General features: G+C 41.9%; 1 protein-coding gene and 1 pseudogene across 3 annotated transcripts; one reads left to right on the forward strand and one right to left on the reverse strand.

The window, feature by feature from the left end:
* Nucleotides 1–16,275: 16,275 nt before the first annotated feature.
* LOC133931206 (probable trehalose-phosphate phosphatase 4) lies at nucleotides 16,276–19,039 on the reverse strand. Of its 3 annotated transcripts, XM_062378042.1 has the most exons (11): nucleotides 18,800–19,039; nucleotides 18,642–18,748; nucleotides 18,409–18,549; nucleotides 18,221–18,292; nucleotides 18,035–18,112; nucleotides 17,837–17,890; nucleotides 17,570–17,671; nucleotides 17,262–17,409; nucleotides 17,061–17,131; nucleotides 16,790–16,882; nucleotides 16,276–16,670 (listed from the first exon to the last, which is right to left on the reverse strand). In XM_062378042.1, exons 1-11 carry the CDS (start codon nucleotides 18,936–18,938, stop codon nucleotides 16,587–16,589), a joined length of 1,089 nt encoding a protein of 362 aa, XP_062234026.1. In that variant the 5' UTR covers nucleotides 18,939–19,039; the 3' UTR covers nucleotides 16,276–16,586. The 3 variants fall into 3 exon arrangements, with proteins under 3 accessions (XP_062234026.1, XP_062234027.1, XP_062234025.1); XM_062378043.1 differs by lacking the exon at nucleotides 18,642–18,748 and having other exon boundaries at nucleotides 18,768–19,039; XM_062378041.1 differs by having other exon boundaries at nucleotides 18,642–19,039.
* Nucleotides 19,040–33,987: 14,948 nt separating this feature from the next.
* On the forward strand, nucleotides 33,988–35,885 carry LOC133930226 (V-type proton ATPase subunit D-like; annotated as a pseudogene).
* Nucleotides 35,886–72,089: the final 36,204 nt, after the last annotated feature.

Raw genomic sequence — 72,089 nt, forward strand, 5'->3', positions numbered from 1 at the left:
TCTGCCAAAAAAAATTTAAAAATAATATCGTTTGCATCATATTTCATTAATAGGAAATTTGAAAAAAAAGAAAAGTGTTGAAATGGGCCGCATGAAAAGGATGATTTGGCCCATCATGTTAAGAAAACGTTTAACAGGCAAATAAATATTTTTCTTATGTAGGGTGTATCTTAAAGGGGTTATTTAAAATTGGTTTCACTTCATTTAGAGTTTTATTAATTTTCCATGATTTTTACAAAGTTCACAAGGATAAAGTGAATAGGTTAAGAAACAACACTGTAATTAACTTTTTCATGTCTACCATTATTTTTCTATATAAATCATAGTATAAGTAAACTAATAAAAGTAGTTTCATAGTATAGGTAAACCAATAAAAGTGGTTTCATTAATAGATGTGTGATGGGTTAGTTATGAATCTAGTTGCAACACATTTACATAATTCTACGTGTTATAATAACTATTTCATGAGTTCGTGTATTTTTAAAAGACATAGGATCATGTAAGAAGACTAACAAAATTGGTTTCATGATTTTTGGATTAATAAAGAGTTAAATATGCATTTAACTAGGTTTATCAAATATATTTTCGCACATAAAATATTCAACTTTTTATGAGTATAAATACTTTTATCATGTATATAATGTTACAAGGAAACCAACAAAATATGTTTCACTTGATTTGAAGCCTAGGTGAATTAGTTATTGATTTGATAAGGTTGAGCTATTTTTTGGTTTTTTTTTAACTTCACTTAAATTCGAGAAATGCGCTCGGTAAATCAAAAAATTCGATCGGTTTTCAATGAATTCGTTCGAAATGCGTTCAATGCGAAAAATTTGGTCGATTTTTGGTGTAATTCGATCGATTGTCGGTTGAATTCAAGTTGCTACCAAATATTGATTCGACCGGATTTTGCCTTCAATTTTCAAATTTGACTGAGTGAATTTGGTCGAATTCTCACTGAATTTTGCACGAATTTTCTGATATTCGTGAAGTTCGGAAATTCGCTTGGGGGTAGTTTTCGACTCTCAAATGAATTTGTATACTCTGCTTGTATGTGGTATATAAATGGACTTGTAAGACTTTTTTTAAGTGTGTTAGTTATGCCTATAACAAGTGAATCATATGCGCTTACAAGTCAGTTATGTTGCAATTTTATAGGTCTGTTATCAAGTTAGTCATATATACTTATAGGTTACACTGCTTATAAGTTTATTTATTTACAACACTTACAAGTCAAATGCAAGGATTTACAAGTTTATATATGAATTACTGTTCGATAGATAGCCTCACAAATAAAATCCTAACAAGAATGCATATTTACATTTTTACATCTAAACTCTATCGGATATCTCCGGAGAGACTACATCTAAACCCTATTGGAACCCTGAACTAGACATAAAATCAACGAATTGGAACTGTAATTTGAATTTAAGAGCGACATCCTATATTTTTCGTAACAGTTATTGTTTTCACAGAAATTCGGATAAGAACTATGCATATCACAAACGGTGCCTTTTAGCGGACCATTAATTAATTAAGTACATTGGAAATCATCTCTTGTTACGTTGGTGGAGACATGATGCTACAACTTTATTCATCATGTTCAAATTTTGATACCCATAATTTACGCTCATGCGAGTGCTTCCAACAATATTATCTGTAATAGGGTGCACTTATAAATGTATGAGTGTAATACATGCGCGTGCGTTACCTTGTAATAAAAAATTAACTACAGCTATGCTACTTGAGCAATCGGATCTGGTGTGTCGTACCTTTAACGATTAAGGTCAGATCGGAATTGTTCACGATAGATAAGACCATGTTTGTTTAATTATAAAAACTGAATTATGGTTACAATCTGCAAGCTGAAACAAGTAGTTAGATTGTGATCATAATATATAAGCTAAAATAAACAACTGGATTGTAAAAGTTGGATTTTTCTAGTCCTCATACTGTAACAATTCAGTAATCCGTTTTCCGTCAGCTTTCACAATACATAATTTAGCTTTTTATAATCTATCTTTTACAATCTAGTTTCTTATAATCCATAATATATAAGATATTTTTTACAATCTTTAGCTGAAATGAATATGCCATAAGGGTGTGTTTGGTTACAAAAAAGGGGTTGTATCGTATAGCTTGGTTGAGTAGAAGCAAGTTGAGGGAGCCGTATAGCTCTTGAGAAGTGTTTTGTTGACTATATAAATAGATGTAATAACGGATATAAGGAACCTATGAAGGTGTTTAGTTGCCTGTAATAGCGGATACAATAATCCTATGATCTGAGACTGGCGAATATGTCATATTGACACTGTAGCTCATACTAACTGCATCCGCTCAGCTTAGATACGAGTGAAACTCGATTTGGATATATCGTATAGGCAGAATGACTCATACATGCTATATCCATCATAAGTGGATATAATATACAATAAACCAAATAGATATCTCACGCTTGATGCTTCGAAACCAAATAGACCATAAAAATCTCACGCTTGATGCTTCGAGCATTGGTGGCGATGCACGTGAAGGCAGCTAGCTAGCCGCAGCATGAGGCCCGGAGAAGGAGAAGCGAAAAATTATACGAGAGACCCCAGGTCAGCAATGCATGCGCGCTCCGCGGAAACCACTACGGCGGAGCAGGAGCCCAAACCGCGGCCAACGACAACGACAAAGGCGGCGAGCCTCTGCCTCTGCCTCTCACGCCGCTGGAATCTCTCAAACCGCGCACGCATGACAGGTGGCCAGTGGGCGATCCAGCAGCGCGGGACGTACGGCACGAGGCGCCCAGCGGGCCGGCCGGGCCCCTACATGTCACGGCATGGGCGCATCTGCATGGGCATGTGAGGCTCAGCGTCGTACGTGTACCTTGACGGCCAGGTGCGGCGATGGTGAGAACACCATGCGGTGAATATTTGGCATGCATGTACTTGCTGTCAGAACCTTTCGGCTTGTCTGAACTCTGAACACCATGTTGCTAGCTTGGTTTTGGTTAGGGGTTGCCTTGGGAAGGTCATTCGAGTTGCAGCGGCCAGCGTGCATTCCGCCGCCGATAATGTGGCCACATAGGGGTAGCTTAGCTGGGATATTCACATGGAGTCATGGACCGACCAATCATGAGTTCCCTCACCTTTACACAACGAGAAAGCCCGAACTCCCTCCCCACTTTGCACAGGCACGCATTCAGATTCTTCGCTCTGGCCCAGGTGCTTCGCGCTCTGCAGCCTGCAAGACGGCATCCTGTATGCGTGCCTCCTCCTCCTTTTTTTTTTGCGAGGAGTATGCGCGCCTTCAGTGGCTTCCAGTTCCAGCACAAGAAACTATCAGCCCCGTTAGAACTCGGGAATTCTTTCACCGGTTCTTACGGGGATTGTGCTAATGGACAAAATTCTCGCGTTCCAAACGAGGTCTCGTATTCTCTATCTCGTAATTATGAGGTGAGCTTGCAACGCTAATAATACCGGCTAGTTCTATTAGACAGGTTGCTGGATGCGGGGCTGTTTGGTTAGAGGCTAAAAGTAGCCAAGTCAAATTTTAGTCGCACTTTGAAAATTTAGTTTTCGTTTCGTTTGAGGTTAAAATTTGATCATGTTTTTTAAAAAATTTGCCGGCTAAATTTTTTCTATATTGTTTCTGAGTAAATTTCGGATGGTCAAATTATCCGTTAAATTTTTAGCTGGTTAAATTTTAATTTGGCCTCTAACTAAACAATATTTTGATGATCAACATTTAGTACTACTCTAATTTAGCTTCTAGCCAAATGTTAGCTTAGCCTATTAGGCAAAAATCAATCAGCCCCATAGATCTGTTCTACGATGCTTGCAACAGTCTCTGCATCCGATAATAGTCGCGGCTTGTATTGTATTGGTGATCTCGATGCTTGACCAATAATGTATGGTTCTTGGCAGTTGTTGGACTCTTGTGCGGGAACATAGGAAACAGAGTGCACAAGGGCCTGAATCTATTGGACATCGTTTCTGACTACACATCTGAACCACCTAGGGAAGAAGGGGATCACGCAGGGAAAGATTGTAAAAATTGCAGGCACAGTGATGAATGCATGAGCACCGGAAGATCATTGTTCTTCAGTCCTTGCTCAGGTGCCATAACAGCGAAGCCAAACAGATGAAATTCCAGTTCCAAACCAAGTGAAAATCAAAAGAGAAGGTGCAACTATCAGCAGCTGCGGTGGAGAGTACCGAGTGATAGTTTGGGTGGTAGAAAGTCCAATTGAGAGGCTAAGATGCTCGTAAAAGTGGGTAACTCCTTAAGAACCGATTTCGATGAATTTTCTAACCAGTCAGGCTTCAGTGCCCCTCTCATTTTAAGATAGCCCAATGATATCTTTTAGAGCTGGAGTGGAATATGATGGATTCTGGTTGCAATTGGTAGGAAGAGAACTAATTAATGTAGGGAAAACTGCAAAAAACCCCCCAAAAGTCACTTGGATTTTGACTTTCCCCCCCAAAAGTTGTTTTGTTGCCAAAAACCCACCAAAAGTTTGAGTTTATTGCAAAAAAATCCCTAAAAATTCAAAAAAAATAATAAAAAATAATTAAAAAATTCTAAAAAAAAACTAGAGACAATTCTAAGACCTTCTGTGAAATTTCTTTTCAAAAATAATATCCTTTGCATCATATTTCATGGAGAGGAAGTTTGAAGAAAAAAAAGAAAAATGTGCAGCTCATTTATTAACTCATGTTATTTTAACTTTGTCATGTCTACCATTATTTTTCCTACACAAATAATTGTTTAAGTAAACTAATAAAAGTGGTTTCACTAATTTTGGGGGTGTTATGGATTAGTTATGAATTAATCTATCTGCAACACATTTACTCAATCCTGCACGTTGCAATAACTATTTCAAGATTTCATGTATTTTTACAAGATAGAGGATCATTTAAGAAGACTAAAAAATTTTGTTTCATGATTTTTGGATTAGTAAATAATTAACTATGCATTTAACTCGAATTAATAAATGAGTTGCATGTTTTTCTTTTTTTTTTCAAACTTACTCTCCATGAAATATGATGCAAAGGATATTATTTTTGGAAACAAATTTCACAAAAGGTCTTATAATTGTCTCTAGGTTTTTTTAGAATTTTGTGTGATTTTTTAAATTTTTTTTTGAATTTTTGGGGGTGTTTTTGTAACAAAATCAAACCTTTGGGGGGTTTTTGCAACAAAACAACTTTTAGGGGGAAAGTCAAAATCCAAGTGACTTTGGGTTTTTTTTTGCATTTATCCCATTAATGTATGTTAGATGCAAAAGCCAATTAATTATTGGTAACATTGTGTTAGATTTATGCGTTTGGATGGATGCAAGTGGGAAATGAACCAACAATGCAATGTTCCCTCAACCATGCATGAACAATGAACTATATAGAAATGGACCAGATGCTGTATTTCTGTGTGATTGGTGCCGATACCTTTCAGTGTATCAGCAGGTGCCTTGAAAGGATCGAAAGGTTCAAAGAGTGAATTGGACTCATAATTAAAAACTACTTCTGCTAAATTATAGAACAATTAGCAATTTTAATTTAGATAGAAAGAAATACAACTAAACGATCAAGCAAGTAATCAAGCAAACTAGAACATAAATAAATACATAATTTGAAAGCTTGCAAGAATGTAAATACTCAAAGTAAATGAGAGAAAATAAAGAGATGGACAAGAAGACACCGATTTTTTTTTTCTCGATGTATAAAGGAATTGGTACTTCCCCTGGTTCTTGTTGGAGCATCCACTGAGGATATCGCTCACTCTTGAGCCACCAAGACTCGAGTGCTCCTTCATGATTATCACTACTTCATCTCTAGATGGGCAGTCATCAAACCAAGTATATCGCTCTTCTCGGAGCTCCTATAAGAACTTCAAGAGCTCATCAAGATACCTCCAATCACCAAAAACCGATTAGATGTTGACAACCACCAAGAGTAATAAGTCAATAGCTTCACTTAACCAAGATCAAGCCTAAACTATAAATAGATGCACACTTTCTACTCTCTATACACTAATGATGTTCTTAATCTTCAATTAAGAGCTTTACAAATAACTCTAATGTACTATCTTGTTTCTTGATGACACACATAGTGTATAGGCTCCTTCGGGTTCACAAGAATACTTAGTGAGACACAATGAGGAGGTATTTATAGGCTAGAGGTCCAAATCTAGCTATTGTCCAACCACTCACGTTTCCTATGAAAACTAAATGATCCGATGTACACTATCTCACACACACTAGACAATTCGGTGTGTACAATTTTCAAAGCTCACACACTGCCACCTGTCGTTAGTTGTTACTGCTGAGAAATACTTTGGCATTGTAGCGAAAATAGCTCCATTAGGTTATGATTATGATTTTAGTGATTAATGATAATATAGTCAATGAGACTAACATGTTTGTCAAGAATATATGTTAGTAGGTCTCATGGATGTAATACATGAAGAAGCCACTACAACTAGGATAAATTTTGGTCGAATTGAAGAAGTCTTAAGAAGATTTGCCTCACTAGATGGTTCAATGTTGTTGATGTTGAGCTCACCAAAGCATATTTTGACAAAGGGGGAGAGAGGTCTGAAGACCTCACTGGAAGGTTTGGTGATTAGCAAGTGTGCTCACCAAAGCAATTCTTCTAGAGAAAGGTGTCGTGTTGAAGAATAAAGGCTAAGCCTCACTGGATAGTCCAGTGATCAAAGCATGGTAACACCAGAAGGCAGAATGGAACAACCTATCAGAAAGTCCGGTGATCATAGGAAGATACACACCGAAGCATTTCCACTAGAGAATGTTGCAGCCGTGGAAGATTGAAGATCAACACACCAGAAGATTCGGTGATAAAGCAAGCCTACACCGGAAAATACACCGGATAATAAATAGGGCAAATAGGCATAACAAAATTCAAGGCATTGTATAGTCTGGTGATGAAGTGATATGCACCGGATGCTTTCACTGGAGCAATTTACACAAAGAGGATGCAGTTGGCTCAGATGGCTCAGGATAACTCACCGGATAGTCCGATGATGGAGATGAAGTATACACCAGAGTGTCTGGTGTTCACAGAGCCTTGAGTGGGGTTCCAACGACTAATTTGTTGGAGTGTAGCCACTGGATGATCCAGTGTTAGTACTATTATTCTAATCGGATCATCCGGTGTTAATAATTTTTCTGAGCCATTGGGTTAGCGGTGCGGGTTTGAGGCTATAAATACCCCTCCACTCAGTCATTTAAAGGTGTGGCATGCTGTTGGAGTCTAGAGAAAGCTCATACACACTTGAGAAGACATCCAAGCCACCAAAGTGCTTAATATGATTATCCAAGGTGATTAAGCACGAGATTAGTAAGTGATTAGTGCTTATAGGCCTAAAGAGTGTTGCTAGGTGATTGCTGCCTAGGGAGTAGATCAAGGAGTGATCCAACCTTGTACCAAGTGGTACGTCAGCATCTTGGAGACTTGGTGACTCGTCGACAAGTTTGTTGACCCTTCAACTTGGTGTGGAGCGGCTACGAGAAGTGTGTACGGGGAAGCGGAGACCCTTGTCTTGATGGCTCAAGCGTCGAAGTGATCACGGCGGTAAGGAATTGGAAAAGAGGCTAGTGGTGAGATCTTACTTTGGTGGCTTGATGGCTCATCTAGTGGAGACCTTGTCTTTGTAACTTGGTGGCTCAAGAGCCGTGATCGGGTACCGACCATGAGCATATCTTTTATAGAGCTCCAACGTGGACTAGGGGTGTCATTCATGCTATCGATACCACGGGATAAAAATTCCTTGTGCCGAGTTTGCTCTCTCTAACTTATTTATGTTTCCACATCTATATTCTTGCAATTTATCTTCTTAGATAGGTTGCAAGCGCTTTGATTAGTAGAGTAGACTCACTAGATAAACCTAGAGCATATTTAGATAGAAATTGATATAGGTTTATCTTATGTAGTTTTTGGAGCCGAATAGATTCTAAGTGTCCTAATTCACCCCCCTCTTATGACGTCACCGATCCCTTCAATTGGTATTAGAGTTAGGGTTCACATCTAGCTCTTCAATTTGTGTTAGAGCTTCACACCTTTCACAAGGTTTCATCAATTCAATTGGCATTTGAGCCTTAGTCTCATTGTGATCGGTTAGGCTTTACTGCCTAGTGAGTTGTGACGTTCGAGGTTGTGGTGGATTCCCACAGTGCTTCACTTTTCGATGGCACAAACCTCCCCCGGTGAAAAATTCTAATATCTTGTTATTTGCAGGTCCGATGGTTAGATGTTTGGAGAGTCACCAAGGAAGTGATGAGGCAACGCATCACCAACAAGAAGAGGCAATTAGATGCAATGGCAAAGAGTATCCTTTCATTATCTATATGTGTTGATACATTTAATCGTGTTTATTCTCTCACCAATACACATGATATTTGGACTAGTCTCATTGAAATATATAAAGGCACAATAGATGTGCAAAATGAGAAATATCATATGCTTGTTACTAAGCTCAATGGCATGAAGCAATTACCTCATGAAAGTGTTAATGATATGTACTCACATTTGAATATTCTTGTCCATGAGATTAATGAGTTAGGTTTGATGTCAATTGGAAATAATTAAGTGGTGAGAAGAATGTTTCAAGCTCTTCTTCCAAAGTATAAGTTAATAGTCTCCATCATCTACGACAATAATGATATCAAGAAGATGACTCCAAGTCAAGTGCTCGGCAAGATCATTGCTTATGAGATGACAATGAACATGGGGGTGAAAGCTTCTTCCTCATCCGACACAAAGAACCTTTCTCTCACAAGCAAGCAAGCTCAATGCCAACATATGAAGGCAACGATGAGGAGACAAGAGTAAGAGTCAAGCTCAAATGAAGATGACGATGATCAAGATGAAGAGAGCGATGAAGAGGATGATCAAAGCACATCAAAAGATGATGAAATTGATCCAAAGATGTCCAAGCTCTTCTCAAGAATAGAGAATAACATGAAGAGGATCAATTCTAAGGTTGATCATCCTATCTCTATTGAAGACTTAGTTAACACAATTGATCATATCAAGAAAGAGAATAAGAAGACCAAAAACAAGAGGGAGAAAAGTGGAAGATCCAAGCATTCACGAACATAGGAAGATGGGTGAGGGACGATGAGGAGTCAAGCTTAAGTGATGAAACCTTCACCATTCTCCCTTCCAAGAAGAGCTCTTCCTCAAGGTTGTCATCACACAAGTCGTCATCGTGTAAGTCGTCTCACAAGTGCCTTATGGACAAAAATATGGATAAATATGTAAGTGATGATGAATCTAATGAGAATTCTTCTTCATATGATGAACTCCTTAATTTGATCAATAAGCAACAAAGGGCCCTTAAAAACAATCAAAAGAGTTTAAGAAATTCAATGCACTAGATAACATTCATGCTAACTTTATTTCTAATTATAAACAATTATTGAGCAAATTTAATTTGTTAAACAAGGAGCATGATAAGCTTAAGGCTAAATTTAAGTGTATTGAATCTCAAACTAAGGTCACTTTGAAACAATATATCTTTATCTAATTTCAATCCTATGGTAGATGCTTCTACTTCTTGTGACGATTTAATTACTTTTCTAGCTCACCTTTTTGCAATGAGATTTGTGTTGAGAATGTTGTTGTAGAATCATCTAACAACCATTGCATAAAATAAGGATGAGCTTAAGCAATAAGTGAAGAAGCTCAAAAAGTACTTGGCGAGTTTAAAGCGCAAAGGACATGTCCAAACTTCTCAAGATAACCGTACTTTCACGATGAAGAAGCTTGTGTATGGGTCAACTGTGACATACTTCAAATGCCATCAAGAAGGCCACAAATCCTTTAAATGCAAACAAGTGAAGAAGAAGACAAGGAGAAGAAGAAGATGACAAACCTCTCCAACAAAACATCCAACCTCTACACCAAGCTCAACTACAAGATTAAGACCAAGAACAACCACTACAAGCTCAAAAAGAAAGACAATGGCAAGATAGTTGCATACATGGTTGGTAGAAAAGATTGGAGATGGAACCAACCCATTTAGGTGCCCAAGAAAGTCATCACCAATATGAAGGGGCCCAATCGATTTGGGTTCCAAAGAAGGCTTGAAGCCCAAAGCGGCTACGAGGATTTGGAGACTTGGATCACAAGATGAAGTGAAGGTTCAAGCAAAGAAATCAAGTATACAAGTTTGAGCGCTTTGATGAAAGGTATGATCATAGTATACCCAAATCTCCATCCAAAGGTAAAATAGGTAAATGGTAGCTAGAATTATGTTCATGTATTTATTTTTTTGCTTCTAGCTTATTTGTCTCATCTTTAGGTTTTCATATGGTAGGTTACTTGTGTTTATATTTAACCCATGAGCAACCTACATGGTTTATTAGTTGTAGGTTCATTTCATGGCTCTAGTTTTTACAATTGGTATCTTTCATATGCCATGATCCAATCTATAGGATAAATCCCCATTGCTATCAATAACAAGTGCATATATCTCACAAGTATTCAACACTTGTATTCATACTTTTAGGGGGAGTATATCCTATAGGTTGTGATTTTGAGACTAACATGTGTTCCAAGTTATATCTCTTGTAGTCTCATGGAGCAATCAATATGTCTCCGGAGGTATGCAATACTTAAATGCTTTAATTTGTATCATTGTTAAATCTTTTATTCATTTAAGCTATCTCCATGCATAACATAGCTTAAAATTCCTATCTTGACATATTGTCTAGTTGCGCATATATTTCTTTTTCATCATATATATGGACACATATAAGGGGAGTTTAGACTATATTATGTGAGTTTTATAAATTATGATTCATGTGCTATCATATCCTATAATTGGTATCATTTATTTATAGTGATATCCATACAATTAATATCTTTTTAATTGGATCATAATTTATGAAGCTCTCTCTCATGTGCTCTAATATTTTTCCCTTTGAGTTTAACATGTGCATATAGCCTTTTTGGGAGATTCTCGATAAGGGGGAGAATTTTGATGAACAAAGCAAGATGTAAGTTGCAAGATAAATATTGTGGAGGAGAGAAGAAGAATAAGCTCTTGCATGGGTTGATCAAGGGAGATAATGATGATAGAGAAAGAGGGAGCCACAACAAACAGGGGACTAAGTGGTAAGAATATGCATCCAAGCAATATGGCAAGACTTTGTGCTCGCTTATGATTTTTACATTTGGTATCATTTATTATTTGTCACTTATTTTTATTGTGTTGTCATCAACCACAAAAAAGGGAGATTATAACGAAAAGGGCACTATTAGGTCATTATTGTGATTTTAGTGATTAATGACAATATAGTCAATGGGAGTAACATGTTTGTCAAGAATATATATTAGTAGATCTCATGGATGCAATACATAAAAAAATCACCGTAGCCGGGATAAAGTTTGGTTGAATTGAAGAAGTCCTAGAAAGATTTACCTCACCGGATGGTCTGGTGCTATGGATGTTGAGCTCAACGGAGCATATTTTGACAAAGGGGGAGAGAGGTCTGAAGACCTCACCGGAAGGTCTGGTGATTAGCAAGTGTGCTCACTGAAGTAATTCTTCTAAAGAAGGGTGCCAAGATGAAGAATGAAGGCTAAGCCTCATCGGATAGTTCGGTGATCAAAGCATGGTAACACCTGAGTGTTATTGTCCAGAAGGCAGAATGGAACAACACACCAGAAAGTCTGGTGATCAGAGGAAGATACACACCGGAGTATTTCCCCTAGAGAAGATTATAGCTATGGAAGATCAAAGATCAACACACTAAAAGGTCCGATGATGAAGCAAGACTACATCGGAAAATACACCAGACAATAAACAGTGCAAAGAGGCAGAACGAAGTTTAAGGCATTATATAGTCCGGTGATAAAGTGATGTGCACCGGATGCTTTCACCGGAGCAATTTAAATAGAGAGGATGCAGTTAGCTCAGATAGTTTAGGATAATTCACCAGATAGTTTGGTGATAGAAATAAAGTATATACCGGAGTGTCTGGTGTTCACAGAGGCTTGAGTAGGATTCCAATGACTAGTTTGTGAGAGTGTACTCACCGAATGATCCAGTGTTACTACTATTGTTCTCATCGGATCATCTGGTGTTAATAACTTTTCTGAGCCATTGGGTTAACGGCTAGTACACGGGTTTGAGACTATAAATACCTCTCTACTCAGTCATTTGAAGGTGTGGCATGCTGCTGAAGTCTAGAGAAAGCTCATACACACTTGAGAAGACATTCAAGCCACCAAAGTGCTTAATATGATTATCTAAGGCGATTAAGTATAAGATTAGTGAGTGATTATTACTTATAGGCTAAGAGAGAGTGTTGCTAGGTGATTGTTGCCTAGTGGATCAAGGAGTGATCCAACCTTGTATCAAGTGGTACGCCGACACCTTGGAGTCTTGGTGACTCGTCGGCAAGCTTGTTGACCCTCTGACTTAGTGTGAAGTAGTGACAAGAAGCATGTATGGGAACGCGGAGATCCTTGCCTTGGTGGCTCAAGATCCGAAGTGATCGCGATGGCAAAGAACTGGAAGAGAGGCTAGTGGTGAGATTTTGCCTTGGTGACTTAGTGGCTCATCCAGATGGAGGCCTTGTCTTATGACTTGGTGGCTCAAGAGCCATGACCGGGTGCCGACCGGGAGCATATCATTTGTGGAGCTCTAATGTGGACCAGGGGTGGCATTTATGCAATCAATACTCGGGATAAAAATTCTTTATACTGAGTTTACTCTCTCTACTTTATTTACGTTTCCACATTTACATTATTGCAATTTATCTTCTTAGATAGGTTGCAAGCGTTTTGATTAGTAGAGTAGACTCACTAGATAAACTTAGAGCACATTTAGATAGAAATTGATATAGGTTTACCTTGTGTAGTTTTTGGAGCCGAATAGATTCTAAGAGTCCTAATTCATCCCTCCTCTTAGGGTGTCACCGATCCCTTCAGGTGCTCTTGCTATCTACACACTGGACCATACGGTGAGTAGCATCTCCACTATGCCTAACACAATTCTCCTATAAAATGCTCCGGTGTTGTATCTCATTGAACACTAGATCATCTAGTGTATTCAACTCTATCTTTTGAGAATTTTCACAAGTCCTGTAAAATACTCTGATGTTCTCTTCACTCTAACACCAGACCATCCGGTGTTGACTTGTTCTTTTTCTAGCCAAAAATGCTCCGATGAGATTAACTTGTTGATCGTTGAACCATTTGATGTACTTATTATCTCTCTGACCTATGTGAAAAATGCTCTGGCGAGTTTAACTCATTTAACACCAGATTATCCGGTGAGAATAATTTTGTTAAGATCATCTAATTCAAACTTTCTTGAGCTATAACTTTTTGACATCTCAACCATGAGTTTCTGTGAGTTATCTAGTACTAGAATTTCACAAATGTGCATCTAACCAAGTTTAGACTTAGTTAGATCAAACTACTACTCTTAGTTCCTCTTTATAGTACGATAAAAAAACTAAGAAAAAAAACCTATGTTACTCTTAGTGTCATTCATCTTCTCGTGACATTTAGAACTAGAAGATCTTTAATCTTGATGCTCATATCTTTTGATCATCTGTAGAATCAATTTAAAGACCAATAATATCTAATCATCATTGTGAATTAAATTGAATTAAACTTTTAATACCGTCAAAACAAACCTATTAATTATAATAATACGATAATTATTAATCACTCGAACGCTTATCACTTACCTGGATGCTACATGCCTCACTCACTCCCAGCGAATCTTTCTTTCTTCTTTTATGCAGAAACAGCATGATGATTCGTAGGATATACCGGCGCCGGATGCTGGTCCCAAACAATCGACCATCGGCACATGGTTTCTGATGAAGGCGAGCCAACATTTTTAAGCTCAGTACTAAACATGGGGAGGTGCTGTACAATCGTGAGTTTTATGTACCGGACAATTCGCTCTCTCTACACACGCTTTCAAAGAATAACCCTTCGTTTTTCTATAGAAAAACAAGGTCAAAAGTACTATATCATTCCGTTAAGAGTGTTTCCAACGATCCATATTAGCTAGTTATAAGGATATTTATATCATATTTTTATCTATGTGGAGAAGAGTTAATAGGAGAAGAGAGAAAAACATAGGTAATCAATCTATAACGCATTTCAAAATACATGTAGACTTTTAATTAATATCCTATTTATGTTGACCTATTTTAAATTAGAAGGAAATAATGCAGCTTGTTCATTAAAATGGTTGTCTATTGTGTTATTTATAAATAACATAAATAATTTTTATAGCTAGTGGATGGTTATAATGGGGAACAATTGATCTTTTGCCATCCTATCAGATGGCGTATACCCAAATGCCACTCTACCAGAGTTTCTCGTTCATTTGCCATCCAAACACCCAAACACGATTCAAATCCGGTATCTTGTCATGCACAGTAACTTTCCTGTTGTGCAGTAACCATGAGCTAAAAAGGCAAAAAATGTTTCCATTTTTGTACATACTCTATAATTCCTAAGAAGTCTATTTAACTAGATTTACCTAAAAATCTTGTGTACAATTTAAACTAAAATTCTTCAAAAAGTGCTACTTTTGCAACTTCTAGCAATTTTTAAGTCCTCTAAAAAATTTGAGAAAATTCACTAATATTCTTATAATGTGATTTAATAATTTATAAAATTATCTCCCACCCTAGGTTATAAGGTGAAAAGTGAGTTACTTTGTAATGCATCAAGTGAGTTACTAATAAATAGGCATTACAAAGTAACTTATTTTTTCAACTTATAACCTAGGGTGGAAGATAATTTTATAAATTATTAAATCACATTAGAGGAATATTAGTGAATTTTTTCAGATTTTTTGGAATTTAGGTGAGGATTTAAAAATTGCTAGAAGTTTCAAAAGCATCACCTTTTGAAGAATTTTAGTTTGAATTCTATACAAGATTTTTAGGTGAATATAGTTAAGATGGGTTGCTTATGAATTATAGATTATGACATTTTTGTGCCTTTTTTAAGCTCATATTTACTGTTCACAACGGGAAAGTTGTCGTGCGCGACGGGAAACCGGATTTGAACAGTGTTTGAGTGGCAAAAGAGCGAGAAATTAACTCCGGTAGAGTGGTATTTGGGCGTACGCCATCTGATAGTATGGCAAAAAAATCAATTGTCCGTTATAACGGTGGTTCTAACAAAAAGAAGACATATATGCATGAGCGTTATGTCTCGTCTACCTAACTAAAGAAGTTTGGACTTTGGAGTGTTAAAGGCCGCTTAGCATGGGTGGGCAACAACATAGTTTACACAACGCAATCACGCGTGCGCCGGTTGATTACCATTTCATTGATGTGAATGTATCTTCTAAAAACGCTATCGCACTCGTAGTGAAGGATAAAAATCCCATTGCTATGATGTGCTGAAGTACTCATCGTGCATGCAATGGCACTTTGTTAGTGCAGCTTTGCTTCGCATACCCGATCGTATCAAGACTTTGATCCAAAGCTGCATTATAAAACCAAGAACCCCTCACGGTGACACAAACTGAAAGTCTGCAACTCAGTAAGGAGAACTGGGAGTTGGCACCACGGCTGCAAAGTGAAAGCGCAGATCAAGGGGACCTGCAATTTCAAGTGTGTATCATCCAATGGAATCATGAGAGGGCCGGGTTAGAATATACTCCATGAGCACAGATCTGATAGATGCAACCTTGCAGTCTTCACAATCTGTTCCCTAAAGTACAACACAGCCTGAAAAATCTGCACATGCTTTCTACCTAAACTCTCCATTCATAATTCAGGCATAAAGCAACAACCTATACAGAGATATATGTACTCATTGACAAGAATTGTGTCAAGAACATATGTGTGCCACGAAGAAACAAGCACATTCACATGAAGTTGTGCTTACCAAGGGTTGCCTATTCAGTTTTGCTGCGCATAAGTTAGATTACTCTTTGAGCAGGCTCCTTATGTAAGGCCTGCCCCAGATATAAGTCCTTCATTTTTGTTCTTGAGGAGTCAAACAAGTTCTTTCAGTTAGTGCCAAACTATCAATTACTCAAGATATTTTAGAGCCCGGGCGCCTTTTTTTTTTCCTTCCCTACGACTTGCCGCTTTCTTGCCGGCAAGATTCATTAGCAGGAGGCACAGAAAGTGGCAAGCCGTCCTTGTACCTCCTGCAAGGAGTTGTACCTTTGCTAGTCTCTCATGCCATATTTGAGCAGGCATATGTGCATAGAAATGGACATAAACTTAGCAACTAATTTCAGCATGTGATGAGTTCTTCAACAAAGTAGCCGCCATTAAAATAAATTCTTATGTTACATTTTCCAGGAGTGCAGGGTCATGGTCATTCATCATACAGGCAGGGGATGAACCTTCCTGGGTTATGGGCGGCAGACAGCTTTGCACACGGATCAATGGATGCCTGCCTCCCAAACCCATACAGCAAAAACAACTAGGATTGCCGGTTCATATCTTGGGGGTTGACTTGATGGTATGTAGGGGAGGGTTATTACAGGGGTAGTACGATTAACTAACAATTAACTAATTAAACACGCTTAAACTTCTTCGGAATCAGGGCTAGCAGCAACTGTAATGATCGGTCGTTGTGCTACTGCAGCGGCATTGGGCGCATCGTCGCCGACGGTGATTGCCGACGCTTCCACTGCACCAGCCGGTGCAAGAACTCCATGACCTGGAAAAACAAGGAGTTGATCGACAGCTTGCTTAGTTTTATCTGACACATCGCCATCACCAGAGTGATGGAATGAGTAATTTAGAGAGTGATTGTGTCTATATGTGTGCATGGTATACCTCAGTAGGGTCCTTGAGGGAGTACGATGCGTCAGTCTCCTTGGGGCGCTTGGAGACAAGGATGCCTAGACCTTGAACTCTCTTTCTCAACACCTATAAAATAGGAATAAAACTTCTATTTTTAACCATGGTTGGAACAAACAAAACAGTTGAAATCACCAGGCTCGCAGCATGTAAAGCGACAGCAGGACGTTCGCAATGAAAGCTGCATCTTTTAATTTTTTTCTTCTTGTTGTGTACATGTATGTTGTATGATGTATAGTATATGCACCTTGAAAGCATCCTCGTCGGTCCGGTCGTCCCCGACGTACACCGGCAGGACGTCGCCACGGTCGTCGAATGCTAAGAGAAGGAACAGCCAGCGGACAAAAGCGTCAGTGATCAGAAGATTTTTACTCTCGCGGTGCTGCGATGAAACGGCGGTGATCGCGACGACGGTGACCGAGACATGAAGATGCCATGCGGCACTAACCGAGCGATTTGAGCAAGAACTCCACGGCCCTGCCCTTGTCCCACATGATCGACGGGCGGATCTCCAAAACTTTTCTGCCCTCGGTGAGCTTCAGCTCGGGGTAGTCCCGGAGCACGGCCTTGACCTGCTCGGCCAATGGGCTCCAACTCTGCAGGCCATGGGAGCACTTGTTGAGATGATGCACGATTCACCACCATTTGATCAGCTTAAAATTAACCTTCTCGTTTGAATTGCATCTTCCTAAAGATTGGAGGCAAGTTGGCATCGAATGTCTAAAGGTATTGTAAGACTAGGACGATGAGTGATACCTTCTCATCCACGCATCTGAAGTGCACCGACAGGCAGAACTTGTTGTTCTCCACCCTGGCCCCTTGCGTGGCCTTGGTCTTCTCCAACAGAGCCCTGTAAGCCTGGCCATGTAATCGGCGCGTGCGCAGGTAAATTTCTCATGGCTCAACTAATTACTAGTTTTAATTTTAACACGGTTACAAAAGCCTTAACAATAGATGGTCACTAATAAGAGGGGTTCGTCAAAAACAAAAACTAATAACAAGAGTAATGAACTAGGCAGGCACCTTGTTGATCACCGGCAGGAACTCGCGAGCCGGTTGCAGCAGGACCGTCTTGTCCTCCTGAAAATCCGGAGGAAGAAGTAGCAATTGAGTTAGGCGGAAAAGGCTGGGAAGACTGGGGCTGTGCTGATGGTGTGCATGGGCTATGGCTAGTTGGGTGGAGAGATAAAAGGTAGCTTGAGAGATGAGACGGCCGGCTACCTTGGAGCCCGGGCCCTTGATGTCCATGCCGTGGCTGCCGGCGTAGTAGAGCTCCGAGAGGCCTACGAAGCTGTAGACCTGAACGGCAACAGGAAGAACAAGGAAACTTGATTAGCTCGGAGTAGTGTACGCGTTGATGAATGACAATAGTGTAATGAGATTCTTAGACGTTTGACCTGCACGTACCTTGTCAAGGCACCGGCCGGTCACGATCGCCGTCGGGAAGAGCATCGCTACGTTGCGCACCGCCGACCTCATCTGCGCGCGCGCACCATTGCACAGACACGCGGGAAGACGTAGTCAGCACACGAAGAGGAGTACACGGGAATCTCGACGAGCACAACGGACGCTGTCTCGGTATCGATCTCACTCACCTCGGCGCTCATGAACGCCATGTCGGGGTCGGTGACGATGGGCGACAGCGTGCCATCGTAGTCCATGAACATGACGATTTTCTTCCCCTTCGCCACGGCGGCGATATGGTCGAAGCTGTCCAGCGCCGACGGGTGCTTCCTCTGCGCGCGTCCAAACGAAGAAACCCACTAACAACATGGAACACAAACCACACCCACCGGCGCAGGCGAGAAAAAATGTCGTGGTAACTCACCATCCACGCGGCATAGTCGTCGACGGGGGGGCAGCGGGTCGGTGAAGACGCGCGGATGGCATCGACGACCCAGCTGGTGGGGCAAGGCCGGCCGGGCGCGTGCGCCGCTGCCGGGGCGCCCCGAGCTTCGATGTACTCGTCGTCGGCGCCGGGGAGGCCGAGGCCGCCGTACTTGCCCCGCAGCGACGACACGGCGCCAGCGGCGCCGCGGCACACGAAGAGGGTGCGGCCGGCGGCCGGCAAGGCCGCGGCCGCCGCAATGCCCATGTCCGGGAACACCACGTCCTGGTTCGTCATGGCGCGCGCGCGCACACGCAGACACGCGCCCTCCCCCTGTAGCGCTTGCACGAGGCCAACACTTGAACCGGAACTGCGCGGCTTGTGGGGAGCAGTTTAGGGAGGCGGTTTTCTTGGGTGCGATGCGAGGAAGTGAAGCCCCAAGTGTCGGTACTTATAAAGCGGATTGGCATCCCGCTGCCGTTGTTGACACACTGCGGCACTCTTCAGCCGTCCGATCGTGGCATCAATAATGTACGTTCACTTGTCATGAATGAAACAAAAACTTACTTGTGGACTCAGGGCATATACAATGCAAATGCTCCTACAAAGATGCTTAAAGATAGATAATACATGCCAATTTATCAAGCATCTGTGCAAGAGCTCCAATTTACAATGAGAATAACTAATCTATAGGTGCTTAATTAAATTCTTAGGGCTAAGAGCCCACTTAAGCATCCTCTACCCAACGCAAAGACTCCTGTCATTTTTTTCTCTCGGCCCCTTACCCACACTGCAACCACTACTACAGATATCCTCATCAGTGTCAGTTCAAAATAGTTATCAGTGGCGGGTTTTGAATTGACACTGATTACTCGACACTGATAGTCACAGACTATTAGTGTTGGGTATGGAATCAACACTGAAAATCATTATCAGTGCCGGTTTGTGAATCGAACCGGCACTGTTTGTTTTCACTAACCGACATTGATAGGTATTTCCCGTCCTTTTTAAAATGTGGTGGTTGCCGCTAATACCGTGGCATTTTCAATTTTTGGCCATTGCCAGCAATAGTATACGATATATTTATAGACACGCATATATAAATTTAATTACGAGATGTTAAGTTTTATCGCAGCATATATACACAAGCACATATAAATTTCATTTCTAAAACATCAAGTCTCGTCATAGTATATATATACCGCATACATGTGATGTTTCATTACAACAATGAAAAAGAGTTTAAAGTTTCTTGCTAATCAAAAGTTCTGAACTCTGCTTTTTCTTGTTAGATGAAAGTAACGAGAGAGAGGAGCCAAATTCATGGAACTCACCGGTTGGACTGATGACTTGGTCATTGATGAACCCGATAAGTTGTTCTTGAAGTGTGTTGATTTCAATAGCCATGAGTCGATCTATGGACAGCATGAGGAGCTACAATTTCAAGAATTGAAGAAATCAATCCTTATGAACACTTGTTGGACCTGAAAATTAGTCATCAAGATGTATGTCGCATACCTCAGCATCGATCACCTGGTATGACGCGTCTCCATTGAATCTGTGCATGAATTCTATTATATAAAAATCACATAAATTATTGCACGGCCTCTACTTCCTATAAGGAAAGTCATGTCGGATAATCCATTCATTCGCAAATGCTCGGTGTCTAACACTCTTCTTGATGTATCATAGGTACACTATGCATTTATGTGATTATTACCATAAGTAGACTTAGATTCAATCAAATCAAATATTACAAGAGTAATAACAAAATCGTCGGGTTTTACCTTTGTAGCAAGCCAATGATGGGTTGGTAGGTTTCTTTTGGATTATTTTATGAGTCGAAGACAACGATCTTGCTAATGTCTGGCTAGATGACAAGGAGGATCCAGTGATAACTGCACATAGGTCACCATAGGTTAGTTTATCCTAATTTCTAACTATGTATTGCTAAAAAGGGTAGAATATTTAAGAAGGGAAACACATACCCAAAGTGGTAGGGTAAAAGTATGATTTTTTCAATTGTAGCTCCATAATACACTTCAATATATAGTCCTCGGTTCCTTTTGGATCGGATTGCATCATTGTCGGGTTTACATGATGTGGGTCGATGAATTCCACATGGTAGATGCCCTTTGTCCTGCTCTTTGTACCTCCTACATAAGTAATAAGTTAAGACATTCAATCCAATGGTACATGAATGTATACTGTGAATTGTACATATATGACACTTACAATCCAACAACTTAAGGTAGACATGTCGAGGGCATCTTGCTGGTACAGTTGATATATTTTCTCAAATAATATATAAATAGAGTCATCCCCATGGATGAAATCTCGATCCTTGTATCTGGCCTTGAACATTTCTCTACTATCCGGCGACTCCTTTATGTACCACGTATGAAATTTTCGAAGTTGATATGTTATTTTGTCCCACACGTTTGGCGTGACCAAGAGTTTGCCCAACTTAAATTACCATCTCCTGACTGCTTTTGGTGTCAGGGACTCATCTAGAAATTGCTCTTTTGTCATTTTACCATCTATAAGAAATCTTTCTAAATTCTGTTCTTGTCGTATCTGTTCGATAGAAGACTCCTTCAAGTATTTCTTACTTTTGATACGCGCATAGTCTGATTTACTCTTATGCTCAACAGGTTTAGCCATCTTCAAGAAAAACTTCTGTGTTTCTGCACGAATTGGTATTTTCTTTTCAGGCTCTGGCTTTTGAAAGAATTTCTTAACACTAGTGTCCACTATCGCTCTGTTTTCCTCTGGTGTTTGTTCATAAGATAACTTTTTAGGTGCTGCCATCTTCTTAGGTGCCTTTTGCTTCTAGGATGAAGTCGACTTCTAAGATAAACTCAAATTCTTAGATTGTGCAGCTGTTATCAACTTCGGAGGGGGAGGAGTTTCCTCTGTTGGTGGTGGTGTGCTGATTTTGGAGGTGGAGGAGTTGGCTCTCCTGGTGGCACTGGTGTTGACTTCTAAGGGGGAGGAGTTGGCTCCCTTGGTGGCGACTTGCGTAAGGGAGGAGTTGGCTCTCTTCTGGGTGACGGTGGCGGTGGCCGCGATTGGTGGAGGAGTCAAAAAAATTCTGTGTGGTGGGTCCGACTCCACATCAAATGATTCGTCTATCTCATCTTCAAACACTATGTAGTGCTTAGGCCACAACACAAAGCCACCTATATTTGATCTGAACCTCTTGGAACCCATCTCTCTGGGGTAATACATGTTAATCTTACGGTACGGACTTCGTACGGAGTCCACATGGACCTTGGCGTATCCCCACGGTATCGGAAGATCGTTGAAAAGAGCTCCTTCCATGCATTGGTCGACCTGCCCCATAGCCACCGTGGTGGTAATGTTCAAGGTGGGCATGACAAGTTTGCACACTTTACTTTTTGTGATGTCATCCATGGGTAACGGGCCGATTCTTGTTCTGCAAACCCCGCAGACGCACAGCTGCTCCGATGACCACTAGGGCTCACATAAATTTTCTTCGCCTTGCTGTTACTTGTTTCCTTGCTAAAGTGCTTCTTTGATTTTTGCGTCTGTCATCTGATGCTCTTGGACCAGTTCTTACCGTACTAAAGCCAGCAACTCTTCCAGTTCTTCTCTCCTTCTCTTTCGACTCCTGTAACTTTCGATGACTTCTAGGAATCCCTCTTTCCAAGGCATCACACCCTTGTCTCTGGTGTGACCTGGGTTCTCCTTGGTTCCCAGTACCAAGGTTGGCTAGTCTTTCTCCCTTTTTGGCCTGAAAGAGCATTGAAAGACTGGGTGTGGGCATCTGCAATTCTTTGCGTCACTTCCTATTCTCTATCGCTTTTGAAGATTAGGCCGCCATCTGCCAATAAAGTCACCCCTCTCGCGTACACATAGTGCTTTGCTTGTTCAATCCAGTCGGCTGTTTGAGGTGTGGCACCACTGTGAGTTACTTGTTCTTCCATCTCTTCCCACTCGTCGTATTTCCTCACGTACCCACGCGAGCCAGTTCTGTGGGGGTACATGTTCTTGTGGGAGTTGGCCTTGTTTACCTTACTTAGTCGTTGTGCTTCCTCTGACCGCTTGTACTCTATGAAATCATTCTAAAATGGTTCCACCATCGGATAATCATCCCATTTTGGTATCTGACCCACCAAGTAATAATTTCTCCACAGCTTACCCTTAAAATTGTTGACCGCGATGGCCATTGTTGATAGGGAATGATGCTTCTCTTTGGCCATGTTGTATTCTTCAGGGTATTCAAACTTTGCCACCAACTTGCCTCACATAAGAACCTTGATGTTATCGGGAACCACCCACATGTCATCTCATCTGCCTCTCCAACTTCTATATATGATTCCAACATGGTCCCTCACTAGAGACCCAATTGTTGTTTTGATTGGCCCCATAACAATTTTAGGTCTCATGGGCTCCCCAACTGAATTGACCTCCGTGATGATAAAACGTCTCTCGGGCATCCTGCTGGGATCTCATCCACTCCTCTCTTCTCCTGTCATCTCATCACCCTCCAAAGCATCAGCATCAGGATTGATCTGATCCTCCGTAGCATCATCTTCGGCCTTGCCCCGCGCAACCTCAACGACTGTCTCCAACTCAAACTGATCCATGTTCAGGTATGCACTCGGGCTACCGCCTCTCATCTAGTCTAGCTCCATGTTTGCAGGCTCATCTTGTACCGAGGCTGGAGCCGAATCTGAGGAGGGGCCTTGTATCGGAGGGGGGACAGGATGAAGCCTTGCACGGTGGTTGGATTTTGCACATGCCATTCCTACATAAAACTTTGAGACACAAAAAACACTGGATTTAGAGTTAAAATTAATGAGATATGTAATCAAATTATGGTTACAATATATGCATTGATTCACATTTAGAAAAAGGCCAAGTAAAACGTTCATATGGTTAGTAAGTCGTTGTCTTGCTCATGGACATGTGCTAGCTAGCTAGGTAGCTATATTTGTTTACATATTGACATTGATGAAAAATTTGATGGAAGAAGATCCCAATCCCAAAGAAAAAGATGCTTCTGATTTTCATATTAAGTTATATGTCATGCTCATGACATATAAAGATGCTAGATATCGAACAATCATGCTATCATGTCTTATAAGTAAACAAATAATATGTATAATGCTACACATAATAGAGACATTGGCGATTTAAATCATTGCTACACATAATATGTACACGACTTCACCTTACAGAATCCGAACTAATTTAGCAAAGCAGACAACAACTATATAGCCAAAAAAAAAATTCAAGTTCACATTCAATTTGTGCTTAGAGATATGTCATATTTTCAATAGAATATGCAAGAATGATTACTGAAAGCATCCTATGCAAGATCTAGTAGACTTGCATTTTTTACAACAAATAAGCAACTTTTGATTGAATTGACTCATATAATATGCAGATTTGCATTTTTCACAAACTTTTGGGAGTTTGAAACAAAAAAATGAATATAGTGAATAGAAATTGAATCAAAACAACTCGATAAGGAACAACATATGTAACACCCCAGGGTCCCACAGACGCTTGAAATGCTACTTAACTACACTTCAAGCATACCGAACTATATATATATATAAATTTCGGCAGCATCTCTCTTGAAACGAGATGCAACATGGAAGCAACAACAGATAGAGGTATATATTATGAAATAACATCACACTAACATTTAAAAATATCCTAGCAAAAGAGAAGAACAAGAACTTGACCACTCTAGGGCATATTTAAGATAGTCAAGCAACGACACCAGCATCTATTACATTATTACTGTAACATTACTTTGAATAGTGTAAGTGATGTCATGAATGTGTAAGACGTGCTGCTAAGCCCTTCTCTCCAAACTAGTCTCAAGAAAACAACCTGGGGAGGGAAAATGCAAGGGTGAGATTGGGTAATCTCAGTAAACGAACTACTTTAGCAAGCTATTTAAACCACAATATTTAAAGCATCAATTTAAAACTTACACAGGTAGTAAAGACATTACAGTATTCATCATGTTCATTTTTTTAAGAAGGTTAAACTGTTACTTCTAAAAGTAGATCAATAAAAACATGTTCATAGAAAACATTAATATAATATAAGCCAGATAAAAAAACTATCTATCCCATATGACATGATATCAACATCTATAATTGACTTCAACTTCTAAGAGTTAAATAAGACTTATAAAAAAATTTATCATCATCCAAAACATCATGAATAGAGTTCAAGTCGTAATAATAATAAATGACAGCATTAAGAATAATTCACTCGTAATCACATAACTTCTACAATTGGTAAGATTACTCAAATATTTGCATGCAATTCATCCCAACCAAATAGTATATGAAAGATTACTGCAACACAATATGACGCACATGGATACTATGCAATGCAAATCTACGTAGGACTTCAATACCTTCATGAATCCACAAGTCATACCACAATGAACATATCCACGGAGAAACGGCACTTCTCATAATGATCTCCAATGCAACCTCAACATATCCAGCAATCAATTCTATAAAGCAATACATATGAATGCAATGATATATCTTCTTTTACATCGCAATCCTCCTCGGGCGACGTACGATGTGTACCGGTACAGTTGTGATCTTTACGACATAACTTCCAATGCATATGAAATGCAAGTGCATATGACATGCTGCATTCATATTAAAGTATACCACTAATAATACTTCAAATACCAAAAGGTACAATACATATAACATGATCTTCAACATGCACCTTCGAGACAAAGAAATAAATAATACATTCTTTGCAAGCATCCATCAAGACACAAATAAAGGCTTTATAGTCAAACCCCGACATACTAAATAGGAATTTAACAATAGACTTCTTTCGTATGTATCCACTATGAATATCATATTCTATGCTGAGCACCAATAAAATAACCAATCCACCTATGTTTACCCATGGTTAACCTATTTCATTTGAAACATGTATATGACAGTAAGAACTTTATGATTATAATTGAGTTAGTTCAAAGCATAGATAACCTACACAAGCATACCTCATATGCTATGTTGCACGGTACGGGGATACGGATACGGAGATACGGATACGAGGATACGGGGATATGGTATTTTCAAAAAACAGCAATACGGGGATACGATAAACCCAAATCCAATACTATAACCATAGCTGAATTGTGCATTACATAATAATATAACATAATAATATCATAGAAATATAGGATAAAGAAACATGCTAAGCTCATCAAGAAGTGACAAGAACTCAATCTTCCCCTCCTAATATCTTCTCAAATTCAGAAGATCGAGAAGGAGGAATGAAGGAGTAGCAGCTGCTCCTTTCTTCCCCATTCTTGCTGTCGGCCTGAGCACAGCTGCTCATGGTGGCTCTTCCTCCATCCACCACTATTGCCACGACCACCTCAAATCGGTTCTCTGGGATGTGCTGCATCTTCCCCGCCCCTCCTCTGACTGAGCCCCGCGGCCGCTCGTCGCCGGAGAGTACGAACAGGGCAGTGCCATTGCACAGCGCGCCTAGAGCTCTTCTACACCCATCGCGGAGAGCTGCGCCATGATCTCCTGAAGCTGACGGAGTATCCCCGAAGTATCCATGGAGTATCCCGAAGTATCCCATTTATTTTGTATTTATTTTAAATTGAAAATAAGGGATACACGGGGATACGCGTATCCCCGCCGTATCCCCGCGTATCCCCGTATCCCCGAGTTCTGGACGGCGATACGGCACATCTGGGAAGTATCCGTGCAACATAGCTCATATGTTCAATATACAATCATCCACACACTGAATTTCTGGAACCATCCTCAAGTATTTGCATTTACCCATTCATCCTTATTTAAGCATAAAGCAAAAATATCAACATCAGAGCCACAATACTATCAACTTAATGGCACATTCCCACTAAATTAGGGCAGAAGATTTAATCCTCCAAATTATTAAATATAACTATGTATGCTTCATTATTAAGAATGGAGGTAGTAAAAATAACAAGTTAAAGTTGTAGCAACGCAACAGCTACATTCACTTGCCTTTACCGACGATGAAGATAAGACATACACGCCTCGTTGCAACACCACCTGCTCATGCACTCACATATCAGCACCACCACACAACAAATAACATACAAACAGCATGGAACACGGTCCTACACCTCGCAACCTGCTAAACCTACAAACCAACATCTTCACATTCAATTGACTGCAGTAGTGCTGCTTCACCTTTTCGTATCTATTTTTCTACCATATATATGATAACAAATAAATACATATTTGGAAAATAAAGAAGGATATCTACAACTTTCATAGAGAAAAAGTAATTTTATCATGCCTCTAAAGTCGCCTAAACGGACTCTCAACACAGCACTGATAAATTGTCACTGATTTTGAACAGTAGTTATCTAAAACTGAATATCTCCAAAACTACTCAACTAAAAATTCTAATATTTGGTGGAAATGGACATAACAACAAGAGCTACAACATTGGTATAAAATTGATCTACATAAAAGGTCATTAACTAGAACTAAACATGCTCTGAACATTGATTAAATTTTCTGACGGCCAAAACAAGACAGTCTACGTTGATGGAGCATAACTGGAGTTTTAGTTAACCAAAAATTACGTTCTTTAGCGATATGAAAAGAATAAGAAAACTTTTACAACTTTTCTTCACATTGAAAAAACTGGTTCGACCTCTAAGCAGTTGAAAACTGAATAGATCTATGACTGTCCCGCACCACATCAGAACCTGACAGCCAACTTCAAAATTTCATAACTCCTAAACCACTTGGGTTAAAATCGTGAAATTTTATGAGCACAGAGATATCTGAATCCCCTACAACTGTTTCTAATATGGGTTTGGTAGATTTGGCCTAGAACATAGATAAAAACCGACCCCTAGCCGAATGCACAATCTGACAGAAAACAACAACCCGAATTCGAGGTTAAACTCTAATATCACCCCTAATCCTCTAATTCCCAAAACTAAAAAAAAACTTCTCCAAAAACCAATTGCAGAGAAAAATATTGTTTTGTACCTCACCTAGGGTTCCCCATGAAAACTTTGCAGCAGCAGCTCTCCTCCTCCAACCTTTCCTTTCTCTTCTCCTCCTTCCTGCAGCCCTTCTCCTCCTCCACTTCCACCTCCTTCTCCTTCCTCTTGGGCGCCTAGATTAGCAACAGCGGGGGGAGAGAGAGATGCACCAGCAGCCAGGGGAGGGGCAGCTCTTTTGGTCGAGCAACTTTTGGATGGATCGGTGTGCATCCGGCCCTCTTATCTCTTCTTTTTTTTTAACTTTTCCTTTTCCATCCAACGGCCAAAATTAATTGGGTTCGCCATGGATTCGCCGGTGTCCTAATGGGACATTTAAATAGTAAAATGGAATCGCCTTGACGAGTTCTACACATCCGTGGTCTCTGATCGCCCATCTGAACAACGGATCTAAAAAGTCAAATTTTGCACTTCCGGAAGACCCATGGTTAACCGCTTTATTTTATTTCGTAAACACTTGGGGTATTACAACATGCAAGCTTATTATATGAGTCAATTCAACATGGAGGGCTCGAGGTGGACGGAATAAAGTTCCCTTTGCTTTTGCATAATGGCTAGGTTCAGACGATTGCTTCAAGTGCTTATTTGCTGAAGGCATGTATTTCAATAAGCACTAGCACATGTGTTCATTTGTATGGATAAGCATTCTCATAAGGTTATGCACATATTTACTATATCAGGTTGCCCGCAATTAACAAATACCGAACTAACACAGTGGTACTAGGAATAGCAGTAAACCAATATAGAACTAACTAGAAAGGAAATAGTAATAGCAATAGTAGATTGGTTTCAGTATTCTAGGAATAGTAATAAACTAATACAAAATAAAGGTTCTACATGGCAAGATAACATTAGAAAAGAATTAGGGCTAGCATATACAAACTATACAAAATTTCAAAAACATGCTTTTTGCCAGTAGAACAAACCAGCTAGCTAGTAGCTGCAAAATTCAGAGAACAATTTACCTAACTAGCATCTTAGTGATCGAACTTCTACAACAATTTGCTCCAAAAATTCTGAAGACTTCATATTCTCTAGATCACTCAATCAGAGAAAATTGCTTGCCTAACTCTAACAGAGGGGGCGAAGGGGGAAGCGGACGACGATGACTACAAGGAAGGAGTGCCTTCTGTCGTTGGCTGCGGGGAGGAGTCAGCGCATCGGGAGGAGTAGCGGTAGTGCTTCGGGAGGAGGTGGCAATCGGGGAGGATGCGGCGGTCGGGAGGATGTGGCGACCGGGGAGGAGTCAGCGTGTTGGGAGGAGGAATGGTAGTGCGTCGAGGAGGCGGCAGTCGAGGAGGAAGCGTTAGGAGGAGGCGGCGACTGGGGAGGTGGCGGTCGAGGAGGCGGAGGTCGAGGAGGGGGTGGCTAGGGAGGAGGTGGCACGGTTGGGGAGGAGGCGGCGGTCGAGGAGCTGACGGTCGGGGAGGATGCAGCTGTCGGGGAGGACCAACACTCGAGGATGAGGTGCGTTAGGAGGAGGAGGAGCGGCCTAAAATGGTGAATGGAGCGAACGAGGAGAGCGGCTAAGTGTTGGTATATATAGATAGAAGCATCAGTGCCGGTTCTAGTTGCTAACTGGCACTGATATATGGAGTATCAGTGCCGGTTACTACTTAGAACCGGCAGTGATAAATACTTTTTCCCTGGAAATATTCTTTTATTGTTAAATTTGGCTGAAAACTTGAAAAATACATAGAAAAATGATTAGACTTGAGAAAAATATAAAACGAAATTTGCTGAGTTTGTATTACTATCGCCTACATGATAAAAATACTTGCATACATGAAATGACATTGAATTATCTTTATTTCATTAATAAGTTTGTAATTTGTTAATTCTGTAATGAAATTATGAAATATCCATATAAAAAAAACATGTGAAACCAATTATGTTAAACTTAATTTTTCATACTCTTTACATGAAAATTAACGTTAACCACTGATTCTGGGTTAACTTTGTGGTTTTTAGCTCTTCATTTGATTTTCTCCTTTTAATCAATTTGAATTCTAACCAATTCACATAAGTCCAATTGCATGGTGTGGCACTCAGATCAAAACTTTCAAAAAGTTACTCTTCACCATACATGTCCTCGATACAAATACATGAAAGCTGCTTTCATTAAACGATTAATGCTTCATTGTGGTCATGGCGTATGTAGGTAGCTTCCTTAGTGTCATTAATGAGAGGAAGTTCGACATTCTCTCCAAAAGTAGACAGGTCATCGAATGTGTTGCGGTCTTCTTCATCGATAATATCCTCAACATCGACAATCTTTCTTTTTCCTTGAAGAACCACGTGACACTCCTTGATAGCTGGACCCGGGTCCTTTACATAAAAAACTTGAGCAACATTCTTAGCAAGCACGAATGTTTGTTCTCCGTATTCGATGAGTTTGAGGTCCACGGTAGTCATACCGTACTTGTCGACCTTGACTCCCTCTAGGAGCCTAACCCATTGGCACCAAAACAGAGGGACTATTAACTCGCCATATTCAAGATCCCAAATCTCCTCTATGAATTCATAGTAGGTTTCTCTATTGCCAGCGCAGAAATAGGCATCAATACGGACACCGCTATTTTGATTAGTGCTCTTGTTGTCTTGTGCTCTCGTATAAAATGTATAACCATTGATCTCGTATGCTTGGAATGTCCGAATTGTAGTTGACGGGCCATTAGCCAGCAGTTCCAATAGAGCATCCTTATCCATCATGTGTTGACGTAACCAATTACCGAAATTATCTCTGTGCTCTCTCGCGATCCAATCATCTGACTTCGTTGGATTTGTGGAGCATAGTATGCTCACGTGCATATTGACATACAGGATCACTACAAGTGATTGTTGCAGAACTGCAAAGTGTGCTTGAGTGAATGGAACACGATCTTTGATATGGATTGACGTATGACCTATTGTCCTTTTCCCCTTTAGCCTCCCCTCATAGCGAGATATAGGCATAGTAATCGCGTTCAGTTTCATGTAATCAATGCAAAACTCAATGACCTCCTCTGTACTCCACCCTTGGGCAATGCAACCTTCTGGGCGACCTCGGTTACGAACATATTTATTTAGAACCCCCATGAACCTTTTAAAAGGATACATCTGATGCAGAAACATGGGACCAAGGCTCTTTATCTCACCCACAATGTGAACAATTAGATGAGGCATTATATCAAAAAATACCGAAGGGAAAATAGTCTCAAACTGATATATAGTATAGACCACATCTTTCTGCACCTTTACCAGTTTGTTCGGATCAATGACCTTCTATGAAACTGCGTTGAAGAATGAACACAACTTTATGATTCGGTCTTGGACCTTATCCGGCAAAATAGCTCTAATTGCAATTGGAAGCATATGCGTCATCATCACGTGACAATCATGAGACTTCGTGCCAACTAACTTCTTATCTTTCATGTTTACTACGCTCCTGATGTTGGATAAGTAACCAGTTGGAACTTTGACATCACGCAAGCAACCACACAAGCGGGTCTTCTCTTCCTTGCTCATAGTGTAGTAAGTTGTGGTAAGTTTCTTTTTGCTATTGTCTAATTGTATGTAATGTAGGTCCTTCCTTAGGTTTATTTCTCCCAGGTCCAGCCGTGCATTTAGTGTATCTTTTGTTTTCCTGGAAATATCTAATAAGGTACCAATCAATCTATCAAACATATTCTTCTCCACGTGCATGACATCGATTGTGTGTCGGACCATAAGATACTTCCAATAGGTAGCAACCAAAATATTGATATCTTTTTCACATAAGAGCATTTTGTCAAGACGGGATTTTTGTACTGCCTGGCCCCATTCCAAGTACAACTCTAGGTGTTTTACCATCCTAAATACTTATTCTCCAGTGCGAATCTTTGGATCTTGACATGCTCCACTGTCCTGTCAAAAGCTCTTTTATTCTTGCAGTATGGGTGATCTGGACGAAGGAACCTACAATGACCCATAAAGATCATTTTTTGACTGTTCATCAGCCCCCCCCCCCCTCCGTTTCCTCTAAGCACTGAACACATCCATTGTATCCTTTTACCGTCTGCCCTAATAGATTCCAAAGAGTGGGCCAATATGAGATCGTTACAAATAACATTGCGTGCAGGGTGAAATTCTCACTTCTGTACCCATCCCATACCCATACACCATCTTTCCATAATACAAGAAGATCTTCAACTAATGGTTTGAGGTACACATCGATATTGTTGCCTGGTTGATTCGGCTCACTAATCACCAAAGGCATCATAAGGTACTTCTGCTTCATGCACATCTAAGGTGGAAGGTTGTAGATACAGAGAGTCACAAGCTAAGTGCTATGGGTACTTCTCGTGTTGCTGAAAGGATTTATCCCATCCGTACTTAATTCGAGCCTTATATTCCTCACTTCATCTCTGAATTTCTTGTATTTTGAATCAAATCTTCTCCATTGCATGCCATCGCATTAACTTGGCATTCGCTCTGTTAGCAAACAATCGCTTCAAATGGGGGATTATAGAGAAATATCAAACCACCTTAACCGGGGTGGGGGGAGTCTTTTCTTCTTTCTCTTCACCCCCACGCCATCGCTCTCGATATCATCAACGTTGCGCTTGTACCATGGTGCATTGCAAACACGACATGCTTCCAAGTATGAATCCTCACCGCGAAACAACATGCAATCATTTCCACATGCATGTATTTTCTCTACTTTCAATCTCAACAAGTAGACAACCTGCTTGGTATGGTACATATTTTCGGGCAACACATTCTCCCTTGGAAGCAATTCCCTCAAGAATTCTAACAATTCATTGAAGCTCTTATCAGCACAACCATTGCTAGCCTTTATTTGCATCAGTGTCAGCACCACATGCAACTTACTGTGCTCATCTTTACAGTTCGGGGTAAACTGGTGTTTTAGAGTTCTCTACCATACGCTGGAACTTTTGATGTTATCTTTCACTGGTGAAGCCCCCCTCCCCATCGTGCAACATTTTCTCTAAGCCATCTTCATTGTTGCCAACAAAAGTGTCCCCTCTATCGTTCTAGACAGAAGTATCTTCAAATGCTGACATATTGAAGTCTTCGTTAGCCATCATATCGTTGCTTATGTCTTCTTCGACTGTTGGTTGCCCTTCACACCTAACATATTAAAATTCACCATGCTCAGTCCAACGGGTATAGCCAGTCTTGAAACCCCTGCAAATCAAGTGTGCACGAATCTACTCTATGTTTGAAAACTGCTTCTCGTTCTTGCAGTCGACACATGAACAACATATATAGTGATCGACACGCTTCCTTTTTGGCTTCTTGTACACTACGGTAGCCCTCAAAAAATTCTCAATGCCAACAAAGAACTCTGGCCCTCGATCCTTGTACATCCATAACCGATTTATCTGCAAATCATTATAATTAAACACATTCAACTTATAATAATTAAACATTTCAAAATCTAGAACAAATTCATTGAATTACCTTGTATCTTGATTGATCCCTATTTGAGGGCTCATCTCATTCCGGTACTTGGGCCTGGTCGGGGGACCCACCTTCCAAAGGCTGTCGTGTCCGACTGTGACTTGTGGGTAGATGTGCCATTCCTACAACACAATATTCTATCAATTGTGTTAAATTCACTATGTTGATTAATGAACAGAGAAAATTCATTGGATTATTATTTAAATTCAAGACTTTAAAAATATACACAAACCGCATACTAGAAAATTGGAGCTAGATTTTAGGGGCATTTGCAATACCTCTCTGATTTTTTATTCTTTGCAAGGATGCCACTCGAATCACAGTTCTAGTGGTATTTTTGCAATTCTTTTAATGACAATAACGGTTCAAGTAGTGGTAAATTTGTAATTGTCCATAGATTTTAATGTACGCACCCACATCTATTTACATGTGACTATTAATCTACTTCTTAAATTATCTACAATGACAAATAGCGATCTTTCTCTAATTTATATCATATTGGAGCTCTTGCTCATTCCAAAATTCAACACCAAGGAACAACCACCTAAATTCAAATCTAGAGTAATATAGCAACTAAATCTAACTAAGAATCAAATGTAGATCATCTCTATACATCTAACAATGACAAAGTTACAAATTTTTCCTAAATTAGATCTCAATTGCATCTTTAAATCCATAACCATAGAACAAGCACCAACCAACAACCCTAGAGCAATCTACCAAGTAAATCAATCTAAAAAAGAAATATAGATCATCTTATTAACCTTAGAGCACTTGACTCCTCCTAATATTGAATCCTTTAACTGTAGAGATAGCAAAAATAACGATTGGCGTTGTTCTGGTGGGCTTGCGATGGCTCTGATCGTGCTTGGGGGACTCTGGTCGCGCTTGAGGGAGAAGGGAGGCTTTATACTGCAGCGCCCCATTAGTGCCGGTTGGTATATCGAACCAGCACTGTTAGTGTGTATTAGTGCCAGTTCTTAACTCTTTAGTGGTTGTTCGCGCGTGGGAGTTTAAGAACCGGCACTGATATGTCAACAATATCGGTTATTGTTGAACCAACATTGAGAGCGCTACATATGTGGTGTTCTGTAGTAGTGCACACACGCCATTTTTTTAGTTAGCCTGTAGCATCTGACTCCACATGGACGCTCCAAGCATCGGATGCTTAATCAAGTAGCATTTCTGCCCACGAGCGCCCACCCTCTCTGGTGATGAGATCTACCATAGAAAACAAAATACGTAATGGATCATAAGCGCCCTGCCAAGTCATGGCGTTGTCCATGGCCTTAGAACCTTATGTCTTAAAAATGTAGTGTTGTGTAATTGTGGCCGTGTTCCCAATTTAGATCAACCCTAAAGTAAGCGCACACAAATTGATCGTCAGAACAAAAAAAAACTCAAATCAATAAAAAAAATAAAATAAAATGAAGGAGAGTGTCGTTCTGGACGCAAATTGACCGGTGGCGATTGACGTTTCAAACTCAAAATGTTGACACTGTGAATTGGTGGGAGACCATGATTGATGGTGTGCCGAAGGATCAAAGAAAGTGCACTAGTGCAATATTTGTATATGTTTCTTGGAACCTTTGGAAAGAATGGTGCAACAATGTAGAACTTTCCAAGGAATTCCTCTTCAAACATGCGAAGGCCTTCAACATGGAACAAGGATTTTTTTCAAGGGGACCTAAGCACAGGGGGTATCTGGGCCACCGATTGGTGCCTTTAGATTCGTAGCAGCATTGAATGAGGTGGGAGATGGAATTTGTGAAATGAATTTATGAGGGAGTTAGAAAATTATGGAGTGATGAGCTCCCGAACAAATGGGCTGGAAAGAAGGACGGGCATACATAATTTTTTAAATGGGCTTGCACAATTGTACACCATCCCATTACGCACAATGGTACACAATCCAACCAAGAGAGTTGATAGCACCTGCAATCCCCTCATCCTCTTCCTTAGATTCATGATTGAGACGTGGTGCCGACGGTAACGATGCTCGAGGTATGAAAGGTCATCTCGTCAGCGCAACGCGCGGCCACACGATGCTGAAGAAGAAGTCGAACATGCTCATAGTACAGTTCCGTGCCATCCTCAAGAAGATCGCTGCCGCCAAGGAGTCCATGGGCGAGACCATGCGCGCGTCCTCCTTCTCCCTAGCTGAGGGCAAGTATGTCACCAGCGACGGCGTCTACCACATTGTCCTCTAGTCTGTTTGCGCCGCATCCGCTCCCACCAGGAGAACGTGGCTGCGGTCAAGCCCCCCAAGTTCACCCACTCCATGGACCCTGTCGTCGCATTCGCGAGGCCATCCAACGCGTCACTGAGCCTCACAGGACTCGTGCGCAGGGGGCAGCAGGTCGTCGCCTACAGCGCCATGCACGTCACGACCATCAAGGTGCTCATTGAGCTTGCCTCACTCTAGACATGTTTCCTCATGGTCAACGAGGCCATCAAGACCACCAACCACCATGTCAACGCATTGGAGAACGTCATCAAGGCCAGGATCAAGAACACCATCACCTACATCATGGCGGAGATTGACGAGCTTGAGCGCAAGGACTTCTTCAGGTTCAAGAAGATCCAGGGCAACAAGAAGAGGGAGATCGGACGCCAAATGGTCACCTCCAAGCTATTTGTAGAGGAGCAGCTCGCAGAGGAGGTCATGCTTAGGAGGGGCATTTTGGTGGGGGGCTGCAACAAACTTGCTTGTTGCTGGTAGCGAGAAGGATGACAACATCATCTTCTGATCATCTCTTGGTCATCCAATCATTTAATCCGTGCGTAGCATTATCAAGAAAAAATTCTTGATGCGATGGTTTCTTTGCTTCTGTAAAGACTATTGTTGTGGTTTCTAAACCCTGCCAATATCAATTGAGTATTGCAGTTTTTGGGAAACACTAGTTCTTAGATGGACGCTTCTTACCTTTGCTAGATGTGTAAAGGGTGTCCAAAAGTATTCCTGCTTGTGATAATTGATCTGAACTATAATGTTACTGTTTATTAATGTAAACAAGATATGCTAATCACAACCACATAATTTATATTTTCATGCTTACCTGATATCAATGTTCCACTTCACATCATGTTTGTAGTAAGGTTCAAACATCACAATTCACTTGCAGATTGGTCACATTGGTTGTATTGTTTTCTTGTGTTCATTTATCTGAACTCTAGAGTATTTATTGATTCATGTAAACAAGATTTGGTAATCACAAACACACAATTTTTTACTCATGCCACATGATATTGCCATTGCACTTCATTTAGAAACAACACACTTACGCTTCAGGATGCTAGTTAATAGATGTTCACTCCATAATGTTTTAATGTTAGTGGCCATTGGAAAATATGATTTACTGAGCTTCCTATCATTAGGTTCACTTTTAGATTGGTTAGAGAAGATGTATCTAACAGAAAATGAGGATACGATATATAGTATTAAAATCAGAAACAATCAGTGTGATGGGTTATTACAAACAAATTACAATTTACCATAAGTGTGAATTAGCAGTACTACTTTGAAGCATTGGAAAGCAGCATAGTTCCAACTTCCAGGTGCTAATCGTAACATGGTCATGCCTAGAGTGACCATTAACGATTATTGTCAAGCTTTAGGGATGTGTATTTCTGATGCTTGATGGTGCTGCAATACTCGCCTCACTGTGAAAGGGATTTGCCACCTCTTCTATTTTTTTGGACAAAATTGAAACTGAAGAAAACCATCATTGTTACAAAGTTATGAACCAACTCCAATCGTGTGTCAATTCTCAACAATCCATGAAGAAAAAATCTATATCTAAAATAATACAACCAATTTCTGCTGTATACAACATGGAATATGTCTCAAAATTTTGAGATTGCATAGAATGATCTTCAGACACCAGCTCTAGTAATTGCTTGTTGAATAGCTCCAAGTAGGGGTGAATGAAACACAAAATGTAGCGCTCTACCAACAATGGTGGAACAAAACTGAAATGTTGGAGTGTTTGCTCGAAGATGTGGCCTACTCTCAACAAATTCCCATAGAAATGTGGGTGGAATTAATATTAGTGATTCACTAACAAAGAAAATATTAGGATTGAATATAAAACTAGGATGGGAAGGAGAATAGTACAAGTCCTAGAATAACACAGAGTGATCTCCAAAATTAAAGATTAGGAACATTACTGTATTATCTCACAGAAGGGTGATCCAATCATCTGAAGTCCAATTGGGAGCCTCATAGGTCCACTGCACCTTCAACAAATCCACAAGGCAAAACCAATGCATGAAGCCCACCCAAATTAACATTCACCAGAATAAGTCATCATATTTGCATTCATTAAATTACTACCATGGAAAGTTTGACATCACAAAAATGAAAGTGATATAACAAAATCTACTTCATCACAGTTGTTTTGACGTACACGTCACATGAACTTCCCTTGTGTTTGTGACAGATTAAAAATTAGCCCAGCGAGGGAAGACATCCTGGTAGGTCATTCCTCCAGGTCGTACCCGGGCTTAAGAGTAGATGCACACCTAGCCAAGATTCTGCTCGTCTCCAAGTCATCTTCTCAAGGATGAATCTTCCCTGAGAAGGATTATCGGATAAGACCAAAGGTGATCATCTCTCCAACGGTGGGATTTTTGAAATTTTAACTGTCACAGTAGAGGATTCATGTGGTGATGAAAGATTCCTTTCTTTCTTCCAGCGAAAAAGGACAACCTAATGTGAGCCAAACACAGCACGCCTGACAAGCTAGCACACCTGCTCTCCTAGACTCCTTGGTGCCTCTTTGAACATTTCCATTAATGTTTCCTGCAATGTTTTAGGGACAAAGAACTTGCGCATATTTGGTTAAGTAATCAATGTGTTCTTATTTATCATGCTTGTGTGTAAGCGAACATGACAGAACTTATCGTGGGCAAGATACCGATTAGATCTTGATAACTCACTGTGTGTAGCACATCACGCTCCTCTCTTCGGTTAGGGTAGTCATCTTCGTTGCTTCCTAGGAAGCTTAGTCAGTCAGCCTTAGGTCCTTGAGTGATGGATGTCCTAACCCCCAAGCACTCGCAAACGCGATAAGGGACCCTTTCACATCCCGTTAGGTTGTCAACTCAGGAAACCACTATTCACATGAAGGAAGTTGCTTTGGTGTCTGCGCGGTAATTTACTGTTAGCATTCAGTGCCTTGTACCCATGTAGTCCCTGACCGTCTGTCCAGGAAGAGGTTCCGGATAGATAGTTAGAGAGAGATATAAAAGAACTTCCAATGGGAAGCATGAATAGAGTGTATGGCACAGAGAATAATGTGAAAGATGTCCTAGGTGCCTATGGGCAGTTTCCTTCCCATTCTTAAAGATATACTTCCTTGTTTACAAGATGTCCTAGGTACCTACGGGCAGTTTCCATGCGTCCAGGGATTCCCTTCTTGGAGATAAAGATATGCCTTGAAAATGACAGAACACGTTGTGGTATCTGGATATGGTACTTCTACATACTATCATCGTCGGGTACTATGTCGTGGAATGCTTGCATAACCTGCTTGATGGCAGATCGGATGATCTGCATCGCTTTGAGTACATTTGTGAAAAGGATGTTTAGAGAACTCCCTCAATCGGTAAGAACTCAGGAGACCTGCAGTTGTTGATTGTAGGCTCAACCACTATCGAGAAGAGGCCAAGCTATATGAAGTTTTTAGGGCAGTCATCCTGGCCAAAGGAGATCTTGACGTTTGACCATTTGATGGCCTGTCGACTCTTGAGGACATCATTTAAGACTTCTCAAGCCACCATCTTGTACTAACACTTGGACTAATAAGATTACAGAGCCGTCAAACATGTGGTTGACAATTCTTTCCTCTGGATGATAGGACATACTGTCCGAATCGTCCTTGCTGCTAGTAGAGCTGTAATCCCTACTTTACATTGCAACCTGGGTCTTCTTCCCTTTGGCCTTGTCGATCTCGGCCTTGACCAGTTTCTACTAGATGCAGCACTGGTGAAGGATGTGGTTGTCAATCTAGTGGAGATTGCATCAAAGCTTGCCATCACATTCACCAGTGCCCGGTTTGTAGTTCTTGCCTCGGGATGAGCTGAGCGCTTGTTTGGATGGGTGTCGGGAAAATCTGCAAAAACTTCATTAGTTTTGGTTTTCTTGCCCTTCCCTCACTTGAAATTCTTATTGCGCTTGCTCATTGTCACATCATTGTCGAGTCTGGAGTAATGGCGTTTGATGCACTGGTCCCTCTTCTTGAAGAACAAGAGCACTTCTTCATCCTTGGTTACCTTAACGATGATCTTCATGTGTTCCTTGACCATCTTAGGCTCCTTCCTAGCGACATCTTTGATGCATCATTGGCTCCTAACCCCTCGAGTAGACGTTTGGATGATGTTGTAGCCATTTATCTTGGGGATGGTGTTTCAGGTATTGTTGAAGTGGCAAACGAACTCGTGAAATGTTTCTTTCTTTGTCTGCTCGCAATAGAAGAGATCGTTTTTCGTGCCAGGGGTGAATGTACGTACCCTAGAAGTTGGCTCGGAATAGATCGCAAAGTTGCTCCCATGAGTAGATTGTCTCTGGTAGTAGGTTGGTCAACCAGGTCCTTGCTGCCCCTTCAAAGGCTATGTGGAGGTAATTTTCCATTACCTTCTCATCCCGCCAACTGCTTGGATGGCTATAGTGTAGATTCGGAGGAACTCAACGGGATTCGTATTCCCGTTGTACTTCTCGATTGACCTAGGGCAGAACCTGGCCAGCCAGTTCACCCTTCGTAGTTCCGAAGAGAAAGCCTGGCACCCGTTGATGACACCTTGCTTGGTCTGGGTAGCCATGGACATTCTACCCACGGGGGTTAGAGATATGCGCTGGCTCCTACTCGAGTGGCATCGGGATGTCCTTTGTTTAGACCGTTGAAGTGCAGTTGATTCCTCCTTAGGGGTCTTCGAGCATGTTCACTGATTGACAACCTCGCGCAGATCATTGATGGGGTGATCTCTAATCGGCAAGGTCCTATGGTGGCTAGGCACTCGGTTATCTTCCTGGGCCATCTTATTTCAGGGATTGTGCCAATTTGAATTTGAGTCACCACGGGAAGGGTCGACATGAGACTTCCCCCTCTTAGATCTATTCACAACAATGACTAGATGAGAGTTTTTGACCTGGATGATAGATTTATTTGCCATACTAGTCATCAAGTTGATCTAGCCCTTGCCGTCGGGGGTAGTCGGATCTGTTGTAGGGGGTCGTATGAGGGCCTCTTGTAGAAGGAGGAGCCTCTGTGCCGTTACGAATCTGTAGCATTGAGCCCCCTGCTAATGATCAAGAGATGTTAAATCCCATACTCTGTAGGATTTGGGATTTGAGGAGTTATCACTAGCGGAGGCTGGCCATTTTTTCCTGCAGCCAGAGCAATGGGGACTCGTGTTTTGAGGGATTGTTGTCATCATGATCGACTAGGCCAGTATGCCTGTCTCTAATGGTGAAGACTTCTCGAGGGTAACCTTCACTTATGGAGGAGTCTAGATCCATCATGGATTTGTCATCGGAGGAGTTCTTTGGATAGGTACCTCGATAATCCATGTTGTCGAAAGCAATGAGGAGGATCTCGACTTGCGGCAAATGTTGCTCTCACAATTGTCTTGGCAACCGAGTGGTTTGAAATCGATGTCGTAGTCCTTGGCTTACTGATACATAAAGCGACTTACCCTATCGCTGGAGTGATCACCAATTTGGTCTTCGTTGAGGTCCGCCTGGTCCATTGTCGACTCGTTGTTGGTCGAGGGGGTGAAGTTGTCATAGAACCCTTCATCCGAGAAGCTGATCCTCGGTGCAGGTTTTGGTGAAGCCGACGGCATGTCGTATGTAAAAGTTTCAATGCCTTTTGTCATGATCCCCATGGACGGTGCCAGTTATCGACGATTGGTGAACCACTGATTTTACAAACTTGTAGAAAGAATAGATGATGCTTCTAGTAGATGAATCACATAGCACACACATGATTTTATATAGGTCTATACCTCTCTTAAGATAATAGTCATGCGTCATGTTGGCCTTATATTAATCTCTAGGGCCGTTTGTAAAGGGGTTCTTGGCTAGCCTAGATGGGTCTAATCCTAATCGAAGGGCTCCCTTGCTAATACAGATCTATGTTACCGAAAGCTCGAAGATTTAGAGCTCTTATAGGCTTGAATGGCTCCAATGAACTTGTAGGTACTTGTATTCGCTTGTCCGCTATAGGGTCCCTGGCTCTGTATATGTAGGGGGTCATTGTATGACTCCTGGAGTCTTTTCTTATCATTCTTGAAGATAAACTTTCATGTTTAATAGATGTCCTAGGTATCTGTGGGCAGTTTCCATACGTCCAAGGATTCTTTTTCTATGGACAGAGATATACTCTGAGAATATAGGAAAACCTAAGGGTGTCAGGATACGATAGTTTTGTACTACCCATCGTCAAGTGCACATATGTACACGTAATTGTTTTTGCAAAACTTTGACTATATATATCATCTGTAATAGCTATAGATATTAGTAGTTGTCAAAATTTCAGAATTACATACTATATTTCAACTCAACATATCATTTATACTCTCCTGAGCATTTTCTCATTAGTCACTACCATACTCTGTCATCTCAAAGTCAAAGTATTGATGAAGACAACATGTTAACCATGTCAAAGCAAGCGCGATACCAGTGCAAGTGACAAGATGACTTAGGAGTGAGAGCGGGAGAGACTTGTTGGCAATCAAGATCGCGGGACATGATGACACGTGTTGACATCAGAAGACTTGCTTAGAATGTAAGTAAGCGATGGGGAGTCACACTTTGAGAAGTGTGCAAGTCAATTTTTATGAGTCTCCAAGGTGCTAGGATGTGTGAGAACCTATCTTGATTGATCTCGAATCAATCCATGTTAGGAGTATCACGAATTTGGAGTTCTTACACTTATTTATCCCTCTCTTTGGTTCCTCTGAAATTCATGAACTTTTTGAGGATTTCTTGATATTTTGGGATGGATCCTTTTGGTGGTGATTCCACATGCCAAGATGTACATCTAGTTCAAATTTCATTGAATTTGGAGGTTGTTTGGTTGGATTTCACGCTTTGAATCTCATTATTCCCGAGAAGATTTTGAAAGGGGTTTTTTTTATCTCAATTCCAATGGTCAGATTGTCACATTTACGGTCCAACCGCCAGTAGTTGGTCTGAGTAGTTTGTTTTGGTCATATGTGCCAACTTCCAATGGTCAAACCGCCATATCCCGTGGTCCGCCGGCTAAGACAGACCAAAAGATTTTCATTCTGTTGTTTGAGAGGTTCTTAGTGGTCAGACCATAGCTTTTTACGATCAGATCGTGAGTCTTTTACGACCAGACCCCTAGAGATATGTTTGCTCTATTTTGATAGTTTCTTTTGCATTTTCGCTTCTGTTGTGCATCGGGCCTTTCCTAGCATAGAACCTAGGGTAAATAGTTCCTCTATAACTACGCGATCTTATTCAAAGTTAGCAGAGAGGTAAGCTAAGTGAAAAATAGGAAAAGCCATCCATTTTGGGAACAATTGGTCAGCCGTCACTTATTACTTTTGGTATGAGCGTTCCGAACTGTTTGTTGGTACACTTTTGTAAAACTCTCTTATATACTTTAAATGAATGGAAGAGCTTGTCGTCAGATATTTTTAGAAAGGAAAAGTGGAAAACAATGGTCGGGTCTGCAGTCACTTGTCAGGGTGAGGTTTTTACCGATGTTGCAATAGAATATCTTTTGGTCCTCTCTTAATAAAAACTCTGGTAGAACTCCTACTGTCCTTCGTAAAAAAAAAAACAATGATCGAGATAAGTTCCAGCTTTCACCACGACCTTCCAGCTTTCAACTGCAAGGCGTTATGGCAGTAGGAGGCAGTAGTAGCAGTGCACGTGTGTAACTAATAGATTGAAGCAGGATTTTTGCCCTCAACACGACCTGCACCGATACGTGGAAATTTAAAGGAGGTGAGCAAGTAACTAATTTGCCCACCTCTCCCTCTCCCGCTGACGGGACCCAAATCGCGTGATTAATGAGTGGATGCATGCAAGACCTAACAGTGTTATGTTCAGCTGACAAGGCTGGTATAGACCAGCCACGATGGCACTCCCTTCGTTCTTTTATAAGGGCGCACGAATTTCAAGATTCGATCTTTGTGATTTTTAGCATACAATTAGCCTAGAAATCTCTAGATTTTGTCATATGAAAATATGTACTATTAGGTTCGAATTTGAAAGTAACTCTCCTATTATCATGATTTACGTTCAATATTTAGTTCTTTAGATTTCATCGAATCAATACACGCGCGCCTTATATTTTGGAGTATAGTATTTTCTTTTTCGCATGTGGGGAGGGAGTAAATTTGTTGGTTAGGCCCCTTAATTCGGACCGTACGTCCGCTGTCCGTTCTTACAGGTGGGGCCATCCAACGTGTACTGTGCAGATGGGCCACGTACATGTGTGGCCAAGGCCACGTCCCATGGTTGGTCGGTCGGCCGCACGAGCATTGGCGCGTCTCCGCCGTTTCGCTCCGTGCGATGCGTACGTGTCTAATTTAGCTGCACGCTTGAACTAAGATGCGATCGACGAGGCTATAGTTCACAATGAATTAATTATTCGACAATATATAGCTGTTCGCTCTGTCTCTACCTTTTCGAGGAAGAGAAACCAAAACTTGGCCGCTTCTGTGACGTCATTTTAGTCCGTCGTCGGTTGCGCTGCTGATGATGGCAAGACCGTGACTGTCGCCCAGAGCCTGCCGTACAGCGTTAGCCGACGAAACGGCTCCGACGTGGCCTCACCCGATGGCCGACGTGTGTACGTAGCGTGCCAATGTGCTTCGAACACTGTGAGGGTCAAGGTAAACAAGGGTGATGATGTGGCGTGCAATAAGAGTACGAAATCCCAGATAAGATGGAAGGAGCCTCTGCAGATCAGATAATTGCATTTGAGAATGATTGTAAAGCTGTCGATTTTCTACTTAATGCACTAGGTAAAAAAGAATTTGATCATGTAGCATATTTTGACACCGCACATGCAATTTGAGCCGGTCTTTGTATTTACCATGAGAACGCAATAAAGTAAATTCAATGTGTAAGGACACTTACAATAGGCAATACTAAACATTTGCTCAAAAACCTTAAGAATTGCTAGAGGATACCTTTGCTAGGTTCGAGGTTATTGTAAGTAACTTGAGATCTTGTGGTTAACTAGCTTCCACAGAAAATGAGAGGTCTAAGTATTTGCTCCATATATGCTTTAGATCTAAATGTATAGGGTGTTAAGATTTCTACTCTTGAAGAAATACCCAACTTCAGTGAACTTGATTATGAGCAATTATTTAGCAAATTGAAATCTCATAAACTCTCTAGAATGTCTAGGCCTAGTTCTAAGAAGCAATCTTTGTCTATCATATCTTTGATTTCTTGCTCATAAGGTATAGCTAGTGGTAATGGCGGTAATGCTTTCATTGAAACTAACCACTCACACAATGTGTCTTCTATGGAGTTTGCTTTATCTTCCTTGATTTCAACTTGTGATGATTAGATGGAGTGCATTCCAAATGAGGAGCTCTCTTTGTTGGTGAGAAAGTTCAAGCAAATGTGCCCCCAATCGAAGGGATAGAGGAAGAGCTAATCCTCAAGGATGGTTCGAGTGTGGTGTCATCGGTCACTTTTGAGAAGATTGCCCTAAGATGAAGAAGAAGTTTGGACACCATGGCCACCACTACACCGACAAGAAGAACAAGAAGTTATTCTTCTCCAAGCCAAAGGAGAAGATGATGAAGAAGGTGGCCAAGGTGTCATTATGAAGATTCCTCAAGCTCTGAAGAGGAGGAGGATAAGCCAAAAGACGAAGAAGGCCAAGACTTCACCGGTCTATGCTTCATGGCAAAGGATGATCCCGAGAGCGGCAGCGACTTTGACACAAGCAAGGTACTGTCTACCCTGACTAACTTAGGCACTTCTTGATGCTTTGACATGAAACAATACAAGCAAGCTAGCTTTCTAAAAGACGAACTAGACAATTTATGAATCATGTGAACTATAAAATGATGCATTCTTGATCACCAGGGTAATTGCTTTTGTCTAGTCAATGCTAGTGTTAAGTGTAGCGAAAATAGCCCTATTAGGTCATGATTGTGATTTTGGTGATTAATGACAACATAGTAAATGGGACTAACATATTTGCCAAGAGTATATGTTAGTAGGTCTCATGGATGCTATACATCAAGAAACCACCACAACCGGGACAAAATTTGGTTGAATTGGAGAAGTCCCAGGAGATTTACTCTCACCGGATGGTCCGGTGTTAAGGAAGTTGTACTCACCGGAGCATTATATCCAAAGGCAGATAGCCTCACCAGATGATCTGGTGACAAGGAATATACACGCCATAGCAATTCTGTCAGAAGGAGTCATAATGGATTGCACTCACCGGTAGGTCCGGCGATCAGAAGAGATGTACACTGGACTATTTAACAGAAGCTTGGCATTTTCAGAGGAAATGGATTATAAGGCATCGGATGGTTCGGTGATGAAGTAATGCACACTGGAGGCTTCACCGGAGCATTTAACAGAGTGTGTGGAAAACGCAGAAAAGAAAAAATTCTACACACCGGAAGGTCCGGTGATAAAGATAGTGCACACCGGAGTATTTTGTGCAGAGAAGAAGTTTGGCGCGGTCTGGCTCAGGATAACTTACCGTATAGTCCGGTGATGAAGAGGATGTATACACCGGAGTATCCGGTGTTCAGAAGAACTCTGAGTGAAGTTTCAATGGCTAGTTTTCTCAGTTGTACACATCGGATGGTCTGGTGCTTGTACCTATGTTAACACCGGATCATACGGTGTTCACAGAATATTTGAGCCGTTTGGATAATGGCTAGTCCGCGGGGTTGAGGCTATAAATACCCCTCCACTCATTCATTTGTAGTTGCTGGAGTCTAGAGAAATCCTTGTACACCTAAGAAGACATCCAAGCCATCCAAGAGTATAAAATGTTCATCAAGCACACCATTAGTGTGTGATTAGTGCTTATAGGTATAGAGAGAAGAGTTGCTAGGTGCTGCAACCTAGAGTGTGGATCAAGGAGTGATCCAAAAGTGTACTGAGAGGTACGCCGACGTCTTGGAGTCTTCGTGACTCACCGGTAACTTGTTGAGCCTTGGACTTGGTGTGGAGCGGCAACAAGATGATTATGCGGGGACACGAAGGTCCTTGTCTTTATGACTAAAGCTCTGAAGTGAAAACAACGTACAAGTGACTAAAAGAGAGGTTAGTGGTGAGACCTCGCCTTGGTGGCTTGGTGGCTCATCGTGCTTGAGGCATTATCTTGGTGACTTAGTATCTCAAGAGCCGTGACCGGAAGAGACTTGACAATCAGGAGCATATCTTTTGTGGAGGTCCAACATGGACTAGGGGTGTCTTGTGTGCCATCGATACCACGGGATAAAAATCCCTCGTGCTGAGTTTGTCTCTCTACCTCATTTACGTTTTCGCATTTAATTACTTGCAATTCTCTTAAGTGGTAGAGTAGACACACTAGATAAGTAGCACATTTAGATAAAAATTGAGATAGGCTTATCGTGTGAAAGTTTTGAAGCTCATAGTTTTTAAGTGTCCTAGTTCACCCCCCTCTTAGGACATCCTCGATTCTCTACAGTTAAGGCTAGTTTCGTAGATGCCTTGCTCTAGGATTCTTGGTTGAAAGCAGTGGACTGGAGAACTTTGTTCTCTGTTTGTCAAATATTTAGCTCATGATAGAAGCTTGGAGGAACATGTGTTCTTTGTGCCGCAAATGCACTACTCGACCTGATCTTGTATATAATTGATAGTTTATGCCTTTTGAATAATAATTGTGATCAAGTTTATGTGCTTAAATATGATCCAATACGGTTGCCTTGATGCCTCGGGGTGTTTGCCAATGCAGTGAACCTCCGGTTTGGTAAGAGGTGACTTGACGATAAGATATGATAATCAATGAGAAATGCTTCAAATGCTTTAATTTTTTTTCTCATTGATCTAACTAAGTCTTGATTTTATATGTGAGTGTTTGCAAATCATATTGTCATAATTTATTGCTTGCCTAGTTCGATATTAAAGCACGCTAGTTTTCTATTAAAGCACGCTAGTTGTCCATGATTTACTTAATGCTTGTATTGCCTAATGAGAGAGTGGATGCTTGTGTGGTGATAGCTTTTAACATTATTGGCTTATGTGAATCTAAATGTGCTAACAAATCTTCTTGCTTAGCTTGTTTAGCTCCTTGTTCTTGTGACATAGTCTCTTTTTTAGCATTTGTGCAACTGTGTGAGCTACACATGCTAGTATTCATAGCTTCTTTTTTTTTTACAATTCTATCATTTTCAAATGCTCTGTGATATACATGATAAAGCTCATTAGATTTGCATTCTCATGCATTTGTATTTTTGGCTCTCTTGTGTTTATCTTGTTGGATGGAGGGGGTGAGACCCTTGATGACTCTATTGCAGGGGGAGAGAATAATGTACAAAGGGGGAGAAAATTATCAAAATAAATGAAAAAATTAGTAGAATCCCCAAATTTTAGAAAATGACCTGAGAGAGTAGCTTTCACATTGCATGAGAAAAATCAAGCATAACGTGATGGGGGCAACATTTTACATATTTGAGGTTGTTTTTGAATTCTCTTGATTCACTATTTGATCCTCTTGTGATTTTTGTGATGAAACAGTCATTTGGAACAAATTTTTCTAGCTTGTGGGCCATGAGCAGCCCCTTACCAACTCTTGGGCTTTTGTGATCCTTCCTATGTTAGATGGTCATTTTCCACCTTTCTTTTGTTTTGGGGCCATTTAGATGATCTTTCTTGGTTTTGCATCTTCAACTCAATTCTTTTTGCTTTCGATGTTGTTAACATACTCATCAAGGCGGAGATTGAAAAATCATGTTGAGATGTATCATGGTTTATGATTTGTGATTAGTAATTGATGGTTGAGTTGAATTGCAGGTTTTCGGGATTGCTTGCAGTGGTAGACCCAGGAATTTTCTAGAGCTTGGACGAACATAACAGCTGATAACACGTTCACACAAACATATCGACCATTAACATAAGCATAGTTGATAGCCTCAATAGTTTTGGAACTAAAATCATTGTTCAGTGAATCAAGTGATAGATTTGTTGGAGCCCAGATGCTATAGAGTGCAGATTGCACGATGCCGGTGGCAAGATGCCGATTAGTTGTGCGACCAGCACTCTCACCTCTACGCAAGCTGCAAGGGGATTTCTGGAATTGGGAACGTCGCGCTGCTCAATCCCTGGCTGCTGTGATGTGGTCCCGGGTCCCGTGAATTTGTGTTGCACAAGCTCATGGCTGATCGATGTCTCTAGCTCTACGTATTGAGCTACGAGTTTCGGAGTTTGTGAGTTAGGCTTGCTCACAAGGAGCCTGGGTAGGTGCCCAGGGTCACCAGGCCCTGGGTCTCCCGCTGATTGAACGAGCATGTCTATATTTTGCAATGCATATATAGGTCTCATCGTCTTTTGTCGTGTGCACTCGTCTTTTGTCGTGTGAAGGGCAGTAGAAGATTGATCTAACTACCACCCGCCCTAACTTCCCTTTCGGTCCCATTCTACTTCGTTTTGAATTAGGAACAATCTACTACTCAGTTTTGAGAAAATTCTATGCTAATCTAGTTATCATGTTTTAATTTCACCCGCACGTGATACCCTCAGTTCATTTATGAGAAAACATTTTTTGCGAGGGACAAACCTGAGAGTTTACATGGTTACACGCCTTTATAAAACTACACTTGACTCGCACAGGAAAGTCAGAAATCAAAGTGCCATCAAAACATACACTAACCGTATCACACAAACATCGCCAAGCTTTCAAGGTTAGTTGCATATATAGTACATTAACGTCGCATCAACCCCATCGTTTACCTCGACGTCTCGTAGTGTCCGAAGCACATAAGCACGCTACGTACGCACGTCGGCCATCAGGCGAGGCCCACGGAATCGATCCGGCCGTCAGAGCTGTTTCATTGGCTAACGCTTTACGGCGAGGCTCCGGGTGACAGTCGCGGTACGGTCTCGCCACCGTCAGCAGCAACCGGCAGGATGAAAATGACGACGCAGAAGCTGCGAAGTTTCGGGTTCTCTTCCTCGAAAAGGTAAAGACAGAGTGATCAGCTAAGCTACATTGTCGAATGATTAATTCATTGTTAACTATAGCCACTATCACGTCCAACGCTCTATTTATTTTAGCCAGTAGACTGTGAATTATGATTCTAAAACAAATAAATCCTTGTAACAATCTAGTTGGTAACAATTCAGGCATTAGATTACATCAATTTAATAATTCGGATTTCATCCACTTCTATAGATTATGCAATCTAATTTATTACAATTTAATTTTTACAATCTATAATTTATAAATTATTTTTCACAATTTACAGGTGAAACAAACGTGCTCTTACTTCAAACGTGCAGAGATCGAGGGATGAGCTCATGTTCGTGCGCCGACCGACCAACCGTGGGCCGCACAAGTATGTGGCCTGTTTGCACTATACACGTCAGATGGCCCCACCTGTAAGAGCAGACAACAGACATACCATCCGAGTTAAGGGTGTTTTTTTTTTTTTTTTGCAAAAGCCGAATTAAGGGGTTTAACCAACCAATTTAGTAATAGATGCAGTTACGTCAAGCTCCCTTGCCACTTGCGAAAAAGAAAATTTATACTCCCTTCAAAATATAAGGCGTAGATTGATTCAGTGCAATCTACAGAACTAAATGCTAAACATAAATCATGGTAATAGGAGAGTTACATTCAAATTCGAACCGGTACATATTTTCCTATTATAAAATCTAGATATTTCTATTCTAATTGTATGCTAAAAATCACGAAGTTCAAATCTTAAAATACGTGCGCCCTTATAAAAGAATGGAGTGTGCCATCATAGGTGGTCTATAGGATGCATAGTAACGCAAGAAGAATTCGCAAAAATACAGCCGACCTTGTTAGCTGAACATAAAACCATTAGATCTTGCATGCATCCTGTCCTTAATCACGTGATTCAGGTCCGGTCAGCGGGAGAGGGAGAGGTGGGCAAATCAGTTACTTGCTCACCACCTTTAAATTTCCAGTATAATTTCATTTAATCTTCCTCTTCCATTTCTACTTCCTCCCATGAGCGATCTCTGGCTCTCTGCTATCCAATTTCGATGGGTAGGCTCTTCAAGTGTTACCACCTTTGTGCCCTCTTTGCGCCGCTAGAGATGCCAAGTAGGAGCTCACATAGCACCAACCAGGGCAAAAACCCTACTTCAAACTATTAGTGGTTCTTGCCTCAGACCACCGAATCCTTTCGCTCACATGTATCTCACGTGTGCTAAATGTGCCGCCGCCCGCTCGTCCCACGCACTGCTTAGCCGTGTCACCTCGTGCATCGCCTATGCACTATCCACCCTTTCTTGAGCCCTGTCGACAGCCACCCCACTTGCACACATCTAAGCCAAACCACTCGAGTCATCCGGCGTCTATTTGCCATCAACCATCGCAAACATGGGTTCACGAACAGCCGATTGCAATTTTGTGCAATCCCCATACACTCCGTTGCTTTTTGGTTGCCTCGGTCGCTTCTATTTTGTTGCCGTCAACCCCTGTTGCCTCTCCTATTTATTGCTCGGTTGAAACCAGCCTCATGATCGACATAGAGTTGAAGTCCAAAACGTCGGCCTCTCCAACGTAACCAAGATGATCTCCTTTTATTTGCCGACACGACCAATAGTCCCGATTGAGGCCAACTTAGATTGGACCACGTTGCGTGCGTGTTGCCCACCTTAGCTCGGTCTCTCCCAAAGGACATGTGGACCACCAGCTCCTGGACGTGCCAAATTACACTGGACTTTGGCCGAGCCGGCTAGCATCCCAAGCGCCTCCTCTCCATGCGCGTCAGGTGACCCGAGCAAGCCCACGTTCAGGTCATGCCTTGCTCCCTTAGGGCCACGCGCTAGGCCAAGCGCCTAGCTAACAAGCGTCTCTAGTGCACATAGGCCGTCAATGCCTCCTCGTCCCAATCGGCTGCAAGTGCCCACACGCCACCAACCTGGCTGGGCTACCTCGCACGCGGGCCGTATGCCCCGCACAAGCTGAAGCAGCCTACAAAGATGGGTTGTGCGCCCTGCCTGGGCCGACGCCTCTAGCTAGGCTGCCATGTTTGCCCACTCGTGCTTACCATGTTGTTGGGCTAATGCCAGGATGCATTTCCTTGTTGTCTTCTTCACCCTGTCATATGTTGGGCTATCGTCATAGCCTAGCGTAGACCGCTTGGGGCTCAGCTTAGGGTCACACGCTCCATAGCCTGACAGGTGTCGCCCCTCCCAAGCCTAAAGTCTGACATCTTCATGTTGAAATCCTCTGTGCGGCTCTGAGTAAAACACGTGATGGAGTTTGACTCTTGCCCGCATATAACCGATCCGACCGCCTAAGCTAGTACGCCTCATGCATGTCCTGCGGTACCTCACGCCACTGCCACCGTCCCACCCATGAACAAACCGCATCCATCAAACTTCGAAGTCCACCATGGTCTTCGCCATTGCTGTTGCTACTCCACCTCAAGCATGCAACAGTCATTTCGATCTAGATTGACCGCCTGCCAATTATATCGCGAATCAAAGCCACCACACTCATCTGCGATGTCCTTCCAGTTTCACCGTTGAAACTAGATATCACGTCTGATTAGCCCCTATCGAACATCAGCCTCCATATGTCCTTAATCTGATCTCCATGTCTAGACGGATTCCCATTGATGTAGTTCATTGGGTGGTTCGAGTCACCATGCTCGAAGTGTCTGAATTCACCCATCGAGTTGTCGTTCGCCACCACACTCCACCTTATGCCATGTCCCTCCCTGTGCAAGTTTTGTGCAGTGTGTAACATCTCATCGTGCCTTCATGCTGATCTTTCTTCATGGCTCTGGTACCACTTGTTAAAGTATGCGGAAGCATCACTAAATCACAAAGTCAAACACAAGTCTACGACACTAAGACATGATATTTTTAATGAGATTCAACTATTTACCTATATCTTTGGGGTATGACTACGAACGCTTCTTCCTAATATTATATATCTATCGTTATGGGGTTACAATGATGATGCTCAATATTTATAGACTCAGAATACAAGTCCGATTACAACTCTAACCCTAACCACTCAAATTTATCTGTAACTGACTTTTATACACATATTCAACATAAAAGTTAATCAGATCTCTTATTTTTGTCTGCCTAGTTAGTTGTTTGCCAACCGTACGTGCATATAATATCACCCAACCATCTATCTGTACCAAAACAGGGGCCAGCTCCGAAACATGCAGCTGAACTCGTAAAACCAGATTCGATAGAACTCCTCGACAAGATGTTTGTTCTCTAGCTAGCTCTTCTTTACAGCCCAATAAGTACAAGCAGTTCCCAATGCACCAACTGATGTGTTTAGTTATATCTGCTTAAAATTCATTGAAGGGGAGGAAACGATTGAGCAATGTCCATAAGGAGCAATACTTATTGTTCCGAACTAAGCCAAATCTTTCACGGTGCTAATTGTCAGTCGAGCACGATCTCACTGTGTCAGCCCAGGTTCGAGATGCGGCATCCTCTTACTGAAATCTCAGAGGACGTCTTCCCTTAGTGCTCATTTTTTTTTTTTTTTGCGTTGTTCCGAACGAAAAAGAAGAAAAAAAGAAAGAGCGAGATGAATCATCTGAATGTTAATTTTTTAAGTTTAATTTGATTTACATACTAAGAGCTTGAATTTTCCATATACTATCTCTGTTCTCTCTTACTTATCGTTTAGGACATCAGAAAAAATCATTGGCTTATCAAATTCTCTATCGAACCGTAAAAAAGATTCAACAAAAGACAAAAACAAATCCACTATTGATTTTACGTCAAGCAATACGTAGAGTAACTCCCAATATATGAGTAAAAACAAGACGTAATAAAAAAGGATCAACGTGGAAAATTCCAATTGAAATAGGATCTAAATAAGGAAGAGCACTTGCCATTCGTTGGTTATTAGAAGCATCCCAAAAGCGTCCGGGTCGAAATATGGCTTTTAAATTAAGTTCCGAATTAGTAAACGCTGCCAAAAGGAGTGGAGGTGCCATATGGCTTTTATAATTATTTATTAGTGAATTTTGTTAAACATATAATCATATATAAGTATTTTCATGGCGAATACACTCATATCATTTGCATGTGTCGAGTTCTAGCAACTTTGTACGTATTGATAGTCAAAGTTTTTAAAATTTAACTGCACCTATTATAAAATGATATCTATTTAAGAACAAATGTAATATATGATGTTGACGTTCCAACTGACATGAAAAAAAAAGGCACATTGGATTCTCCCCAAGTGTTGCTAGGTTTTGATTTGGAGAGGAACTAACTAATTAACTTATTACTAATGGCTTCAGAATGAGGCATTTGACACATAGACTTCAAGGATTAAGTCAACAAATGACTTTGACTTAGTCCTAGACCCACTGAAAAATATGTTATGAGTATGGCAAAGTGAATCCCCCTCCCCCCTCAGACCATGCACATATACCATTCTGATAGTAGTTCACACTGGGCAACGTACATCCTTATTTCATGCTGCAAATTTGTTTGATTGGAGAATCTCTGCCTGCTGCCGCAGACTAGTGCAGGCCTGCACCAGCACTCGTGACTCCGGGACAAAAACAAGTACAGATGCTGGATTATATGCCATTTTCCTTTTGGGGTAGTACGGGTGGGAAAGTGGAAGGCACGAATGTCAAGTATGCAGTATGATATGCATTTCCTCCGAAGTTTCAATGCAAAGCTTGACTGGAATTTGTACTTTTTTATTCTCATCGAAAACATATTTCACAAATGGACTATTATTAGAAATATAGCATTTGCATGGCGTCAAGATATTTGATGCCGTTGGGCTATTATTAGGTGCTACCTGATTTGACTTTGTGCATTGGACATATAGAATGTGCGCAACAAGCCCTCGTTGACGTATCATCACACGATGCCAGGTCCTTTATCACCGTAGTTCAATGGTACGGTGCCACAACCTTTAATGTCGTTGTCTCTGATATAGAAGTGGGTCCACTTCTTCTCCTACGCTCTACCTCAGTTTCCTCACCCGACGCTCAAGCACAGCGAGGCGTAAGAGCAGGTCCCCGAGCTAATCCTCTCTACCCTTACCACCCCTCCTATTTCCCTTAAATCCGATTTGTTAGAGGCATTTTTCAAGTTGTGACCCGTCACCAATAACTTGATTAATGCATAGAGCTATCATTTCATGTATTGTGTGTGTATATATACCCCTAGGTATTCATACATATACTTAGGTTTATGTAGATACATGTACACAGCATATATATACACAACATTTTTCTTTATGCAAAAGTGCATGTACATGTACTCATATATATGTATAGTAGGCCAAAAAAATTATTTCTCTTATTTTTTTCTCACCTCAGTAGCACTAGAATGGGAATTATTGTACAATTTTGCTCAATTTTGATGTAAGGGGTGGCGGCTATAGACAGAAACGCGTGTTCTGAAAACAGTTTAGAAATTTTTAGGGGCAAGAACTCAATATTCTAAGCCACTTTTGGCCTCTAAAATTCTCTGAACCCAAAAAATTGGGCTTGGAACGGATGTAACATTTTCTATAGATGTTCGTAGAGTCAAAAATACGGCGAAATTGGAATCTGTATGCAAAAGTTATGCTATTTTTTACTAAAAGCACTCCGGTCGCCTATTTTATTTGTCAAAATAAAAATCAGTCATTGGTGATGGGTCACTATTACAACCCATCACCATTGAAGTCATTGGTGACAGGTCGTAACAGTGACCCGTCACCAATAAACTTTGGCAAAAAGTTAAAAGGATAACATCCCCGGCTTCCTTCAGAACGAACGTGATGTCGTAAGGGCGCTACGCACACGAGGTTAGGTCACGGGTTCGATTCTGTTGGAATGCAAAGCATTAAAACAATGTGAAAAATCGTATTTGACACATGGCGAGTGGTGATTACCCTGCGTTGGGATGGCTCAGGTAAAAATAATAATTTTTTTGATTTTTTAGTGTCAAAAAAGGGGAAAGACGTTTGTTAGTCATAAGTGACGGGTCAACTTTTGACCCGTCACCAATGGTCTCATTGGTGACGGATCCTTACCCGTCATTTATTACTAGTTATCAGTGACGCGTTCGGGGTGACGGATACGGTACCCGTCACATATTACGATTATGACTCGTCACTTTTGTGCTTTTTTCACATAGTGTGCATATTAGCCATTGATAGTAATCATGCTATTGTATGTTTGTTAATTTGTTTTTTACAATTTGACAGGATGACATGAGATGCTTCTTCTTTAAGTGGATTGATGGCCTGGAGAAATATGACCCGAGGATCTATCTATTCCTGTATTGGTATAATCAAATACCATAAGTTCACGCTAGGTGCCTCCTCTATCATACCCACAAAAAATGATAGAGAAGGAGGAGGAAGCTAATGCTAGGCGTGTAACTAACACAATTTGTGCCATTGTGGTGTTTGTGCCGAGCTTTTGTGTTTGCCGGAGGGGTTGACCTATACTCCTTTCTTTCATTGCTTGAGACGGTGCCATATAAGTGGTGAAGCATGTCATTGATAATGATGATATTTTGCTATTTGTATGTTAATTTTAACATGGGTGCAAGATGGATGGGCTATGTGTAACTTTGAAGAGTTTGTATATGGTTCGAAGTCGTATTGACTGGAGGAGGAACATACATAATACAAGTCATATGACAAGAAGATGCTATGTGATGAGAACCCACCGATAATGTGTTAGTGTGGGATCCTGGCTCAGGAGGGTGTACTACCATATGAGCTCGGCCATGGTTACTTTTGTGGTAACACGGTCAGTGATAACTGGGTGAGTAAGCGAATTGTGCTAGCAATGCTATCAGTATCTTGAAATTCTAACTTGTAGATACTATGTTGCAGGAGACATAGAGGTGCAATTAGGAGTTTCGTTGGTCGGTGTCAACTACTTTTCAGATATAAAACAGCTCGCACCCTCAAATAAGAGGATAATTCAAGAACAAGATAAGGCGTAGGTATGGTGTTCCATCTCCCTCATGCAATGTTCTAGGCCAAATTATGAGGGAGAGGAAAGTAGGTATGGAGGAGGCTTTGCTATGTAGAGGAAGAATCGCTATACTACCCGCCGTCGTTTAATGGGTATCAGGATTGGAGGTGGGAGTGAGAAGAAAAGAACCTGGAGTTCAAGTCACACAATGAGGTTATGGATCGATACAATAGGATGTGCAAGGCTCAAGAGGCGGTGGCTAAAGAGGTGCAAATGGAGAGGATGAAGGGACTTGTGGCTAATTTGCCTGTAGTTGTACCTAGAGATGGTGATGATGAATTGCTATTTGATGGCAACGAGAATTAGAATGTGGCTCAGTTGGTGTAACTTTATAAGGAACATGTGTGTAATTTCCTATCACCCTTTAATTATAGTTGTTTCATTGGACTTCATGATGAGTACGGTCTTATGTTATGATTAGGGTATTATGTTATGTTATTTGGACAATATGTAAGGTGAACTTGAATTTTTTATCATATTTCAGGGACTTATGAAGTGTTATGTGCATTATGAAGTAGTTCTATTCCCATATACTTGATTCACTAATCATCTCCCTTTACTTTCATTTACTTCATTGTGCTTCTAGACTACTTAGGGAGTAAAATTTTAGAAGAGAAACTACTACTTAGGGGAGTAAGATTGTTGGGTTTTAGTAAAAAAAAATTAGAAGAGGAACCTTTAATCTCTTCTTCCTTTTTCTTTCAATTTTTTTTGGCATTCATATACGATGCCAAGTCCTTCTTAGGAGGTGGGCGCCAAGTGAGTAGGAGGGATGACATCCATTAAGGGTTAGATGCGACAACCGCAGTGAGCTGCCACTCTAAGAAGGTGTCGCTGGATGCACTAAAAAAATTAACTTCAAATGAATAATATCACGACGTGTATTGCAAGGAAAAGAATTGATGATGAGTAGTGCAGGACTACCATATCTGGGCACCCCAGGGTTTTTTGTTATTCTTGGGGCATATGTCTATCTCCGGGAAAGGAATCTCTGGACGAATGGAAACTACATGCAGGTACCCAGGATATCTTATAAATAGGAAAGTTTATCTCCAAGACTAGGAAGGAAGGTCTCCAAGGGCAGTACGACGACCTCTCTATATAAATGGAGCCATGGGACCCTACGGAGGAACGAGCCATACAAGCCAAGCAAAGTCATTCAAGCCGTCAGAAGTTTTGCACCTTGGAGCCTTGTGGTTTTGATCTGTATTAGTAACTCAACTAGACTGCATTTAAGAGAGCCCCTCAACTAGGTTTAGATCCATCTAGGATAGCTAATCACCCCTTTGTAACAGTCTCAGAGATCAATATAAGACAAACAGGACGTAAAGCTATTATCCCAAGGGACACCTGAACCTATATAAAAACCCATATGTGTACTCTGTGATTCATCTACTCGAGCCATCCCTCTATTTCTTCTATAAATCTGTAAGATTGGCGGTTCACCAATCATTGATAGCTAACCCCGTCTATTGGGATCATGACAATAAGTGTTGAAACATCTATACAAGACACGCCGTCGACTCCACCCAAGCCTGCACCAAGAATTGGCTTTTCAGACAAGAGGTTCTACGACAACTTTACCCCTTAAAACGATAAGCTGACGTTTGATCAGGTGGACATCAACGAAGAACTATCTGGTGATGATTCCGACGATGAGGTAAGTTATTTCATGAATCAGTGTGCCAAGGAATACAGCATCAAGTTTGAACCACTCAACTACCAAGACAACCGCAAAAGTGATGTTCACCACAAGTCAGGATCCTCTTCCGCTGCTTCTGACAACATGGATTGTTGAGATACTTACCTAGAGCAATCCGATGAAAAATCCATGATGGATCTCACAAACACGTAGATCCCACCTGCTCCGGTTATGGGTGACGATCACCTTCTACTGGCCATGCCTCCCAGATCCAAAACCCTAATAGAGCAAGGGATCCAATGTCTCCTGACCATTAGCAGGGGGCTCGATGCTACAAATCTGCAATGGCTTAGAGGCTCCTTCTATAAGAGTCTCTCCTGTATTCTCCAATTGCAGATCTAATGACCTCCATAGGCAAAGGCTGGATCACCTCGATGATCAAATTGAGAAAGGAGGCCCTCATTCAGGCCAAGAACCCTCATCTAGCCATCGCCGATAAAAGCTCTAATTGAGGGAAGTCTCACACCGCCCTCTCTCATGATGGATCAGATTTTGAGAGCAATCCCTAGAAAAAATGAACTCAGATGACAGCCGACTTGTAATCGCCGAAGGATCTTGCTGGTCAAAGATCATCTGATCAACGTTCTACGTGACATCATCAACCGTATAGGTGCTCAAAAACCCCTAAGGAGGCATTGACTGCGTCAAGGCGGTCCAACTGAGAGACACCCTACCACCACTCGAGTAGGGACCGAGCTCTGACCCCTGTGGGGAGAACACCTGGGGCCACCCGGACCAAGCAAGGTGTGATCAACAGGTACCATGCCTTCTCTCCAGACCTACAAAATATTAACTGGTTAGCACAGTTCCATCATGGGTCGATCGAGAAGTACAATGGGAGCACAAATCCCACTGAGTTCCTCTAAATCTATACCACGACAATCCAAGCAGCTAGTCGGGATCATAAGGTAATAATGAATTACCTCCCCACGACCGTTGATGGAGTAGCCAGAACCTGGCTGATCAACCTATCGCCAAGAACAATCTACTCATGGGAATAATTTTGTAACATATCCCGAGCTACCTTCCAAGGTATGTATGTTCGTCCTAGCATGAAAAACAATCTTTACCGTTGTGAGCAGACGGAGAAAGAAACCTTGCGCGAGTTTGTGCGCTGCTTCAGCAACACCAGGAACAATATCCCCAAGATCAGCGACTACTATGTCATCTGAGCATTCACTCAGCAGGTTAGAAGCTGATGATGCATTGAAGATGTTGCCAAAAAGGAGCCTAACACGGTCCAAGAACTCATGAAGATCGTCGATATGACATCAATGGCCAAGGAGGCGCTCCTATTCATCATGGAGAAAGCTCAGGGCATCAAATGCACCTAGCTCGGTCTCGACAACAACGTGGCCAAGAGCAAGCGTATGAAGAACTCAAAGGGAGGTATCGGCAAGAAAACTAAAGTTGATGAAGTATTTGCAGATTTTTCCAACACCCTTCTCGACAAGCATTTTGGCTCGTCCCAGGGCAAAAGCAACAAACCAGGCACCGGTGAACAAGACGACAAACCTTTGTGCGATCTTCACCAGACCAACATCCACAGTCTCCACGATTGCTGGAAGAAGATGATCAAAGCATAGATCAAGAAGGCGACCAAGGGAAAGAAGACCCAGGTCATGACCCAAAGCAGGAACACCAGCTCCAGTAGCAGCGAGGACGACTCGGACCTGGTGTCTTTCCAACCAGATGAGAGGACCATCAACCACATGTTTAGTGGTTCTGCATCCTATGAGGGCAATACAAGATGGTGGCCTGAGAAGTTTTAGTTGCCACCCCCAAGGGTCGCCAGTTCATCAAGTGATCGAATGTAGAGATTTCCTTTGCCAGGATGACTACTCAGTAAACTTTGTACGACCTAGCTATTTCCCAATAGTGGTCGAGCCTACAATAAATGACTGCAAGGTCTCCCGAGTGCTTGTCACTGGAGGAGGTTCAGTTAGCATCCTCTTTGTAGGAGCACTCAAAGGGATGCAAATCTCTTGATTTGCCATCAAGCCGGTGACTCAAGCCTTCCACAGTACAGTACTCAGGTCATCGACCACTCTTATTGGCTAGATATCGCTCCCTGTTAGATTCGGGAAGCTTGACAACTTCTAGACATAAAACATTATATTCGATGTGGTTGACTTCGAGAAAACGTACAACACCTTCTTGGGACGATCAGCTTTGGCCAACTTTATGACTGCCATGCACTAAGCCCATCCGTGTGTGAAGATCCCAAAACCTGAGGGAGTATTTGTGTGGGGTTGCCCAAAAGTAGGCCTCCGTTGCGACAATTGGAGTCTTGACATGGCAACATAGCTTCCAGCTGACAAGGAGATGAAGATCTCGAGGCATAGGGTAGTTGTAAAGTCCCATGTCGAAGTCAAAATTATTCCTTTGGACCCAGCAGAGCCTTCCAAGACCGTTCGGATCGGCTCTAACCTGGATCCTAAATAGGAACTCACACTCATCACCTACCTCCGGGCAAACGCTGACATGTTTGTCTAGCAACCGTCCGACATGCCCATGATCCCTAGGATGGTGATTGAGAACAAACTAGCTATTCAGCCTGATGCAAAGCTACTAAAGTAGAAACTATGGTGATTCATGCATGATAGGAAGGAGGCTATCAAAGAGGAAATCGAAAGGCTCACCAAGACAGAATTCATCTGAGAAGTGGACCACCCTGAGTGGTTCGCCAACCCCGTCATGGTCAAGAAATCAAATAGCAAGAGGCGTGTGTGCGTGAACTTCACTGACCTCAACAAAGCATGCCCGAATGATGCCTTCCCTCTACCATGTATAGATCAGACAGCCGATTCTACCTCCGAGTGTGACTATCTAAGATTTCTTGATGCTTATTCCTATTACCACCAGATTAGCATGCATCCAGAAGATAAGGAGAAAACTTCCTTCATTACACCGTTTGGAGTCTACTGTTATGTCAAGATGCCCTTTGGATTGAAGAATGCTAGTGTTACATACCAATGAGAAATGTAGATAACCCTCATGACCAGATTGGCCAGAATGTCAAAGCTAAGATCAATGATCATGTTGTTAAAACTAAAAAGAAGGAAGATCTCATCTTCAACTGGCAACAAACCTTCATCCAACCTGCTCAAAAACTAAGTCATGTTGAGCCTAGAGAACTGCGCATTCAAAGTATACACAAGAAAATTACTCGGGTACCTAGTGTCTTACCGAGGAATCGAAGTTAATCCCGAGAAGATCAAAGCCATTAAAGAGATGCAACCTCCAAAGTAAGTATGAGAAGTCAAGAGATTAACTGGGTGTATGGAATCTCTCAGTCATTTTATATCCCGATTTGGAGGCTAAGGACTTCTGTTCTTCAAATTGCTACGTCAGCACGACAAATTTGAATGGTTAAAAGAAGTAAGCGAGGCATTCAAAAATCTGAAGAGGCATCTTTCATCCCCCCTGTGCTAGTGGCTCCAAACCCAAATGAAGATCTTTTGCTATAAATAGCGGTCGAGCCACATACGATGAGCGGTGTATTGGTGGTGGAAAGATAAGTGTCTGACAAGCGAGAGAAAAGTCACCAACTAGTGTACTATGTCACCAAAGTACTCCACAGTCCGAAAGAACACTACCCTCAAGTGAAGAAGCTACTATGCACAATGTTGATGGCCTCTTGCAAGCTACGATACTATTTTTAGGCTCAAAAGATCACCGTACCATCAGTACCCCCACTCGGGGAAATCCTCCACAATAAGATGCAATCGGCCGAATTACCAAATGGGCTGTCAAAGGGATTTGACTTCCATTTAGTACCTCGGACAGCAATCAAGTCTCAAGTACTAGCCAATTTCATTACAGAATGGAAGGAACTTGATCAACCTCATGATAGCCACGGTGACCTATCTAATGTATGGAATCTTTTCTTTGATGGATCGCTTACACTTCAGGACACGGGGGCTAGAATTATACTTATCTCTCCCACACGAGAAAGCGTACAATACACTTTGCATATTGACTTGCAAAATGAAGTCCTGCTCAATAAATGTGATCAAACAATCATTCATGTATTAACTTCCCATTTTATTCCTTAGCTTATTCTTCACATAAGTCATTGAAGAAAACACCCTTTTAACACTAGCTATCTCTACAGGAAGAATTAGCACCAATTTGAGAGGCTTGCAAACAACTTCAAAAGTGTCGCTCTTCTTTATTTCAACAAGCTTAATAGAAATATCGGCAAGATTTTTCACATCTTTAAACCTCTCATCCCTTGCACATTTGCGGTATAATTTCAACATTTCATCCTTTGTGAAATCCTTAGGATAAAACTAAGCAAGCTAAACCAAATTATCCTTATCAAATGCAGCAAATGAATCGATAGGATTGAATGATGCCATGCAAATAAGTAATTTTGTGTTCACCTCATCAAACCGGTCATTAAGCTCTCAAAGTTGTCTATCAATAATACTCAATAACATATCAATATGAAAGTGGTGTTTATTTGTAACTTTACCATAGAACCTTGCAGATCTTCCAACCGGCTTGTAGCGACCATCTATATCAACAATTTTGATCTTATGCTTCACACAAAAAGAAATGACACCTTGAAGGAAAGTATCCCATCCACCATCTTCCCGCAATAACTGCAATTGATCCTTTGTGGTATAAACAAGAGAAATAGCATTAACAATATCTTGTTCTCTCTTTTGCAAAGTAGTGCCTAAGTCATATGTGTACCCAAATATTTTTTCCATCAAATGTAACATGAAAACAAACTCAAATTACTCAAATGATATCAACATAGTTTGAGCCGATATAGCCTCCATCCCACTATAGTCTTCCCCAATCTTGATGAGAACTTTCCAAATTGATTGGTATAAAGAAATAATATGCAATATAGTTTTACAGTGAGATCCCCACCTTGTATCACCTGACCTTCCCAAGCCCATCTCTTGATTCAAACCTTGACCGGTTTCAAGTTCACCCAATTACAATGATTCAATAATAGACTCGGCTTGAGCCACTCGAAGCATTCTTATTTTCTGACAAGAATGCCCAAAAACATTTAATAGGTATGAAAGTTTTTGAAAAAACATTGACAATCACCACTCTCCTTAGCAATAGCAATAAGAGTTAATTGAAGTTGATGAGCAGAGCAATGAATATAATAAGCAGAAGGAGACTCATCCATAATAAGTTTCTTCAAACCATTACTGTGACCCTTCATGTTACTACCTCCATCATATCCTTGCCCATGAACCAAAGAAAAGCTCAACTGATGATCCATAAGCAAATTTTCAATTGTAGTTTTTAGTGTTGAAGATGTAGTGTCTTCAACATTGACAACATCAAGAAATCTCTCAACTAGCTTTCCCTTTTTATCAACATAACGCAAGCAAAGAGCCAATTATTCATTTAAGGACACATCACTAGATTCATCAGCGAGTATCGAAAAATGTTCATTACCAAGATCCTCCATAATAAGCTTGGTAGTTTCCTTGGCACAAGAGCTTATAAGATCCTTTTGTATCTTGTGGTCTATCATTTTACTTTTTTTCGGAGCATTGTTTAGAACTAGCTTGTTAACTTCTTGAAAATTATTGGCTAGAAAATTTAAAAGCTCAAGGAAATTTCCTTCATTTTTAGAATATTCACTTTCATCATGCCCATGAAAAGCTAACCCTATTCTCAAGAGAAACCTTATGCACCTAAGTGACCATGTTAAGCGGGCTATGTAAAGAACCTTGTATTGTTTGGTTGTCGAAGCAAATGACTGTTCAATTGATGTTTTAGGTTTCACAAAGAAATCATATTTCTCTTGAGCTTGATTGTGGGCACTATTAATGTCACCAACATGTTTCCTAAATATCTCTTTATCGTTCTAATTTTTAAATCCCCCATTCACAAAAGCATCCCCACCAACATGACTATTATCCTTGAACAAATAACAAACAAAGCAAAAGGTAGCCTCTCTATCTAGACTATACTCCATTCAATTATAAGTATCCAACCAAGCAAACACAAATTGACGCATACCTCCAATCATTCTTCTTTCAAAATTATGGTCCTGTGGTTGACAAGGTCCCAGTTCAATGAATCCCCTTGTCACTGTATCTTGATCATTGATATAATAATCTGCGATTAGAATCCTCTTCCTAGGATCACGTGGAAGCAAGTCAACATCATAAATTCTATCATCACTGTCATCCACTTGAGTCGTTTAGTTCTCTTCAACTCTTCATGAATTGCATCATCATTGTCATCATTTTCAATGATTGTGGATAATGGAACTGGGACATTAGGTTTCGTGCTAACAGCAATCTCAATCTCATTGTCAGGCACAGGCAATTCAATGGAAGGAGAAGATGAATTGATTTTAGTTGATGTCTTTTTTGACTTTGCAGCTTTACTCCACATAGTTTTCAAATCAATTGTCTTTCTCTTGATAGGCTGCCCGCATTGCTTCATAGTCCCCTCTAGAGGAAAAAAGAGTGAGCATATGAGCAACTGAGTTCATGATAAATGATGGACAAAAACATATATGAAATACATGAAGTAATATCATCTTCTTTTTCCAAATTGCCAACAATTAGTTGCAACTTGCAACCAATTGGTTATCACATGGGTTATGGACTTATGGGTAGCCAATATGGTTAGCACAGTCAAGTGTTAGAAAGCCTAATTTTACTAGAGATGAGAATTGTTTGTTCAGTCAAGTGTTAAAATGCCTAATTTTACTAGAGAGGAGAATTGTTTGTTCATATTAGTTGGATTGCATATGCATGTGTTAACTCAATGAAAAGCTAGTTAGCAGTTGATTGCAAAAAGTCTGTGCAAATAAAGAGATAGAGTGCATATCCTAACTCATTTGCTGTTTCCAACAATTACTAAAATCCTGCTATCCTTTAGCAGACAACAAGATCTGATTCTTGCTCATATGGGACAATCAAGTGGAGTACCAGATCTGAATAAGCATAGTAATCAGCAATCACACAAGCTGAAAATATCTCTTTCAATGCCATGCCATCTATCTACTCACATAAGGATATTTCCATCACATTTTCTGTAATGCTAGTACTTAGTTAATTTCAAGCTAGTTGGTAGTTGTTAACTCACCAATGGAGATAGAGTACCCAAGCACGTGCCCACTCACACACCCACGGCTACGCTCGGCGGCTCTAGCACCGGAAGCCCCCAAGACCGCCACCGCCCTGCTACTGGCGCCCATGCTGCTGCCACCCGCACCGCCACCGTTGCCAGTGCAACCGCCCGCACCGCTGCTGCCCGCACTGAAACTCGAGCCACTACCCGCACCACCGTCACCTGTGCCGCTGCTGCCCTCACCGATGCCTGCGCCGACGCCCGCACAGCCTCCCACGCTGTCACCGCATGCACCGCTGCCCATGCAACTGCCCGCGCTAGCTCCCACACCACTAACTAACGCACACATCGTCGACGCCCGCGTAGCCGCCGCCCGCACTGGTTCTCGTGCCACCACTGCCAGCGCCACCACCCTCCATATTGATTTTTGGTGGAGTGGTGGAGATGAAGAGTGAGATGGACTGATGTGGAGCCACCGCCAGGAGTCTTGGAGCTACTGACCCGTTGTAGGGTTCGTGTCTAGGCGTGGCGTGGGGAATGGGAGCCGGCATCGGCTTGGACCGTCTGATCGTGGGCCGATGGGGTGTTGTATGCAGGTTGTGTGGGGTATTTTAAGCTGGATTAATTGTTGGGCCACATTTGCCAATTTGGGTTTAGTTTGTTTGCTCATTATCTAATACAGGTATATACTAGTATATATGTTAAATTTTTTAAAAGTTTACTTATACATATGCACTTATGATCCTAAGTGAGCCCGCCCCTGCTTGCCGCGGCCACGTGCGGCCCTGCACCAGCTTGGCCAATCCACGGGCGTCCGTCCATCTCTGACGTCCCTTGCGCTGCCTCTCCTGCCTTCGCCATTACTGCGTGCAAGCATGCACCGCTTGGCTTGTACACGTAGCATTGGCATCTACTGCTCTGGTGCTACTAGGTGCTAATACCAATGATTGTGCTCGTGCGTGTACATTGACGAACGGATTCTACGGTATATATCGGATGATGTGGAGCGGTATGGTTTCCATCTTTGAGATAAGTTGTGAGTTTCGAGAGTCATGGGCTCATGGCTCGTCGATATGAGTATATATGTGTATGACGTACCGTTCTTTTGATTCTGGTGCATGCATATGCATGCATGCCGAGGTATATTTTGTTCATTATTGTGAATATAGTGAGTGAGTGATTTGGGTGGCAGTGATGTAGTACATATCGAGATTGGTCTTACGAATGATCGCTGTGATTCGGGATGGCCAGAACGTGTGCCGGCCCATGCAAACGTAGGCTAGCTGCGGTGTGTTCGATTCTTGCCTCCCTTAATTTTCTCATGCATGCCTAAGTGGAGGAGCGTCTCATGTTGGTGCGTGTGCATGGATTGAGCGCGGCTTGATTTAGCGCGTGTCTTGCCGACGCAACACGGCTGGTTGCACGGAATCGGATTTCTTTGCTAACTTCAGAACTTGTGTGCTCCTACCACAGTATATGGTCATCGACCTAGCTAGCTTGGCCAAAGATAGAACCACAATTCACAAGGGCCACCGCCCCAAAAGAACGTCGGCCGGCCGGCTACTGGTTACTACCTTGCCGCTGCAGTGCTGCCTTTAACTCCTTGGGTCCACCACCACCACCGTATCTCCCCACTCCCAGTCCTCCCCTGCCCCTGTGCCATCCATCACCGGGCTTGCATGCCGCAGCAGTCCTGCCATGACGACTGCCTCGGCTGCAGCATGTTGTTCCGTGTGCACCGGCTCTATGGCCGATTCGCTGCCACCGGCCGGTCACTCCTAGCCACCCGTCGGCCCGTCCGTCCTCGTGGGTGCTCGTTCAGCTTGTCTTTTCACGTCAAACGTCCCAGGCCAGAGAGAGCGCGGGAGGGGGACCGGACCGACACGACACATCAACTGACCGGTGACCAGTGCCCCGTGTTGGGGTGCAGCACTACTGCATGGCAGCACGCAGCGTTTACGTGTAGCACGCTCGCTGCGCGCGCGAGACAAGTCGGTGGAGGGACCCCGGCCGGCCGACCGACGGCTCAGGCGCCGGCCGGAGCTGGCGGGCTGCATGCATGCTGCGCACTCCCGCGTCGGTTGTCGCGCGCGCGGACCGGCTGCGTGGTCGCGGTTTGTTGGGGCTGGGCACACGGCACGGCACGGTCCCACGCCCATGCGCGCACGCGGGAGCTGCCACCACCCCAGCCAGCGTGCTCGCATGTGCACGTGTACGTGCGTTCGTAGAAGCGAGCGCTGTGGCTGAAGTGGCCGTGCACCGGCATTGCTTTCCTCTCGAGCGCACTGTGTGTTGTGCAAGTGTCTCGTACGTCTCGATTGTGCGTGCGCCCCATCTCGCTGTTGCTACACCTTGCAGCAGCAGGGGTACTGGCCCAATGTAAGCAATGTCCTACTTCCAGTTAAGATCGGTGCATTGTACACGCACGCACACATCATGCTCTCTCTCTCTCTCTCTCTCTCTCTCTCTCTCTCTCTCTCTCTCTCTCTCTCTCTCTCTCTACATACGTCCATAGGCTGAAGCCACTACATATGTCCGTATAGCCATAGCTGTTGATGTGGAGCTGACCAGGCTTGTACTGGACATACTCCTCCACATGGCTTTGATAATTGATGGCACCGAGACGATAAGATTATCCGTCTAGTTTTAGACCACTCGATCCAGCGTACGCATGTACGCGTATATTATTGTCGCAAGTGGCATGCATCCGCTCCGGGGGGAGCACCCATCCCGAGGGGAAACAAATGCCACGATGAGGCCTTCACGTGGCCCGATCGATCGACAAGGTCGTCTCCATCTCTCCGGTTGAAGTCGTTTTGTAAAGCTAACAGTGGCCACTTGTTCTTCACTTCGTCTCTGTCTCAGATAGAAAGGGAGAAGAGTGTGTGTATTATACAGCCAAATATGGCCCGCGTTTGTGGGCCATTTTGTGAGAACTGCCACATTTGTGTTGGAATCTAGAGCACGCATTGACCTAAGATTCTCCTCGGGGAAAGTGAGCTGGAACCTGCAAAGTGGAAACAGCTAGCGAGATTCTATAGGTGCATGGAGTCTAAGCAAGCCCCTCGTGTCGGCATATGCATGCTAAGCTCACATGCATACATCTATATGACAAACCTGAATTGTTTGGACGTATGAAATAATGCATCGGTGGTGTCGTCGACCTATTGGACCTTACGATGCTTAAATATCTGTCACGCCATTGAGCGTCGAATTGCTACATTTCTATGGCTACATTTCTACGGCTCTCTACGTCTTTTTTTCTCGAAACGGGACGTCCCTATTTTCCGTTACAGATCTAAACGGAGAGCATAGGTCTCTACAGACGATGTGCTGCAGCTTGCAAAGGTTGCAAAAGACTAGAGATAACGCCGTGGAGTGCCTGAGTCTGTACAGAACGGTGATATTTTTTTTATAAAGAAATATAGAGATTATCCTAGCATGTGTATTACATAATGCAAATAGCTGAAGGGCGATATAGCCATATAGGTAGGCAGAACAATTAAACGTATGATACAGCGGAGGGAATATGTAGCTAGACATACATCGCCGTTTGGTACACTACTACGAAAGTAATTTTTAGAGACGGATCGTAACATATTTTTATAGGCGTTTAGCCAATCCGCCTGGGATCAAAGGCCTGTGGAAATGAACGATTTTCACAGATAGTTCCTTAATATAACCGCCTGTGAAAATTATTTTTCACAAACGGTTCCTTAAGATAATTACATGTGAAAATGAACGATTTTCACAGATGGTTCCTTAAGATAACTGCCTGTGAAAATTATTTTCCACATGGGATTCCTTAAGATAACTACCTGTGGAAATGGTTTTCCACAGGCGGCCCACTAAAGATTTCCACAGGCGGGTGACATAAGGACCCGCCTGTGGTATGTATTTCTTAAAAAAATAATGAGCATATATTTTATTCCCTCCAGATTTCATACAGTTTCAATATAAATTTCAACATCATAGATTTCAATATTTAATACAAGTACAATAATATTCACAAGTATTTTTACATAACAAGCCTATATTGCTAAGAGTCTTTCTTCTCCCACTCACAAAGCCTCGGATGGCTAGCTAATTCACCTTCGAGATCAAAGAATTTGCCACTCCTGTGGATGACTTCGTGCATAATAAACTGGCACATGTCACGTTGGACATTTTGGATATCTTTGTCTGTAAGAGAGAGGTTGGTACGTTGGATCATCCGTGCCTAGAATGAAAACACAACTAAAAGAATTAAAACACTACTAACAACGGAAATATAATCAAATAAGAATATGCAGGCACAATGATACGTCCTCAGGGTTCGTTGTGTTCCTCCCATTTACCCTAAGAAATTGGCAAACATAGTATCCACAAAGAACGCTATTGAAATCTTGCTTGTGACACTTCAAATAAAAACACAACGTATTCATTAGTTCAATAAGACTCTTCATCATAAATAGTGAGATACAAGCATTAAAAGTGTGTTATTACCAGAAAGTGTGTACGGACCGTCATCGCATCCGGCTTGGCCATATCGTGTATCCCACCTTTCATTACGTACCACTTGTAGGCCCTATTTGAATGCCAATAAGTAATTATCAATTCATAAATGATTTATAAGAATTTTATGTATGGAGATTTCCTTTACCTCTGTATAACGTCAATGAAATCTTGGTAAGATTTTTGTTGAAGATCGGCTGAGTCAAGGACCACAATTTTGCTCGACTTCGGTATCAGCATTATACAAATATAGCAGTCACTACATGAATACTTATGTTAGATTCTTGATCGATCAATTAAGTTGAATACTTATATTATGTTCATGACGTATCACACTTACTTAAAGTTGTAGGGAGCCAAGATTTAGTCCATGTCCTGCATTTCTAGCATAGCTCTTCCTATATAGGTTAACATTTCAAACCTTCGTGTTTTGGTCATTTCTCTTATCACCCTTGATTTCTCCTTGTTACTCTTCCCCTTAATCTTAGGGTCATCAGTCCTCAAGTTCACGACCATGTTAGGCTGGGAAATTCGTTGTGGATTAATGAATCCGACGGATGCTTTCAACTTTTCCACATCATTAAATTGCATCCTACAGGACAAGTCACTAGTCATTAGCTTCTATAGCATATATTGGTAGATATATGAACATAAGGGTAGATTGTAGGCACTTACAAGCACCACGCACTTATGAGATTGATGTCGAGTTTGTCGCGGCGGAACAAAGCGCGCATGTCCTTAAAATCCACCACGAGATAGGAGTCTCCGCTTAGATAAACGTTAGCGGGGACAGAAGCAGTGATTATGGAGAACCCCGTGCGACATGTCCTTATGTACCTTTCGTGGAATCTCCTCATCTCCCATGGACCTTCTTGGAGTTAAAACAATGGCAGAAATGGCTTGCCATGCTCATATTTCTCAGGAACATCCAACGTAGGCAAGAAATCCAACTGAGAGATACTTAATGTTTTGCCGGTCTCTTTCATGAGATCGCTCTTCGCTGGAGATTCCTGGGCGGATGATGACAGAAGCCACCTCTTCACCGGAGATGGTAGAGTCTTTTCGTACGGGGTAACCATGACAGGGACTCTCTGATGCTTAGGTGAATGTGGCAGATGCGCAGACGGTAGAGGCGGAGATGCCATAGTTGCAGACGCTGGAGGCGGAGGTGCCAGAGTCGCAGACGGTGAAGAAAAATGCTAAGATGTCTGAGGCGTAGATATTGGGGGCGGGGGCGAAGGTGCCTAAGGTGGAGAGGCTTGGCTCTGGGTCGGAGTGCCTGAGGCGGCGAGGCTTGGCTCTAGGGCGGAGGTGCCTGAGGCAGAGATGCTGGACGTGGGGGCAGCCGTGACGCTGGCGATTGTGACTTTTGACGGCTGAAGATGATATCTCGTCTGGGCCATAGAATTAAGTTATCAACAGCCTCATCGAGAATCTCGATACCCTCAGGTGTGCTGATGTCAAGCTTGTACTTCATGAAAAATGGTTGTACCGAGTCCACTTGTACCCTGTTGTAACCGGCCGGAATATCTTGATTGTGAAACACACAGCCTGGAATGGCCTGGCCCGTGGCAGCCTTCACAGTGAAGTCTCCCCTACCAACCAGAACATGTAGCATGCAAGGGGTAGCTTCTGTGATATCATCCACAGGATATCTCTGGTTATCAACCTGCATGGACCTGACGCTTCTCCGAAAGTCTGAGCTTGTTGGTTGCTCTATCATCATTAATGCCGCCTTTTTCCTTCTCCTTTTCAAACATCTTCATCAAATGGAACTAAACATGTTCTTGTATCTCTTCCGCTAGGGTCTTCTTATATCTATTACGGGTCTTGTACTTGTCCACGACGTCTGGGAACCCATACTTCCAGCCCACTTTTGATCCGATGCCTCAAGTGCGACCTGGGTGTTCCTTGTTCCCCAGGGCCTTGGTAAGCAGGTCATTCTCCCTGTCGGAGTCTAGAGACCCTTCTTTAGCAATCTCTTGAATGGTCTGGGTTACCTCTATGGTCTCGGGGCTTTGGAAGGCTAAGTCCCCAGACTCAACAGAGGCGCCTACCAATAAGACCAAAGGTAACAGAGAGCTCAAGGCACCACAAGGGCACCAGCACTCACCAGACCAAGCACAAGGGCGCCCACCCAACAGAGCACATATAGCAAAAATGCTCTCCAACATAACTAATACAAAGTGTAAACCATTGATCACAGGGCACCAGCACAAATGAAACAGTAAACGAACTTAGCCTGCTATCATCACAGAGCTGAGGCACCTACCAGCAAGGCCAAAGGAAACAGAGAGCTCAAGGTGCCAAAGGGCACCAACACTGACCAGACCAAGCACTAGGGCGCCTACCGAACAAAGCACAGAGGGCAAAAATGAAACAAGGTCACAAACTAGTGACTACGGCCTAGCTCAAGAGCACAAATAAAACACTAAACGAACTTAGTCTGCTATCATCACAGAGTTGAGGCACCTACCAGCAAGGCCAAAGGAAACAGAGAGCTCAAGGCGCCAAAGGTGAC

Source organism: Phragmites australis, chromosome 10, assembly GCF_958298935.1.
Source record: "Phragmites australis chromosome 10, lpPhrAust1.1, whole genome shotgun sequence".
Lineage (NCBI taxonomy): Eukaryota > Viridiplantae > Streptophyta > Magnoliopsida > Poales > Poaceae > Phragmites > Phragmites australis.

Bases quoted from the DNA above. Each gene is read 5' to 3' on its own strand.
- LOC133931206 (XM_062378041.1), bottom strand. From the start codon at position 18,938: ATGACGAACCAGGACGTGGTGTTCCCGGACATGGGCATTGCGGCGGCC. The intron at 18,293-18,408 runs GTGAGTGAGATC...GCGCGCGCGCAG, and splicing joins TGGCGTTCATGAGCGCCGAG to ATGAGGTCGGCGGTGCGCAA. The intron at 17,132-17,261 runs GTTAGTGCCGCA...TCCTTCTCTTAG, and splicing joins GTTCTTGCTCAAATCGCTCG to CATTCGACGACCGTGGCGAC.